At 38.8% G+C, this 71,339-nt stretch overlaps 5 protein-coding genes across 5 annotated transcripts in view; 2 read left to right on the plus strand and 3 right to left on the minus strand.

Annotated features, from left to right (window-relative positions):
• pank2 (pantothenate kinase 2) overlaps positions 1-5,344 on the plus strand; it is a 7,307-nt gene extending 1,963 nt beyond the window's left edge. Inside the window, 6 exon segments of the mRNA XM_042500292.1 lie at positions 1-122; positions 780-1,033; positions 2,820-2,996; positions 3,470-3,593; positions 4,307-4,432; positions 4,526-5,344. The exon segment at positions 1-122 is cut by the window's left edge and continues 231 nt beyond it. Coding sequence (XP_042356226.1) covers positions 1-122; positions 780-1,033; positions 2,820-2,996; positions 3,470-3,593; positions 4,307-4,432; positions 4,526-4,576 — 854 coding nt within the window. The 3' untranslated portion in view covers positions 4,577-5,344.
• Positions 5,345-10,122: 4,778 nt separating this feature from the next.
• loxl3b (lysyl oxidase-like 3b) lies at positions 10,123-40,470 on the plus strand. Its single transcript, XM_042500286.1, has 14 exons — positions 10,123-10,362; positions 15,217-15,579; positions 15,987-16,150; positions 19,193-19,410; positions 25,715-25,922; positions 26,972-27,152; positions 29,772-29,926; positions 31,534-31,704; positions 33,646-33,805; positions 34,396-34,639; positions 35,603-35,718; positions 36,444-36,580; positions 38,456-38,567; positions 39,647-40,470. The coding sequence occupies exons 2-14, from the start codon at positions 15,225-15,227 to the stop codon at positions 39,718-39,720; spliced, it is 2,295 nt and encodes a 764-aa protein (XP_042356220.1). The 5' UTR covers positions 10,123-10,362; positions 15,217-15,224; the 3' UTR covers positions 39,721-40,470.
• Positions 40,471-41,317: 847 nt separating this feature from the next.
• On the minus strand, positions 41,318-44,567 carry mrps26 (mitochondrial ribosomal protein S26). The gene is made up of 4 exons (XM_042500299.1): positions 44,222-44,567; positions 43,281-43,427; positions 43,081-43,204; positions 41,318-41,758 (listed from the first exon to the last, which is right to left on the minus strand). Exons 1-4 carry the CDS (start codon positions 44,440-44,442, stop codon positions 41,627-41,629), a joined length of 624 nt encoding a protein of 207 aa, XP_042356233.1. The 5' UTR covers positions 44,443-44,567; the 3' UTR covers positions 41,318-41,626.
• A 2,602-nt stretch (positions 44,568-47,169) lies between these two features.
• si:dkey-33c12.3 (uncharacterized protein LOC335380 homolog) lies at positions 47,170-51,407 on the minus strand. Its single transcript, XM_042500293.1, has 3 exons — positions 50,225-51,407; positions 49,499-49,623; positions 47,170-48,288 (listed from the first exon to the last, which is right to left on the minus strand). The coding sequence occupies exons 1-3, from the start codon at positions 51,230-51,232 to the stop codon at positions 48,228-48,230; spliced, it is 1,194 nt and encodes a 397-aa protein (XP_042356227.1). The 5' UTR covers positions 51,233-51,407; the 3' UTR covers positions 47,170-48,227.
• Positions 51,408-56,158: 4,751 nt separating this feature from the next.
• LOC121953297 (nanos homolog 1-like) lies at positions 56,159-57,051 on the minus strand. Its single transcript, XM_042500298.1, has one exon. It carries the CDS (start codon positions 56,967-56,969, stop codon positions 56,292-56,294), a length of 678 nt encoding a protein of 225 aa, XP_042356232.1. The 5' UTR covers positions 56,970-57,051; the 3' UTR covers positions 56,159-56,291.
• Between the last annotated feature and the right edge of the window lie 14,288 nt (positions 57,052-71,339).

The following is a 71,339-nucleotide window of genomic DNA, read 5'->3' on the forward strand; positions in this document are numbered from 1 at the left end:
TCCCCACGCACGACCTGCCGGCCTTCCTGCAGATGGGCCGCAACAAGCACTTCTCGAGCCTCCACACCACCCTCTGCGCCACGGGAGGGGGCGCGTACAAGTTTGAGTCCGATTTCCGCACGGTGGGTTTGCAGCTGCGCTCCTCTGTTTGCTTTTTCAGGCTGCACAGGGAAGACTGACAGGAAGGAAAGAGGAGAGAAATGTGAAGTCATAAAATATTTTTAGAGCATAATGTGACTAGTCAGTGATGGAGAGCACCTGAAACCCACTTTTAAAGATGTGGCATGCTGCCAGTGGGTACAAGGACGAAAAGGGCACGCATGTTCTCAAGATATTTATAATATTACAATACATAATGTTATTTATAATATTACTACTGTATGTAATGACTATGTGACTATGGATGTGTACCTCATAAAAGCCCACTTCAAAAATCTGAGCAATCCCTTTAAACAGCGACTACAGTGAGATAAATCATGATTGTTGCTCTAAATGTCCCTTGAGGTGCTATTTGTTTAACAAACTGATGGATGTACAATTAAACAAGTCTGTGCTACTGAGGGCAAGAAAATAAATCTGTCTCAGCTGTGAATTTAAACAAAACAGATGTGATTTTGTGTTTCTGGTGAGACATATTTCAGTAGTATTGTGATGAAGGTTCCTGTTTTCTTACCCCGTGCTCTCCCTCCTCCCCCAGTTTCCCGCCTGTGTGTTCTGCTGACCCGTGACCACGTCCCCTCAGTGACGTTGTCCATGTTCTCTTTCCTCTCACCACAAAGATGGCGGACCTGCAGCTTCACAAGCTGGATGAGCTTGACTGTTTGATACGGGGGGTGTTGTACATCGACTCAGTGGTGACCGGCGGACCCTCGGAGTGCTACTACTTTGAAAACCCCACCGACCCAGATCGCTGCATCCAGAGGCCCTACACACTGGAGAACCCCTACCCGCTGCTGCTGGTCAACATAGGGTCTGGGGTCAGCATCCTGGCCGTCTACTCTGAGACCAACTACAAACGAGTTACAGGGACCAGGTGATTATGGAGATTTACTGTGTACCAGCCATGGTTGCAGGTGGACTCCGATTATTAGTAACTTAATACTCAGGGTTCACACAGTCATTGAAAACCTAGAAAAGTAGTAGAATTTCTAAAAATCAATGAAAGTTTAGGATTTGTATTTTTGTATTTATATTGCGAACACTGAGTACAAATTGTCACATTGTTTCTATAAGCGGTTGGCGTTTCTGTTCTCTCGCTCTCTCCCTCCTCTAGGTCTCTCTGCCCCCCACAGACACACACACACACAGAGCAGGGCTTTTGTAGAGCTCCATACTCTGACATTAAGGCACATTTTGTGACCATGGAGCACTGCTGCGATTTTCAAATACTTTTAATATCTGAACTGGAGAGCTTTTGGTTTGTTTGCAGCTTACAGAGATTAAATCATCACGTTTAACAGCGCTGCGGTAATAGTCCAGCTCAATGAGTGAAAGCAGCTCAGTAAAAGTGATGTCGCTCCAGGTTTCAAAGGGTTTATGTTTTAAATATGTTAGTTGAACTGACAGTAGGAACTTAAAAAGTCTTAAAATATCTTAAATTCAGATCTGATAGATAGGGGTTTTTTTAGTCACGTCACAACACCTGTGTGCGTGCAGTGCCCTTATTTATGCCCGCTCTGTGCATTTCAATCATGCAGTAAGTGCATCTGTGCTTTCTGTGCAGAGCAGTCAACACAGAGAATTTCATCAGTGTCATTTTACCTCACAGTTCATTTTGAGCTGCCGTCAATGTGTTTATCACAAAAGAGACATCTGCACTTTTGAGATGTATTTCCATCACAAGTTGGCTCTTAATTTTTATTTAAAGTGGAATAAAACTGTCTTTAAAAGGCCTAAATTTAACATGTGTATACCTGTAGACACCCTGCCGTCCTCCCACTCTCCAATGGTTTGTTTTCACATGTGGTTTCTCTGTCTGCTGTTATTGAAAGAGACTCATGAATGCTCACTTTTCACTGTAACATAATGGCCCTTTGTGCTGAGAAAGAGACACTAGAGGAGTCCATGGACTCGGGAGTCTGTAACGTACAAAACTTTTTTTTTTTTTTTTAAGTTGTCGCTGTTACTTTTTGCAGAGACGGTCTTTACCCATAAGTTTAGACTCCACTTGAGACATTAAGATTCTAAGATGGAGAATAAGGGCCATGTTAAAGAAAAAAAAAGTTTTGATTTGAGAATAAAGTCATAATATTATGAGAATAAAGTTGTAATTTCGAGAAAAAAGTCGTATTATTATGAGCAAAAAAGTAGTAATTTTCCAACAAAACTCGTAATATTACAAGAATGAAGTTGTAACATAATGAGAATAAAGTTGTATTTTTATTAGAAAGGTGATATTATATTCCGTAAAAAACAAATTGCCAGTAAACTATAAAACAGGCGAGAGCTTTGGCAGCCTTCTTAGCAACTGTGCTCTCACCTGTTTTATTGTTTGCAGGCAATATTTTTATTTCTATAATATAATATCCCCTTTCTCATCAAAATAAGACCTAATACAACTTCATTCCTATAAAATCAAGACTTCTTTTTTCTCGTAAAATTACGGCTTCATTCTTGTAATAATACGAGTTAATTCTCATAAAATTACAACTTTTTTTCTTGTAATAATATGAGTTTTTTTCTCACAATATGAAAAATTGAATCTGAAAGTCTCAAAAAAATTGGCTCAGTCGTACAATTCCTACTAAGTCTAGACCAATGCGTTTCTAGAATATTAATGTTTTAATGTATGATCCCTCTGTTAACCTGTGTGTTTACAGCCTCGGTGGTGGGACCTTTTTGGGACTGTGTTGCCTGCTGACCGGCTGCTCTACGTTCGAGGAAGCTCTAGAAATGGCTTCACAAGGGGAGAGCACTCGAGTGGACAAGCTGGTCCGGGACATCTATGGAGGAGACTATGAGAGGTTCGGGCTGCCAGGCTGGGCTGTGGCCTCAAGGTACGCTTTACAGCAGCTTTTGATTGATTGATGTCTTTATTTCAAACATGTAAAATACAACAAATACAGTACTAAAAAACATTAACAAAAAAGAAGGGGGGGGGGGCATAATGAATTCAGATTGCATTACTTGACTCAGCGAAAGGGAGTAAGAAGATATACAAACTTATTTAATCCTACCTGTTTTCTTCTTAAAGGTTTTATTTTTTACTATACTTCACATGCCTGTTTTTGTTTGATTTCAGCATTAACACAATGCCAGCTTTAATGAAACGAGTAACCAGGACAGTGCTTACTTTAATTTTCGATCTTAGGCTGAAAACAAGGAGCCTTGAATCGAACTTGATGTGAACATGAGCCACTTTCAGTATGTGCAGTTCATAAATATGTTTGTTTGATGCAGTTTATTGTTGAGTTTTAGCATTCCTGAACTTTTTGTTCATTTAGCCCGGCTCTTGTTTTTGATTTGACAGTTTTGGCAACATGATGTCCAAAGAGAAGAGGGAGTCGGTGTCCAAAGAGGACCTGGCCAGAGCAACACTGGTCACCATCACCAATAACATTGGCTCCATCACCAGGATGTGTGCTCTCAATGAGGTCAGTCACAGTCGCTGTAGCTGAGTTACTTTATTGTATTTTTATTATTCAATGGCAAAAACACTCGAAGGTGGATGACTTCACCTACTAATAGAAAAATATCAGTTCTCCTCCTGTTTTTTTTCCCTGCTGGTCGTTTTCTCTTTGCCTTCAGCCTCTTTACGGTGCTGCCTTGTGGCGTCTTGATCAAGCAGCATTGTACAGGGCTATGAAGGCGTAGAGGAGGTTCGCTGCGTTATCCACGTGTCTTTCTGCCTTCAGCAGAGGACGTAAAACTCAAAAACCAATAATAGACAAAAAACAGAAATTATGAATGAGATCTGTTTTTTATATTTAGCATTGAAAGTAACATGTTTCAAATGCACAGAAGTCTTAATCAGAAGTCATATAATGTGTAGATTTAAGTTAAAAACCAATAATTGATGACCAACAACTTTAAAGATATACAGTGCAGGAAACAGCTTGAGGGGGCATTTTTGATAATATTTGAATCTTATTGATTAGACTCAATAAATTGTAAAAAAAAAAAAAAAACAATAAGAAGAATTGTCAGCAGTGTTGGAGAGAGTCTTCAACCAATCAGATTGCTTAGCTGAAATTAGCTGCTGAATAAGGGCTTCAACATATTTCACAGTTTGATTTGTTGATAGTATTTTTAAGTTGTGTTTTTGCTGTTTTCAGATAATAAACTTTAATTCTCTTTCACCACAAAGAACATAGAGCGAGTGGTGTTTGTGGGGAACTTCCTGAGAGTGAACACGCTCTCCATGAAGCTGCTGGCCTACGCCATGGACTACTGGTCCAAAGGACAGCTGAAGGCACTTTTCTTACAGCACGAGGTAAATAATACCTATAATCCTTATCGACCTTGAAGACTGAAAATGTTGTGCATTGGATGGGCTGAATGATTTCTGACTTCTTCTTTATTTTAGGGTTACTTTGGAGCGGTTGGAGCCCTGTTAGAGCTTCTGCATCCGTCCTAATCCGTCCGAACTACATCCAAAGAAGCACCTGTCAATCTGCTGCAGAGACCATTAGCACTTTAGACTGTCCAGAGGTAATTCCACTGTGGGCCACTTACTGGTAAATTTTGGTTGCGGCAGGCAATCTGTCAAACATTTGGAGGTCTTTGGTTTGAAAATTGGTGAAAGTGTCTTTTAAATTTCGATTCACATCTCTTGTCGTGGTCGGTGGATAGAAGTCTGTTTCCTGCACGGACCAAAGCTGTATGCAGCAAAGTCATTGTTTGGAGAAAAAAAGCCAAGTTTGGTCTGAAACATCTCAAGGAAATTCACCACGGATGCCTGAAATACTCGGGTTAAAAAGTACTCGTTAACACATAGTCTAGTTTTGTGAACTTCATTTACCCTCAGTGGGTATCAGGTCCTGGGCCAAATATTCCTTTTTAGGTTTTACTTTACTCTACATTGGTACCAGTTGGATGGTTGAATTTATTGGTTGTGGATTTTTAAGAAAGACACAGGAAAGATGTTACTACTAAAGCATAATTCATTTTTTATGTCCTTAATGTGTTTTAATTTGTTGTAATGTCTATAAACGTCAGAAAATGGATAAAAATGCCCAACTAAAGTTTCTAGAACCAAAGATTACCTCTGTTTTTGTCCCAAAAGCAAGTCTAAACCCAAATATATACATTTTTACTATCACAAAAGAAAAAGAAATGTAGGAAATCTTCATATTTGAAAAGCTGGAACCTGGTTTTTTTTGTTGTTGACATTTTTGTGGTTATGATTTTCTGTCTGAATTAACTAATGCTTTTAACACTAATTCATACATCTCAAAATAAGGCCTTAATTGGTATTGAAATGTCTTAAATTAATCTCTCGAAAGTCTTAAAAATGCTAAGACATGGGAAGTAGGATTTCATGATTTTTTTTTTTTTTTTTTTGATGTTGAATTGTAAAATGTTGAAATAATCGGTAACTTAAAAACAAATGCTTTAAGCATTAAGGTCACAAAAACTCATGATGTATGTTACAATAAGTATTCAGGCAAAGTTCTCCCTAAACCCAAGTTATTGATAACGATTTTGTTTTTTTTTTCCTTCAGTTTTGGTTTTTGTAAAATTGGTTCTGAATTTAAATTTTGAGGGTCATTAAAAGTCTTAAATCCCAGTTGCCTTAAACTGTAGGAACCCTGTGTAATAGTCAGGGATGATATCTTGAAAGTTGAGATGGTTTACCTCTAAAATGAAAAGTACTCGGTTACTAGAGTATTCTGTAACGTGACTGTAAGGCAAGATATGATAGTACTCCCATCCATCTGGTACTGCTGAAACAAAGCCTTTACCATGTGCTCCTTGTCACCAGTCAGACTTGCTTCGTAAAAGAAGCAAGAGTTTCTCACTGGACTAATTTCATTTCATTTAAACATTTCTGTCTCTTTATTGACACCATAATTGATTTTAAAAAATGCACAAGAGGTCGCCATTTCATCAGACTTGCTTTTTAATGGAGATATTAACTGCTACTGTTATAGAATTTGTATCATTTATATTATTTTCCAACACACTGGGAATGTTTGTCAAGTGTTAACTCAAAGCTGTTTTTTGCAACAGTAGTAATATCAGGAAATCTGGACAATCAGTTTTGGGGTTAGTGAGACCACACTGTAAAGAATGAGTGTAAACTGAGGTCCCTTTGCCCTGCTGAAGTGCTCTTGAGCCACTGCATCTCTCTCAAAAATCAGAGAAATCAGAGCAAGTGAGAAGATTGCAGTAAATCAGTTCCTTTCAGGATTGAACAGGCAGTTTTTTTGGGATCGCTGCATCCTGAAATGCCTGATTTCACAGCAGCTTTTCTAAAAATCAAATTGCGCTACATGCTGAAAGGTTTATGGGCACCTATTTCTGCAAGTGAAAATTGCAGAAATAGTCGTGAATGGTTGCGATCGCGACATTATGAAATCCTGGAGGGAAACATTTGGGGCATTACATCCCTGAATCTTCCCCAGATTCAATCAAAAAGTGATTTTATTGAAAAAAAAACTTGATGCATCCCTCCAATGGAGGTTTTAGGTCCTGTGAGCCCAAACCGTTTTTGTCTTGTTGACCATGTTCAGTCTGTACTGTTTAAATTTGATTTGTCTTGATTTGGCTTCTCCCTGAAGCGTTTGCTTTCAGGAGGCTTTTAAAGGTAGAACTTGTGTCTCTCATGTGTTACCAGTTATTTGTCCCATCATCCAATATAATGCTTATCCGTCCTATTTCAGTGTCACCTGTTTGTTCAGTCATCGGTCCATCGACGGATTACAGGGACCATAATGAATCTTTGACTACCTAATGGAGAGATTTGACTCCTGAAATAGTTAGAAACTCAGTGGACTCTGTTTTTCAGCAGTCAGTTACTAGAAATAGTGTATCTGAAAGTTGTATAACACAGTGAGTTGATTTTAAATGAAGTGCCTGTCATGTTTTTGTATGAAATACAATAATGTGTTCGGCGGTGTGATTTAAACTGAGACAAACTGGTTTGTAATTCTGTAGGTTTCCCTCTGTTGTTTGCTTGTAATGTTACATAGAGAAAACTTTGTATTTTTTGTAACAGAGTCATTACATATTTCTTACTGCTTTGTCACTATTGAATACAAACTTTTCATACCTTTGTGACAAAAGTTGTGGTGTTGTCTGTGTTGCTTCTGATGTAGCTTTACGTTAGGTTTACCCAGTGAAAGAAGTACTTGTTTTATTACTTAAGTAAACGTGACAGTACCTCAGTGTAGAAGTATTTGCCTAAAAGTAAACGTGCTGCATGTAAAATTTTATTTCTGTACATGTAAAAAAAAAGCATCAAAATATGGAAAAAGTACTTTTTTTAAGGTACTAATGCAGAATCACCAATTTCAGACTCCATTCATCATTGAAACATAAGTATTGGTACATTTGTATGTAAATACTAATGCACTAAAAGTTGCATGTGGTAAATCATATATTTTATTATATAATGCAAGGTAGTAGTCAAGCCTTTTTCTGTAACAATGTACAATTTAATTATGGAATAGGAATATTGAGTCTTGCATTATTCATAACAATCAAAACAGATTATATTACAATGAATACAAGTAGATGCATATATGAATAAAAGTATTTCCAAAAAAAAAACAGCAGAGTAAAAGTTCAAAATTTGCCATTGAAATGTAGTGAAGTAGAAGCAGAAAATTTTAATATTCAAAATACATCAAAAGTACTTTTGTAAACTTTTACCTTCCATTACTTTCTTTTGTACTTGTTTAACTAGTAAACTGATTTTATCTGCTTTGGACAGACTCAGATTATCTGTTTCTGTCTGTTTACAGTCTTTTTGCTAACTAAGCTAAGTGGCTAACCAGGCGGGAGTGTCCATGCGACACTCGCCCGGAAACCCCGTGGTGATTTGCGGGTGTTCTGACGAAAAATGTTTCCTAGTTTTTTTATGTGTTCATCCTACCTAAACCCATGGCCGTTTAGAAAGATTTGTGGAGGATTTTTCATTATAATAGTATAATTTTATGTTAAATGTTATTTCAGAAAATGTGTAAAATGTTTATTGCCTAAACCAAACCGCTAGCCTTAACTAACCACCGAGGGAGGCGCTGCGCATTAACAGGAGGGAACAAGATTCGACGGGGTGACACATTTCGCCACAACACCTGTTGAAAAACCGACGGAGAAGTCTAGTCGTAGTTTTAAATGTTTAAATGCTAACCTTAGTTTAAATGGATGTCTATGAGAGAGAAAACTTTTGTCAAACCCTGTTATTCATCCAGGATACACGGAAAAACGAAGAGCTACTTTGGAATAAGTCGCGTTATTTTTGGGAGAAGATGCAGTTAGCATATTTAGCCTGTTTGCTAGTGCGCTACCTAACTCACTAGCTAGTTTTCGAGCTAACGTCCACGCACGAGCCGAGCCGTCCAGAGATTTGTTCGTTTCAGGTCGGGTCTTTTCGGAGAACAAGCGAAGATAATGTTATTTTCCCCAAAATATTACTTTAAATTAAAAGGGTTAATTGACGTGGATAATCGTAGCTTCGAGGCTAACGTCAGTTTGTGTTGGTTGCAGTGTGTCTCTGTTGTGTTTTTAACCATCCTGTAATGTGACTGGGAGTGAGTACGTGCATTTGACGTTACAATTTTGCGGTAACGTTACTTATTTTACTCGAGTATCTTCACTTTATTCTAATATCACTACGACATTTCAGAGTAAAATTTAGTTTGTACTAAACTACAGTTGGGCATATGTCACAGCTGAAGTTACAAGTTACAAATTAAGATTTTTTTTGCAGAAAAACATAACAGTTTAGAAAAGATATTAGAAATTTAAAATGTTTCGTTATAAATTGAACTATTCAACAGTTTGTACAAATACAGCTACAACAATTATTTGGCAACTGTTGTTGATAAACATTTATGTAAGTTGTTTTTTAATTTGGTTTGACAAATTTTGAGTTTTGTTTGTTTTGATCTTTCTGCAGTAGGTACTTTTACTTTTAATAATTTAATTATGTTCACTATCAAACTTACTCTTATTTCAGTAACATTATTAATGCAGGACTTAAACTTGTAAAAGTTTAAATGAACATTTTAACTCGTTTTTTTAAAATTTATTCTGAATAGTTTTGAGGTGTTTTTTCCGTATTTGGTACTTTTAATACTTTAAATAGATTGATTATACATATTTTAACTTAAGCAGTGATGGATGAAGTACCAGAAAGCCAAATTTGAGTAAAAATACGAATTTATTAGGTACTTGTACTTTACTTGAGTCTGTTCTTTTCATTATACTTTATACATTTACTTTACTATATTTCAAATGGAAATATTGTACTTTTCACTTCACAACATTTATCTGAAAGCTTAAATTGCTTTACAGATTAAGATTTTGGCACAATGTAAGAGTTTATAAATTATGACGTTTAAAACTTAAATTAGTTTTAAAATTCCCAGCAGTTACAAATACGAATACAACTGCAAAGATTAGTCGATTCATCAATTCAGCAGTTGAGTGAAAATCAATTGGCAACTACAAATTTATATTGTTTTCTAATTTATTTTGAATATTTTTAGTATTAGGTGTTTTTTAAAGATGTTTTTGCATTGGTACTTGTAACACTTTAAGTAGATGTTCCTAATTGTAGTTACTTACTTGTAGTAAGTAACATTTTCAAAGCAGGATTTTTCATTAAATAGAGCATTTTTACAATGCAGTATTAGTACTTTTACTTAGGGAAAGTATCTGAATGCTTCCTCCAGCACTGTCTGAACTGTAGGTCAGTGTAAGCGTATTTCGCAGATTCTTTTTTTAATTTTCCGGTTGTAAATCTTCCTCGGACACGCTGCGCTTCCTCAGGCACGTAGGCTGTGTGTGAAATAAGTGAAATTCACGTTTTTTGGCGTTATGCAAGAGAAGACCGCCTGTTACAGAACCGTCCATGAAAGAGTTAGTGTCTTTCCAAGGAATAAATCCAGCCCACTTCAGTCCTGCAGCCTCCTCCTCCTCCTCCTCCTCCTCCTCCTCCTCGGTGAGGTCTGCACAGCTGGCAATTTACAGACAATAACGCTGTAAGGAGTAATTGGCTGCTAGGTGGACCGCTGTCCCACAAATTGGACCCGCGTTTGATGGAGGACATGAACTAGCACAAATCCTGGAATATTGATCCATCGTTTTCACTTCTGGGGTTCAGTTTGTGAATCTCTGGATCACCACAGCTGAGGACCCAGCTCCCCCCTCTCCACTGGAACCGTTATAACCTCCTCATACTGGAAACATAAGGTAAGAATGCTTTGTACTTTAAAATTAAGAGAAATGCACTGAGGAATCACGATTTTGCTGTAAAACTTGTTTCCCATGTTAAGGATTTTTGCGGCATTTTATCAGAACAATTAAAAAAAGCAAGCTGCTTTCAACCTGGATGTTACAATACACAAATACAGTCTTATTTTGTACCTCTGTGAGGCAGCATTGTGCTTTAAAGTCGCCTAATACAAAATCAAACCACATTCATGATATCTGCAGTAGTGAAGCAGACACTTTCACTTTTAGGGTGCTGAATATTGGAGGTAAAAAATGTGAAGAATGCTGCAACAGGAAACAAAATGTGTTGCCAAAGCCAAATATTTACTTTGGAAAGTAATCACAGGAGGACTTGCTGCTTGGTGTGATGTAGGAAAAGTTAAGTTGTCAATTAGTAAGTTGTAGCTATATTCATGCGCGAATAATAAATTATTTACCACTGACATAAAGACTCAGCATAGAGCAAGATTTGGGGTGCAAAATATTTTCTGGGTTTTTCTGATATCTTAAAGAGCTATAAAGACTTAAAGGTCCAATGTATAGAGGATTTTGGAGGATATGTTGGCAGAAGTGGAATATAATATGCATAACTATGTTTTCTTTAGTGTATAATGACCTGAAAATAAGAATCATTGTGTCTGTGTTACCTGAGAGAGTGTCTTTTATATCCACATATGGAGCGGGTCCTCGTCTACAAAGTTTGCCATGTTGTTTTTACAGTAGCCCAGAATGGAAAAACCAAACGCTCAGTATGTTTACATGATGTTAGAAAAAGTCTGATTATTGTGTGACTTGCTCACAGACTGTGAGCAGCAGCCACCGCGCGGATGTAAATGAGACAAACTTTTGCTTGTTGAGGAAAGAGGGCTGTAGTCAGAAAATGCCACAGGGAGCGAACTTCCATCTGCTGACGGTTTATAACAGACTTGGCCAGCAGACATTACTACACGCTGATTGGCTGTTGCAACAGGCGACGTCACACTGCGACATCACTAAGGGTCATGGATTTTTTTTGATTTTTTTTTAAATATTTTTTGGGGCTTTTTATTGCCTTTATTAGATAGGAGAGATGTTGCATGAAAGGGAAAGAGAGAGAGGGGATGACATGCAGCAAAGGGCTGGGGCCAGACTCAAACCCGCGGCCGCTGCAGCGAGGACACAGCCTCTGCACATGGGGCGCCTGCTCTACCAAATGAGCCGCTGGGCGCCGCAGCGTCATGGATCTTTGTTCTTAACTGCGCTGTTTTACCACTAGATGCCACTAAATCCTACACACTAGACCTTTAATAGCTTTTCAGTGATTCACTGATGAAATGTGGGGCCGTTAAATGTTTCTGTTGATTTTCTGCTCCGCGTTATGGTTTTAAATTTGCATATTTACAGAACATGTGAACAAGAAGGCCAACAAACCATAATTGCAGTTTCTCAGAATTTCTAGGAAACGTCTGACCACAATGTGTCCCCATTTTAACCCTTTGAAACCTGGATCAACATCATTTTTCTTGTGCTGCTTTAAGACGTCTTTAACACATTAGTAGATCAGTAGATTTCAAAAATTCCTATTAAAATGTGGGGGAAATGTCTAGAAAACTATTTAAAGTTCTCATAATGAGATATTTTTAAAATATTTTACAGATATATTGTAGTATTTTTAAGCAGTTTTTATCAGGTCATTTCTTCTTTTTTTTTCCCCACATTTTTCACCAGGTAATTTTCTTGCTGATGCTTATGGATCATTTCTTCTTCAGTTGCTCATTGTCCTCTTCCCATGTTTTTAAAAGACATTAAGCAAATTTGCTCAGTTTTCAAAGGGTTAAGCAGCTTATTTTCCCCCGATTTTGTCTATATTTTGTTTATTTTAGGGTACTTTGGTTGTCTTGCAAGTCAAATACACACAAGAAATGATAACAATATTGATAACTTTTGAAGCAGTGACCAATCAAAACAGAAAAAAAACATTGGCCTAAGCCTTAGCTTAACGCACCCACCCTTTTACATTAATTGTTTTGCTCCCCTCTCTTTATATTTATATTCCTTTATCTGCTTGTGTAGCTGAAACCTAACTCTTGTCTCTCGTCTGTAATGCAGTTTCTTCCATCTTCTCTTTTTGATGTGCTTGATGCTCATGATGGCTAGTTTAGGTATAAAGTTCCTCTGAGGTCAACATCTTGAAACAAGGCAGGAAAACATTTTGCCCAGGGAGCTTTCACTTATTTCAGCCTAAGCACCGCATACAGACCTCTGGTAGTGATTAGCAGACAGACTCAGTGGTGTTTGTTTGTGTGTTTTGGTGGTAATGTGAGCATGCAGCGTCTCAGGATGAGATGAAGTGTTGTGCATGTTAAAGGAAAAAGCAGTCGTGCTGATCTGAGCAACTGTTGCTGCTGCTGGTTGATTTGAGTTTCTCACACGGCCTGATGCATGAGCACATGAGGGACGAGAGAGGAAAATCATCACATTGTTAATCAAGAAACAATCCTTTATGGCGCACACTCGTATCGCTCTGTGCACAAAATGTGCCTTTCAAAATCAAGCTTAAACAACCATATTTAATGTTATTTTCTATTTTCATTGATTTGATAAATTCCTTTTTATATTTTACATGCTGAGTGTATTATTTAATTTGATTGTCACAGCCTGGGATGTGTCATTGATTAGCAGCAACATTTATTTTTATAGATCATTATTTTTTGTGCAGTGTCAAATACTCACACTCAAACCACTCTGCACACAAAATGCACTTTTCAGAATCAGGTTGTAAAAATATTCTACATTAAGATGATTTTATATTTTCATTAAGGTAATTTCAACCAACATCAGTAACCTAATCATAAATATCAAATATTCACTAAAGATATGCCATATGCATGAACGCAGCCAAAATTATGGAAAAATGAAGAATGAAAAGAGGATAAATGCAGCAAACAGTCCTTAAGAGTTAATATTCCTGAACAGTTTGGGTAAGTGTGGTTTTTGCTCTTAGTGTCTAAATGCCCCTTTTCTTTACATGTATGTTCAACCCGGAGAGGTCAGAACCATTTCTGGGATGTTAAGTACCATCTTGTGCTACCAGAGGGAGGACTTTGGGCAGCCCAACTTCTCATCTAGCAGTCCCTGAAACGTCCCTCCTTTCTGCCCAAATACACTTCTTCCTCTACACTCTGGTCAGCCCTGGTGCCCCCTAAATAATACCCTGAATGTGCAGCATTTTAAAAATAGCTGCATTGAAAACCAAGAGGGTTCACACAGAGGAAAATATGCTCGGCAGCATATGGGAGTAAGGGTTGATGTAATGGTGCTCCAGCAGCTTGATTCAAACCATCTGTTCAGTGTTTACTTCACTCAGATTAACAGAGAACATTTCAAAAACGTGTCGCCTTCAGCGGCCACACCATCAGGCTGATCACAATGGTCACATGAACGTTTATATTCATGAAATAAAGGTAGATTTATTGGTCATTTAAACAAAATTTAAAAAACAAAAACTATTTTTTTTAATTCATTTTTATTTAAACTTTCACTTGGCTTTATAAAAAAGTTGCTTGGACCTTGCTGTATATGATCCTTAAAGTTTAAGTTTTGATTAAACATTTGCTAAAGACATTTGAATAAAGTTTTGTTTGATGTTTGTTACATTCCAAATTCTAAATATTGACAGAAAATTTTTCATTTTTATTGCATATAGGTTCCAAATATCGGTTATTGGTCTCATTAACGACTAAAAATCGGTATTGGCCCTGAAAAAACAATATCGGTTGACCCCTAACAATAACTACTCATATCTTGACACCACAGGTCACCTTTCCTGTACAAAATGGTCACCTTGCTCTTCTAAACCTTCCCGTGCAGCTCCAGTGGGGACTGGATGCTCACATAGACCTGCTATTGATAACGTGACAGCTCGTCTCTAGCTTTTAGCGAGCGGGGGGTTGATCCTCCGGAGACACAAATACAGTAGTGTGATGTGTTTGTACAGCAACCACAAACTTAAGGTGCCCTTTCCAAAACATGTCTGAGACTGACTGCGTCGTCTGAGTCTGATTTCACAGTGGACTGAAGGACACACGTGTTCACACTCTCAGCAGCTCGGGCTTTTAACCCTTTAAAACCTGGACTGACATCACTTTTCTTGTGCTGCTTGTATTTAAACCTTTGAATTGTGAGCATATTAATGCAATTTCTTTTGAGAAACACGAGGGAAAAGGTAATGAGAAAGGTAATGAGCAAGTTTCAGAAATTTCAAAAGATTTGTAGATTTAGAAAATCTTTTTTTTTTTTTAAATGGTTAGGGGAAAAAAGAAAAAGGCAGGGGATGAACAATTAATAATTAATCAGAACTGCATATTTCAAATATTGTAATATATAGAATAATGATTTTTAAAGCACCTTTTCCAGGTCATTTGCTTGTTTATTATCCTTTTTTTATTTTTTATTTTATTTTATTTTATTTATTTATTTTTTTACAAATTTTAATGTAATTTTCTCTACCTAATTTTTATAATATAAATACATTTTTAGGTAATTTTCTTGTACTTAAAATAATTTCTTACAATTAAACAGTTTCGTCTCATGATCAGCTACTGTCTGCCTTTAGGACAGACAGACAGGAGCCCCAAGATGCAGAGGATCCAGGTGATTTTATACAGGAGAAATCAGACTTTTTTGGCTTCACGTGCCACTGAACAACTTTCATAGGAATGAATGGGGCCTGGTCTCCAACACTATATCTGGTTCTCTTTATACATCCATGGAGAGGTTTTTTTATTAATAAAAAACCCAAAACATGTCCTTAAATTTCTCTTTACATTTTCTTTTTCTTTTCTTCACGTGCAGCTGAAATAATGGAGAAGTCAAGACACAGGCAAAAGTTAGCATTCAGCTTTCTGTTAGGATTGTGGTTACCTTGCTGTTTGGCCCAGACCACACCTTCGAACGCAGCCACTCGGACACCCACGCGGGCAGCCACGCCGTCACCCACACCGTCCCCGTCCCCCCAGACTGAGCGGCTAAAGGTCAGACTGGCGGGATATCCCCGAAAACACAACGAGGGCCGGATAGAGCTTTTCTACAAGGGGGAGTGGGGAACCATCTGTGATGACGACTTCTCAATAATTAACGCCCACGTTCTCTGTCGCCAACTGGGCTTCGTCGAAGCCACAGGATGGACGCACAGCGCCAAGTATGGCAAGGGACAAGGTAAGAGTGACCTCAGACACTTCCTGAGATCCAGTTCAGTTTGTGATTTAAGAAACCGTGTGCTCATGTGGGCAATAATGGCGTTCAAGAAGACAGATTCGGACAGGATATTCCAGTGACAGAATTTTTACAGTCACATTTTATCAGTCCAAACTTTGTCAGCTGTAGATGGCAGTCCTCACCTGTCCACCTATTCAAGAAGTAACATGAATATGTTTAAACATATTGGATTACATTTTATAGACATTCAGCAGATTGTTTTATTCAGTCGAGTTTCTGTCTTAAGTGTAACTGCAGAGAGCTCTTGGGTTCTTAGAGCACCAGTGTCACTTCCAGGCCCGGGCTGGTTACTTTCCGCAGGCCTGGGAGTGTGCTGGAGCCACACTGACAGTCTGCTGCCTGTCCAGGGAAAATCTGGCTGGACAACGTGCAGTGTGGCGGAGGTGAGAAGAGCATCGAACTCTGCAGGTCTCGCGGCTGGGGCAACAGTGACTGCACTCACGACGAGGACGCCGGAGTCGTGTGCAAAGACGAGAGGATTCCTGGCTTTGTGGACTCAAACGTTATTGAGGTAAGTTTCTAGATTACCTTTAAAGAGATTGTCTTTGCGGTAAAACAATGTTTATTAAGAAGCTGAGTTCATAAACTGGGCTGTTGTGTTTACGGCCCTGCTGCTCCACAGCTTGTAGCTGCCACACACACGGTGTTAATTAGCTCTGCTGCATACCATGTGTCTTTACCTTTACGAGCAGAAGCTGCCGCAGTTTATTTTCCTTAGCTGATGTAGTGTGTGAAGAGCTTTCTCAGTAAACGTGACATACTTTGCGTAACAAAGCGCAGCTTCAGCTCCTTTGATTGGTTGTTTGTGAGAAGCACAGGGTCGTGACCTCAGGGTCACCGGATCAGGTGTGAAATTCTGTTGTTGTGATGTTTCCCCCTCCTTCAGTAAGGCAGGTAGAAGTTTGTTTGCTTGTGAAAGTCTGTAACTTTCTTTACAGTTCACTATAACGCATTATTTCCTGATAGTGAACATTTCTCGTTCATATCAATCGTGATAGGAGGAAACATCAGAGAGGCACGTATGCTGTCACCACAGCTCAGCCAACCTCGCCTCCATTTTTTCCACATCATGTCGCCATGTTACTTTCAGGCGCTGTCACTTTGCAAAGGTGTAGTGAGAATAAAAGGCAATAATCTCAGAGAATCGACTCTGCTTCAACTCTGCAAATTCTGACGACGGACAACCAAAATTTCTGACATGTCCGAAATTCATTCAAGCTGTTCACAGTTGGCCAGAAACAGTTGATTGTTCCTCGTTTTCTACGTGTACTGCACAACAAACGACGCCTGATGTAGATGAAAGTCAGTATAACTCTAAAATAAATCATTCGGCTAAAAAAACTAGGTCAGAAATGGGCCCTCTGATCCGAAGTGTTTTACGCTCATCCTGATGATTTCTGTGTTTCATCAGTTAAAAAAAACATCTGAAACATATTACATTGTCAGTAAAAAATTTAGTACGATATCAGCCAGGACAATTTGTCTCATTATTGTTCAAGTTATGACATAAATGGGTTTTATTAAACTTTGGATGAGGTTAAGTGCAAACTTTATCACATTTTCAGTAAACTGGTACATTTTATGGCACCACATGTCCAAAATGTAAATGATCGACAGTAAACTATATTGAATTATCGCCCTACTCTTCCACCTCCAGTGTAATTATTCAGAGTTTGTTTTCATGTACTCTCAGGTGGGAATGTTGGCTGGATGAATGTGAAGCAGAGTGTTTGTCAAAAGATCAAGTGAACTCTGTAAACTCTTCCTGCACAAATAGAGATTAAACATGGAGGGAAGTTTTGAATCTTACTCTGAGAAAACACTTTCAGGTGGGACGCCAGCTTAGCCGTTCCAGCTGGACATTTTCTTTTCCATCTGTCCTCTTTGATATCCGTTTAATAACCGACTGGTCCGAGGTGAACAAGGTTAGACCGGGGACTCGCTTGGTTGGACGAGGTGTCTCTGTTACATAGAAGAACTTACAACCACAACTTCTCTCCCTCTTTCTTTCTGCCAGCTGCTGCAAGTCGGTCAAATGTGGCGCCCAGACTTCAATCTGTGACCACAAGCCAGTTTTTCTTTTCCAAATGAACCACAGCGGAAGTGACTCATTGCAAAGCTGGCAATCAGAAATAGTCACGTTTACCACTTATGAGCTGTTTAGACCGAAATTTGCTGCCTGTAATGGCTGTGACTCACAGTTTAGTCTGGTCCCCTCATTCAAGAGTTTTAAAGAGACGTGCATGTGTGAGCCTACGTCTGTATGTTTTGATGTGTCAGTAAGATCACTATTAGGAATACATGACAGACGTGATTTTCTGCAAGCTAAATCCTCCTAACTTCATTGAAGCTTTATTTAAAGACTTAACTGCAGGTGAGTGATGGAATTCAAGCTTTCCCCCGACTATATCTAAGGCTGGGCAATATGGCTTTGAAATAATATTGCAATATTTTAAGGCTATATTGCAACACACAATATACTGTATATTTATATATTTTTAAATGTGCTCTAAACTAATGTGTCCTGTTGAAATACAAAATTATTAATTGAACTGCAGTTGCAATAAAATTAAGTAGCCACTGTCATATAATAAAGTTGAATACACTGCTGTAACAATGACATTTAATAAAATACGGTCATAAGGAAGTAAGTAAATAAAGTACTTTTATGATGAAATTTTTAAAAAGTATTGTTATAATTGAATAGATCAAAACTGGTGCTTTTATTCTGAAGGACCTGGCTCGTCTCAGGCAGGAAGCATTGATGTCTTTGTTGTGGACTTGAAGCTTCTGGTCAACAGTTGGATGTTGAACAGATACGGCGGCGCCCTTAATCATGAGGATTCATTCATTGTGAGCAGTTAACAAACAAACAGCTCTCCAGTTCAAATATAACTAATATTTGCAGATCAACTGGTAATCCGTGGTTGCAAAATGTGACTAAATAGTTGTGATTAGAGCTCAAAAACACAAAGCCTCACACTACTGCCACTACCACTCATTACGTTAGACTGTTACCGCAGCGCCGTTAAACATGATGATTTATTTTCTGTAAGCTGCAAACAAACTAACAGCTCTCCAGTTCAGATATTAACTGTATTTGCAAATCGCAGTAATGCTCCAGGGTCGCAAAATGTGACTAAATAGTCACAGTATGGAGCTCTGCAAAAGCCCTGCTTTGTGTGTGTGTGTGTGTGTGTGTGTGTGTGTGTGTGTGTGTGTGTGTGTGTGTGTGTCTGTGTCTGTGTGTCTGTGTGTGTGTGTGTGTGTGGGGGAGGCAGACATAGAAGAGACTAAGAGAACCGAAATGCCACTGGCTTATAAAAGCGACGCGACACTTTGTACTCGATGTTTACAATAAAGTCAATTTATACATCATATATGGAACAAGCCGTGATTCCTCGAGTATATTCGTATATCGCCCATTCCTAACTATTTGACATATATAATCAATTAAGTCTCTATAAATGAACAGAAATCGATTATGAATTTGGAAGTAAATCTGTTTTAATTGAAAACAATCTGACCGTCAGTCCTTGTTTTCTCTGAACAGGCTCAACTCGCTGAGAACAAAGTAGAGGAGGTGCGACTCAGGTCGGTGGTCGCCGTGTCCAGGAAGAAGCTGCCCGTCACGGAGGGCGTGGTGGAGGTGAGATACAAAGACGGCTGGGCGCAGATCTGTGACGTGGGATGGACCATCAAAAACACGCGTGTGGTCTGCGGCATGCTGGGATTCCCACATGAGAGGAAAGTCAACAGGAACTTCTACAAGTGAGTGAACCGAAGCCATTAGATAAGAAAATTGATACCAATATCAATCTTTTTATCTAAATTTATGTAAGAAGAGAATAAGCAAATTTTCCAAAATGTCAGACTATTTCTTTAAAATTGATAAGAACGAGCAGCAAAGGGGCGGTCTCTAAACCCGACGATATTCAACAAATATTCCATTACAGGATCTCTCTGTGATTCCCAGCACCAACAGTGGAGATTTAGCAAAGCAGCTGTAACTTTCTCCTTCACTCAGGATGGATGTTTGCCGCAGCCTGTTTGACATTTTGGGTTTTATTGTGTGAAGCAAATTGGCAAAACTTTGACCAAACCACAAGCATGATCTGAGTCTTTGTTTGGTAAAAACTGGACATTATGGGCATTTCTGTTTACTGTGGAAATGAGAGAGACTCTGTGCAGACGTGCAGCTCTACAACAGAGAACATGAGCCTCTGATTGTTCTGTTTCTCATTTCTTCCTTCTGAGGATGTTTTTGTTTTTCTTTTGGATAGACAGTTGTTTGTGTCCTCGTCGGCTCACATAGTTTAGGTCTCTGTCTCTGTTCATTACTTGACAAAGGAAGCTGAAGAGTGATTATTAACTGCTCGCAGCGATGGAAAGCGAGAATCAGTGGGTGTCTTTGTTTTTACATCTGCAGGGCTGCAGGGTGATAGTTAATAAAAGTGACATATCTGCATTGAAATCTCAATATTTAGTTATGAAAAAAACCCCAGCAAGAGTTAAAACAATTTTTGACAGATAATAAACTTCAAATTTAGGATTTATAGTTTATTTTGTGTAATCAGGTGAAATTGTCATCTTGGTTCTAGCTGTTTTATATCAACTTAAATTGAGTATTTTGGGTCTGTTAAATCTAAACGTACAAAGAGAGTTTTGAAAGCATAATCTTGGGTTTCAGATCTTGTGATTGGCATTCTTCACTATTTTACTGACATTTTTAATTTCTTAGTTTATCATTTCATCGTTTGGTGTTTTAACATGTTAGGAAATAGTGAAACATTCTGCTTATGATTAAAAAGAGAAAAGTTGCAAATTGTCACAACTGATAAACTGGAAAAAGGACCTTTTATAGATGTTCAAATAATTATTATTTCCTACCAATTAATTGACTCTTTTTTCCAGCCTTGAATACAAATAATTTTTAGCTGTAGCCTCAAAACCGCATCTAAATTATGATGCAGTTGAGGTTGTTGACAGGGCAGATGCAAACCATAATACATTTATTGCTTTCTCAGTCTGATGGGATGAATTCAGAGTGTGTAGAAAAACATGAACAGAGGGGCAAAAATAACTAATTATATTAGACAGTTGGACAAAATCACAAGATTAATGGTTCAGTCACAACGCACATGGTTTGTTAACAAATTAATTGGACTCTAGAATGAACAGGCCCTGCTGTGTTTTCTGAGGACAGTGAACACTGTGGTGGACTCTCAGCCCTCCACTCTCTTTTCCCAGTTTGTTCTTCCCAGTATGACAGCACACATTCCTGGCGGCGCTCCAGCTGAAGCCGTTTTATTCCTCCGCTGCTGATGGTTCACAGTAGTCCGAGGGGAATTGTGTGTTTTCTCTCAGGCGTGTGTGAAGGCTGAGGCTCAGGGAAATGGTCCGGGGTCGGGGAGGGCGGTCACATGGTGCACAGACAACAACGACTGGAGGGAAGCCAACCTGCACCGAGCAGCAGTCACATTGTTCGGTGTTGCCTCTGTCCATTTTTGTGTTTTTGGTTTATTTTACTTGGAGTGCAAGAGGGGAAGATGAACAGTCAGCTTTTCACAACTGGAATCAGCTGTCATATTGATGTTTTACTTCTGTCCTTCAAATACAAACCCAGTATTATTCAGACCTCAAACGAATAATTTACATTTCAAAAGAAGAATGAAATGCTTCACACTTCCGCTTAGTCGATGTCACAATCCGTTTACATGTGGAGTTTAGTCGAGCTACAGTTATAGCTCAATCAGGCCATTTAATGTGACTACTGTCCTTGTCCCAGTATGCAAGCACTGGGGGACATTCGATTTATTGATGAAGTCTGTCCAACTCCTCCATGGCAGGTGGAGATCTGCCCTCTTTCAGCTAGTTGCAATAAATCTGTATTATTTATACAGTCTATGATACAGACCAAATCAAAGTCAAATCATATCAAGCTCATGATAACATCCCAGTAACCATGGCGATGGATGTTCAAAACATTAGCAGCTTTATTTCTATTGCGGCCACCGCACTAGCCATAGAAAGGCGAGCCCCTTACACGTGGGAGCGGCCACGTATGAGGGATTTCTGGGAGCTGATAGTCCATGATTTCACAGAGGAATTGTAGATTCAAAACCTCCAGATGATCAACTTTCTCAGAGTTATGTGATGCAATAACGGCTCTTGTAGCTCATAGTCATAGCATCATGTGACCTAGAAGAGACTAAAAAGGGTTTCCGTCGCAGTTTTGCAAAATATGTTTTCTTTTCAAATTACATGAAACACCACCCTATGCGAGCGTTAAAACTTTTTTGCAATAAATGGGAGTTTTTTCGAAATTGACAGGATTCCATGAGGTGTATTTTAAAATCATAATTGTAATTTGCACAGTATGAGGGTTAATGGGAACCCGACTAGAGCCAAGATCGATCGACTTGGGATCGACTACTGAATCAAGTGCGACAGCTAATGATAAAAATCGGTGCACCAGTGCAGCCGCTGTTTGTCTCAATATCAAATATTAAAAATGTTTTCATTGGCCAAACATATTTTGCAGGTAGCAGTAGGTCCAGTCAGTTTATCTTTAGATGCATGTTTAAAAAACCAGCTGCCTCCACTAGACATATTTTATATTCTTAATTTCAATTTGCGCAATTTGAAGGTCAATAGAACCCTACCCAGACACATACTGAGATTGTTCTCCAGTTACTGATCGGTAGATAGATACTGTATAGATCAATGAGGTGTTTTGGCGGCTGAATGAGACTCAAATGTTCACCATGGTGCTGAATTTTGAATAGTTGGAATAGCTCAGTAATTGTGATCATCTTTTGCAGACCTGAAGTCTGTAACACTGGAGACGTGTGGAATGTCAAAAATGTTATTCAGTGCTGAGCCTCCAGTACTATTACCTGAAAGAAATGTGCAGTCCAGAGACAGCGTTTCTGTGTGTTGTTTGTGTGTGTGTGTATGTGCAGCCTGCGTGTGTTTGCATGTAGTCTCTCTCCTGTATGTGATGGAATTTGGATGTCTCACTGTTGCAGACATCTGAAAAAGCGAGCGGCCGAGAAGGTCTCCAGGCCAAAGGTTAATGTTTCAGCCGGTGGAAGGTACACTGTCACCGGGAAAACCCACCGTCGTCCGTCTGTTTACTGTCGATCTGACAGTGGGTTTCCTGTTGGAGTAGATAGTTTCTGATATCATATTATTATGATGTGCAGCATGTGAATGGGTTGTAGATTTTTTTATTTTACCTGCCAAAACTCTGTTTGCCTTTTGTGTCTTTCCTTCACATTTCCACTGACTTTGCACAGATTGTACAGACATCTGATAAGAATAAGCAAACAAAAGTTATTCTTCTTTGCTCTCAACATTGTGTTAATTCGGTGTTTTATCATTTTGACCTTTTGAGGCCCTTTTTGATTGATCACATGTTACCAATCTGTGCTCCATCAGTGATGGGGGATTCATTTTTCAACGTATTAGTCCAGCTGGAAATCCTATTCCCCAACTATGGCATGCTTTTTTGGAGGAGGTCGGTAACTTTTCATTCTGGGTTCTTCAACGAATGACACAAGCCTGTTTCTGTTAGAATCTGCAAATAATCCACAGCGTTTGTTGTAGCCAGCTCAGCGTGTCAGATGGGTGGAGTTTGCCACGTTGGAAGATATTAAGTGTCCTGTGGCTGGAAAATTGCATCCAGTAGGTGCTCTGAGGAGATAAAAAACTAATTATATAAGTGAATAACCCCCCCAAAAAAAGGATATTTTCTTGTTTTATGAAGCGTACCAAATTATTACCAGTGCTTGGCTTTCTTTGTTTTCTTAATCAAAATACCAACAAAGGTCAAAACCAACAATGAGACCATCTGTCAATACTTTGTACCGCATCTGCTGCATCCATCCCGAAGCACATTTGTTCCCATACTGGACACACAGTAATTCCCTAAAACAGCTGTTTACTTTTAGCAAACTTCACTCAAAACCCTGAAGATGTTATTCACAGGAGGCCTGTACTGAAGTTGAAGAACCCACTAACACAGACTGTGTGTGGTTGATGATGTTATCGTGTAATGTCACACTCTGATCAACACATCTACCTCTGAAGTTTAAAAGCAATGCCATTTGTCGAACTAAATCAATGTGGGAACTTGAGGTTCACATTGGAACAATAGAAAAACAGTAACAGTAGGTTAGTTTGTACTAACAAACATGTTAATGCTTTACATGTCATGTACTGCTTGGCCAAAGGTATGTGGACACCCAAACAGTTCACTAACTTGTTTAACTTCCAGTTCATCCCAAAGGTGTTCAATGGGGTTTGAAAACGGGTCTCTGTGCAGACCAAAAATACTTAAAAAATCTCAGCAAATTGGCTTGATTTATTCTAAAAACAAAGAAAGAAGGCAACAAGCAACTTAACAAAAGATGGCCCAAAAATAAGCAAAAAAATAATAAAATGTTAAGGGAAAATTACCCCTAAAAAAGGAATGAAAATTAATAACTACAATAGAAAGTAGAGAAAAAAAACTGCGTCCACATACTTTTGGCCATGCAGTGTATGTACAGTGACTCTGTGCTGATGAAACTTAAAATAATGGATGAATGTCAAAAATGTTCTTTGTCACGTTTGTGTTTATTTACATGCATTTAAAAGGATGTGTCTCTCTCAACAAATCTGTGTCTTGCAATTTGAATTTAACACACATATTTAAATTCTGGTAAAAGTCTACTTGGAATTACATATTATGTGTTGACAACTGTATTTAACAACCATGTTGAAGGAGACACATCCTTTTGAACAGTATAATTAGAGTTTTTTTAACATAATTATGCATCGCCTAACTTTTCTTACTAAGGTTTGTCATTGTGTCACCTCATGTTTTGTCTCCTAACTGTGCAGTCTAACCCGTGTTTACCTTGCAGGCAGACATCCAAAGCTAAAGCTAACTCTAAGTCTAAACAGAGCAGCCCTGGCAAAAGGTAAACTGAGGAGAAACGGTTCAGTGGGTAAAAACTTTAAGCTGTCTGAAAAGACCCACACACATGCTGCTTCCACAAGCCCGATACTCAGAACAAAAGTTGTTTAAACAATTTGTGGAAGCGTGAATGTACAGTCTTTAAAAGACTTCATGTATGTGCAATTTATTACAAGGATTTTTGATAATAAACAAGCATTTTTTGTAGAAGAGTTTAAGTAATACTTAGTCATATTCAGTATGACAAAGTGTTACTGTTAATATTTTTACTGGACACAGACTTTCTGTTGGTACTCAGAATCAAACTCAAGCCCTTAACTTTTTTTATTTTTTATTGATTTTTTGAAACGTAGAACGTGACACCACGTGTCAGAATTGTGTTTAGAATTTCAGACGATATCTGTGATAGTTTGTGCGAGCCTGAATGACATTATTCTTGCTGTAGTATGATATTGTGAATGTGAATGTTGTAATGACTTGAAACAAATCCACAATATGTGTATAAACAGGTGGTTTATGTTTTCCTTTGTAGATCAGGAGAGTTAAGCAACTTCATTTTCAGTCATTTATTGACTTTTGTGGCTATTAATTGTCAGTATTTTTCACCTCATAAATTTTACTGTAAATATAACCAAGGCTTTAATTCAATGATTATTCAATGATGCAGTGTCAGGTCTGTACTTTTTAGTGTGAAAATGGACAAAAATGGACAAGAAATGGACAAAATAGAATATAAGAGGACAGAATGCAAACTAAATAGGCTCAACTTATGAGTTTGCTATTGATGGATACTATTTTCCCTTAATGAAATGCACAAAGAACATAACAGCTCACAGCTGGAGGAAATTAAAATAAACTGTGAGTGGTGGTTAAATAGCTCCAAAAACACTTAATTAAATCTCAGGGAAATATTTTCTGTCTTTGAGTTTAATTGGCCGATTCTTTTGATCGTTAATAGAAAATGTTTAAACATATTACTGTTTTTGTATACTAACTGTTAAAACACCATGCAATGAAAATTAGTACTCACTGTATGGAATGAGTATGGATTTCGGACAAAGCAAATGTTTCCGTCCTCACAGTTCTTGTCCCCATTTCTGCCCCCTCCAGGTTGTATTTGGAGCGTCAGAAGAACATTTTCCACATTCACTCTGTGGCGTGTACAGGCACCGAGGTCCACCTGGCAGCCTGCCCGCTGGAGTTCAGCAAACAAAACGCGACATCGACCTGCGCGGGTGGCATGCCGGCCGTCGTCAGCTGCATGCCGGGGCCACTGTTCATGCAAAACAGCGGCATGAAAAAGAAACTTAAGACTTCGGTAAAGTACTCAACAGGCCTTTTCAAAAAGTACAAAGACAGCTGACACATTTATGTTTCAGATCTTCTGTACAGGTTGTTAAGTTCAATTTTAATTTTATTTATGAAGTCCATTATCACTAATCAGAATTAGCCTCAGAGGGCTTTACAGCATTCAACATCCCTGTCCATAGACCCTCACATCAACTAAGGAAAAGTTTTTTTGAAAAAAAACAGCCTACGACATCTATTGCACGTCTGTCCATCCTGGAAAAGGGATCCCTCCTCAGTTGCTCTTCCTGAGGTTTCTACCTTTTTTCCCTCGTTATAGGGTTTTTTTAGGGGAGTTTTTCCTTAATTGATGTGAGGGTCTAAGGACAGAGGGATGTCGTATCCTGCAAAGCCCTCTGAGGCAAATTGTCCATCCATCCATCCATTTTCTTCCGCTTATTCGGGGTCGGGTCGCGGGGGCAGCAGCCTAAGCAGGGAAGCCCAGACTTCCCTCTCCCCGGCCACTTCGTCCAGCTCTTCCTGGGGGATCCCAAAGTGTTCCCAGGCCAGGCTAGGAGACATAGTCTCTCCAGCGTGTCCCGGGTCTTCCCCGGGGCCTCCTACCGGTGGGACGTGCCCTGAACACCTCACCAGGGAGGCGTCCTGGAGGCATCCTGATTAGATGCCTGAGCCACCTCATCTGGCTCTTCTCAACGCGGAGGAGCAGCGGCTTAGAGCAAATTGTGATTTGTGATAATGGGCTTTATAAATAAAATTAGTACTAGTTGGTGTCGAGTAGCACCACAGCATCAGTGCAACCACGATCCAAGCTGAGCCACAATCAGGATCACAGCATCAGTGCAACCATAACACAGGCGCAGCCAAAGGCAGGATCACAGCATCAGCAAAACTATGACCACGATCCAGGCACAGCCTTGATTCAAGAAAACTACACGACAAGGGAACACAAATGCTCCGAGAAGAAGCCGAGTTAGGGATGTGCAGTAATAGGACATGTAATGTTTGCAGATAAGATAGTTTTATTATACAGTATTTTTTATTTCCCTGCTTGTTGTCCAGAGCAATGTGAGGCTGAAGGGAGGAGCCAAGCTGGGCGAAGGTCGGGTGGAAGTGCTGAAAGACAACGAGTGGGGGACGGTGTGTGATGATCGCTGGAACCTGCAGTCGGCCAGCGTCATCTGCAGGGAGCTCGGCTTCGGCAGCGCCAAGGAGGCTCTCACTGGAGCTCGCATGGGACAAGGTGAGATCGAAAACATAGTCATACAGTGATTAAAATGTATCTCATTTGTGCCAGGACGAACAAAAACTAAAAAGTCAGAATAATACATTAAAATAAAAATAAAACAACAAGAGATGACAAAAAGCATGTAATTAAAGACATCTTCATGAATCAAGGTCAACCAATTATCTAAGGAGTCTGTACCAAGGTTTTTTTTAATTCTGTGGTTGAAGGCAGAGAAAATTAAATAAAATGTCCTGACTGACCTCTCAAAGAAAATCTGATCTTTGGCTCCACCCACAGGGGTTTAACTCAACCAGTTATTTCTGCATCCTTTGAAAAATTAAGTAAAGTCGATGAGAGCCAATGACATGTTACACGCCTCAATAAAAATAAAAAGGACAAACAAAAAATGTATCATATGTTAATAATAAATATTAAAAATTGTAATATTTGTAGCCATGTTTACTTGCATGATAATAATGTTAATCTTCTTGTTGCAAAATCCTTATTTCATGTGATTTCTGTTTATGAGGATACCCCAGTCGACTCTGTGCTTTGTATTAAATCCCTGTTAACTTGTCACCTGAAGCTGGAGGCGTTTCTGTCTTCACACATCAGTCATCAGCTGTGCGTCTGCAGCCTGTCTTATCTCTCGGGTCATCTGTGATAATCTGCCCTCAACAAGGAGGACACATTCCTGCACGGGTTCCTCATATGGAGCTTTATTTTAATAAGTAAAGGAATTCTGTGCATGAAGAAAGAAAAGAAACAAAGTCGTGAAAGAAAGACGCCCAACACAGTAAACAAGTATACTGTTTATATTTGTATATTCTCACCAAATTACTACAATAACAGACAATCTTACTGAATTATTTTCATCTATAAACATCCCCCCCATTTCTTACATTAATCCTCACATAGAGTTAAATCATTAAAAAGCTACTTTTTAAGTATCTGTCAGAACAGAAAACCATATCTGTTTTTCCAGCAATTATGTAAGTGATGCGGTGGTTTTCTACCCGAAATTATTGTAAATAAGCAGTTGTGGTTTGGTCTATATCATAGAGGTAATAGATAATATAGGTTTATTGCATTTAGCTGAAAGGGGGCATGTCTTAACTCGCCGTGGAGGAGTCACACATACTTCTGTCAATAAACCAATTCTGCCCCAGTGCCTCTATCCTGGGACAATAACAGGAGTCCAGTTGAATGACCTGATTGAGCTACAACTGTAGCTCCACTTAAGTGTGCATGCAAACGTACCGAGTTGTCAGTAAATTTGAGTAAAATACAGACATCACTTGTCCTGTGCAATGCGCTGCATGAAATCTCGGGAGTAATTTTTAAATTAAATCAGGTCCCCAGGTAATACTTTTCCCATGCGAATAGGGCTTTAGTGTGTGCTTTTCTCATTAGGGATTCTCCTGAAGAACATGGAGGTGTGTGTGTGTGTGTGTGTGTGTGTGTGTGTGTGTGTGTGTGTGTGTGTGTGTGTGTGTGTGTGTGTGTGTGTAGTTTTTAGGTAAACTGCTCAGAGATTCCACCAAAGCAGGAACAAGAAGTCTTTTGAAGGGCAGTTCTCAGAAAACGTGGGTGGGGATGTCTCCTCTCGTGTGTGTGCATTATGATTTCTACCACAGAGGAAGTCGGTCGAGGAGACTCTCTTTGACCTGCTCTGTGCTCCGACGGATGTCAGACCACCACCTGGCTGCATCAGGCCCAGAAACATTCCTACACGTCACTGCTGAAGGAATTTCTTTCACGGGAATTTTGCAACACAATCCGCTCATGGTGCGACGGCTCAGTAGTGATGGAGGGAGAGTTTAGAGGGTGAATGTAAAGCGGGGTGTCGCTGACGGAAAACATGCACGCTCATCAAACATACATAAAAGTGAGCTGCAGATTCTCAGTCTCATGAGTTACTGTATATGTAAAGGCATAGAGTGGACTTTAAAAGTGCAAGTTTTGTGTGTAAACATTCAAATTTATCTTAGGAGAAATAGAAATCTGAAAAAATATCACAGTTGAAAATCTACATTTCCTTTTATTAGATCATATCAGCTGTTATGATGACAATTAATTAACCTGTTACATTTTAATTTTCAGTCTCTGCGGTTTAATGAACAGTGATTCTGTGTATCATTTGTTCTTTTTATATTCAGTAAGAAATCCAAAATTTGTTATCCATTTATGAATCCAACTGAAAAAAACAAACAAATAACGCTTTTTTTTCACACTTTGATTTTATGCTCAAATCAAAACTAGAAGATTCCTCCAAACCGTTATCTAAAACCTGGGAAATCATTTGAGAGCCTCATTTTCGATGACGCCGAGCATGAACAAAGATATCAAAAACAATCAACATGCAAACAAAAAAAAAATTAAAATGAAATAAAATCTTTTAAAATCGACCCTTTGATAAAGGCGGCAGTGATAGGAACTATAAGTGTCAAAAATGTCCAAAAATGTCCTGCACGCTGAATTTGTTTTTGATATTTAATGTACCTGATTTGTGTGACCAGGAAGCCGCTGACTTTGTCGGGTTTCGCACTTAATAAACTAACAGCAAACACACTTAAGCGATGACGCTTTCTGATTTAATGTAACATTTTATGAGCCTGAACTGTGTCTGTGCAGGAATGGGTCCGATCTACATGAACGAGGTGAAGTGCGTCGGCACGGAGAAGTCCATCTGGAACTGCCCCTTTAAAAACATCACGTTGGAGGACTGTCAACACATGGAGGACGCCGCCGTCCGCTGCAACGTCCCCCAGATGGGCCTCGAGCACTCGGTCAGAGCTGAACCTCCTCACTTTAATGTTCTATCATTAAATGTGCCATTAACGAGGAAAAGTTAGAAAGTTCATGTGTAAGACATTATGAAGATCACTTATAAAAATTGGTTAACTGAATTCGATTTTTTTTCTTCTGCTTTAATAAGTCTAGGACAGAACTTTAAAAATAGTTTGTTTTATACTCTGTTTATATTGTTATCCATTCATTTAGTTCTTCGCTGCTCTGAAAGTCTTTTCTGTTTTTCCTAACGTGAGATTTAGAGTTCATTTGTGCTCACAGAAATCTCACTTTTTCATTTTCAACAATATCTCCTCACTGCTGTCACAAAAAACTGTTATTTCATTTTATCTTTTCTTTTGTGTCATATTGTAACTGAATTAGTCCAAATGCTTGAACCTAATTATACCAAATTTATTGTTTGAAAAATTAGTGAAAAAAAAAGTATTCTTTTTGTGACAACAGTGATTTCTTTTTAACACAGACGGGCGAATTCACAAAGACTTGAATTGCAGCCGTTTATAGCAACATGAATTGCGCTTCACTTGCAGCCGCCATCTGCCCCGTCCCAAAGTCTGATCCACAAAAGATGGTACGCTAATAATTTAACAGTGCAAACGAGTCCATAAAGTTTTGCAGCTGAGTAGTAGACACAGGTCGAGGACAGAGACAAGCAGAGCTGTAGCACTTTCTGAAGTGTGTGTGTGAGTGTTTTAGAGGAAGAGATAGAAAGTGACAGAGAGAGGGAAAGAAAAGGGTGAAAGGTGGACTGTTGCACGCACATTATAAGTTGTGTAGTGTAAACTTAGCTTTCTGGGTGCACTTCTCTTTTTGTGAGTGTTTTGAGAACTACAGTCTCTTTTTGTTTTTTTCGTGCAGATTTAGCGGCCGCAAAAACCACTCAATCCTTTTGTGAATTCGCCTGAGAGTATTTCTGGTCGTGCAGTTTGCATTTCACCAGATCATACTCCCACATGTTTCCTGTAGATACACAGAGAGGCTGGACAGAGTGGGATAAAAACTCTGCAGGGGTGCAATTTCATTTCGGATATGCATTTTGGATACATGTAAACTAGGGGCCGACAGATCATTGGGCCGATATTCGGCATTTTGCTGATTATCTGTGTCTGTGCTTTATTTTAATTAATTGTTGATCAAATTAATTAATTAAAAAGTGCAAAGAAAGTGTCAGCATGGGAGGAACTTTTACTTTGTAAAACCCCAGGGAGCTATTTTTATTAATTAATTAAAAATTTCCCTTGACTTTATTAAAAAAAAAAAAAAAAGTTCCTCGCAACTTGCTGTGTATGATGTTAAAAGTTAACATTTTCTATTTAAACAAAGTTTTGTGTTGGAGTTTGTTGTATTCCAAATTCTAAATATTGACAGACAGATTTTTACTGTTAACGCGCTTCATTTCTAAATATCGGTCATTGGTCTCATTAACTACCAATAATTAATATCGGCCCTGAAAAACCAATATCAGTCGACCCCTTATATAAACCGTGTTACCTTGACGATTTTAGACTGTGAGAGTTTTTATCCAGCTCAGCTCTTGTGTATCTTTGCTCTGCTTTTTGCCTCCTAACAACTCGACTCCACACAGATCCGACTCACAGGAGGACGGACTCGTTACGAGGGTCGTGTGGAGGTGCTGGGATTAGACTCTAACGGGACGGAGAGCTGGGGTCTGATCTGTGGAGAGACCTGGACCACCAGGGAGGCCATGGTGGCCTGCAGGCAGCTGGGTCTGGGCTACGCTAACCAGGGCCTGAAAGTAGGTTATTAACACCACCGAGGCTAACATCCTGCAGCAGAGCAGATCAGCTTTTTAGTACATTTGACATCTGCAAATATAATGTACTGTCATGAACACTAAAAAAGTATTATTTCATCAAAGTTAATACAGTTATTTCATTGCATATGTGTTCAAATATATTTAATATTTCTGCTCTCAGATTGTATCTGTGTAGCATACTAATGCTTACAAACTTATTAGATCTTGTAGAACACTAAAATATATTCCTAAAATATTACTAACTTTATGAATTTTAGTGTGTGTATATATGAAGAATATACTTGAACACGTATGCATTTATTAATCATACTTGCCAACCGTGAGATCTCAAAAAGTGGGGGATTTTAAAATCAAAGGAGCTGGTTCAGAGGTCCTCGCCCAGAAAAATATTGAGCTTTGAGAGTTTTATTTTATTTTATTTTATTTTACTTTGTTTTATTTTGTTTTATTTTATTTTATTTTATTTTGTTTTATTTTGTTTTGTTTGATTGTATTTTATATGATTTTGTTTTGTTGTATTTTGTTTTATTTTAAGGGTTTTTTTCACAAGGCCAAATTTGGAGGGTTGGCAAGTATGTTATTACTGTCTGACAGTACATTGTAAGTTCCATATGGAGTACGTAGATGAACATGATGCTGTTTTGGTCTTTTTTATGTGGGAAGACCGAAACAGACTCACATAGAGTTTCTAATCAAACTTAAAAGCAGCTTACTTTTAAAGCCAACTGGTGACCTCACCCGAAAACCACGTTAACGCTCTCCACGCCAAGAAAAGTCTAACCAAACTGCTGCTTCAGCAACACCTCCTCCTCTGCCGGTGGACTGTATAGGAACTAGTCTCAGCCCAGACAGGTCGAGGACAGGACAGGAAGTGTGTCCCTTCACTGACTCCCAGCAGGACTTGTCTGCAGATCCGGATAGTGGGCGGTCGGAGCAATTATGAGGGCCGGGTGGAGGTTCAGGTCGGCTCCAAGTGGGGCACAGTGTGCAGCACAGGCTGGACCACAAAGGAAGCCATGGTGGTTTGCAGGCAGCTAGGGCTCGGATACTCCATGCATGCCATCACTGTAAGTAGGACCAGAAAATGAAGACATTTGTTCCACCGAGACATGTGGGACAAATGTGTTGTTTACGAGATAAACGTCTTCGAGATGCACCATCAGCAAAACGCACCGAGCACACACCAAAAAAAGAAAACAAAAGATAGTATGAGAGATCATCGTCATGACGTTAAATAATGATTACAAAGCAGAAACGGGATTGACTTGATTTCTGGTAAGAGATGAGGCTAGTTTTTAAGTTTTGGGTTTAATGTTTCCAAATTAATTCCAAATTATTCCATGAAAGGAAGTCTTAATTAAAAATGCTGTTTTAAACCGTTTCTGTGGAGAGTTAGAAGCAGAGACTCAAAGCTGATCAGGCTGGCTTCAGTGAAACAGGGTATTTAAAAGGAATGAATATAAAAATAATATAATATAATATAAAATATATATTCTTTGATCATTTTGATGTTATATTTCTTTCCAAAAAGTCAATTACTGTACTCATTTTTTTTCCTAACTTTTAGGCCATGTCTCGTGAAGTTGCTCGTTGCCTTCTCCCCATGTTTTTGAGAGAAATGAAACCAATTTGCTCAGGTTTTAAAGGGTTAAGTTTATAGTGGTGGGAATTCAGAGGCCTTTCAGTAACTAATACCATTATTGAATCACATAGTTTCTGCAGAATATTATTGTCCTCCGGTGACTGTAAAGTCAGCGTTACACTTTGTCCTCAGACAGATGCCAAAAATGAGTCACCAACATCTGTTAGAGTCTGTGTCAGAGTCACACACTGAACTCTGCAGCTCCGTTTAAAGGATTATTTCCTGTTCAACACAGTTTGTTTGCATGTTTGTCTCATGTTTGTCTCATATGTTCTAAGGAAACGTGGTACTGGGACAGCAGCAATGTGACGGAGATGGTCATGAGCGGCGTCAAGTGCACGGGAAGCGAGATGTCTCTGAGCCAGTGTCAGCATCACAAAACGGTCAGCTGCCAGAAAGCAGCGGCAAAGTTTTCAGCGGGAGTAATCTGCTCTGAGAGTGAGTAATAATAATAATGACTTAATTTATATAGCACCTTTAAAAAAAAGAGAGATTGCAAAGTGCTTTGGAAATCAAAGAAAAGCAGACATGGGATACATATATGGAGATACAACAACGTAACACCAAAAAAGCTCTACTGAGCACAAGTGAGACGAAACGAGAAGATTAACGATAAAATTAAAACCAGAGGACAAATAATGCAAAATATATTATAATGCAAAACATAATGTCAATATAAAATAATACAAAGAAAAAGGCAAAAAACAACAACAGCAGAAGGAATAAAAGCAATAAAACCACAAATAAATTAAAATAAAATAGATAAAAGATCAATTAAAAAGATAAAATTAATTTAAAGAAATAATAATAACAATAATAAAAAAAATTGACTAAAAAAAGACTAAAAATAGAATGTAGAAAATGCATAAATTAAGGAAAATACAACATTTTAACTTTATTTATATAGCACTTTTAAATAGTAATAAATAAAAAATAAAAGGATGACATCACATAAAAGCAGGAACAAGTGGAAATGTTTGAAACTCTGAGGCCAGGAAGAAAACTCACACTGTCACCTCCGTCCGCAGCGGCGTCTGACCTCGTCCTGAACGCCTCTCTGGTGCAGCAGACGGTTTACATCGAGGATCGCCCTCTGCACATGCTCTACTGCGCCGCCGAGGAGGACTGCCTGTCAAAGTCTGCAGCTAAAGCCAACTGGCCGTACGGACACCGACGCCTGCTGCGCTTCTCCTCCCAGATCCACAACATCGGCCGGGCCGACTTCAAACCGAAGGCCGGGCGCCATTCGTGGGTCTGGCACGCCTGCCACGGGTAAAATTATCGTCATTAACATCTTTTTGTCTGCATTGACATAGTTATTAGAGGCACGCTCTGTTTAAATTACTGTAGTTTTTACACTTTGAAACCTGAACAAATTATCAATTTCTTTAAAAAAATATGAAATGAGGGAAATGAGCAACTTAACAAGAAATGGCCTAAAAGTGGGAAAAAGTAGTTACAAAAAAAAAAATAAAAAAATAATAAAATAAAAACATAAACAAAACAAGAAAATGACCTCAAGAAAGTGCTAAAAAAATGTATGTGTACCTTTTTGCTTTTTTTCTAAACACAAAATTAAAACAGTAAGAAAAGTACAAGAAAATTACAAATATATATATTTTGTGTTATCTAAATTTTACCTTATTTTATTTTTTATTTATTTTCAGTACATATCAAAAGTGCAAGCGTATGAAATATGCAGAGGTATAAATCAACAGCATCAGCGTATCCAAATAAACAGGGATCGAATGAACGTAAATGCACAAGAAACGTGTGCAAGACTTCTCTGCAGTATTTGTTAAGGCCGGATCAGTACACACGACAAGAGAAGCTTCAGCAAACCTCCGTGTAACACAGTATTATACACAGTAATATCAGAGTACATGGAGGATCACTTTGCTTTTGAAATATGAGCCCTGTGCTCATAGGTCCTCCTCCTGCGTTGTTCTACAGCAGTTTTTCTTTCAAAATATTTTAAAAAGAACAGAAAAAAAGGTATGCATGCTGTGGAGTCTTTACTCAACGTCATGTTTCATCCAGAAATGCATCTGACAGCTGAAGAAAATCATAATATACAAACTGTTTCTAAAGCATAAAGACAGAATTGTCACTTTTTAAAAATGGTTTAGGATAAATTGTGCTTATTTTTTGTGCTGACAGTTTTCAAAGGTGATGCCACTTTAACTATGAAATTGAGTTTTTTTCTAAATGTGTACGTTTTCTCTGTATTATCAGCCACTATCACAGCATGGATATTTTCACACACTACGACCTGCTCAACTCCAACGGCAGCAAAGTGGCCGAAGGACACAAAGCCAGCTTCTGTCTGGAGGACACAGACTGTCAGGAGGGTGAGTCTGACGCTGTACATCACAAACCAAACGCTCCCATTTCCTTTGTTTGGAGAAGCGGAAGCAGTCGTGTCATGCAGCAGAAGGAGAAGGCATGAAATGTTTTACAATTTGCAAAAAAAAACAAAAATGTGAAAGACAAGAAATGGCTTAAAAAAAGAGAATCATCAGAAAACTATCACATAAATAGGAAAAATATTAATTAAACTGTATTTTTTTATAATCATATATTTAAAGTTAGGTTACAGAAAATGTTATTTATATTATTTATTTGTTTTTTTAAAATTATTTTATTACTTTTTTAAGATCATTCCCTGTGTTTGTTATTTTACTTTTTTTTGTGCTAATTTCTGGTAATTTTCTTGTAGATTTCCTTCTTGCTATTTTTTGGATCATTTGTTGTGAAGTTACTCAATGCCCTTTGTCCATGATTTTGCCCAGTTTTCAAATGATTTTAACAAGTAAAAATAATGACACAAATAAAGATGGTATTTATTTTCTGCCATCTTTAAGGCGTTAGGGGCGTGTATGTGTGTAACTTGTGAGTAAATCAAATGTCACGTTTAGAAAAGAGCGACCCTTTTTTTGCTAAATTTAATACCACAGAATCGAAGGGTCACTTCTCAGGATTTCTTCGTATGTAAATATTCTAAACGTGTTCATTAAATCTGCTGTTACAGAGTCACTGATGCAGCTCAAAATCTGTGAATGTTTTTGCCGCTCAGGTGTTTCTAAACGGTACGAGTGCGCCAACTTTGGCGATCAGGGCATCACTGTGGGCTGCTGGGATCTGTACCGCCACGACATCGACTGCCAGTGGATCGACGTCACAGACGTCAAACCTGGAAACTACATTCTGCAGGTGAGCACGTGCGGCTCGATTTGTAGAGCACGAAGCAAATACTGTCCCGTTTATTAGGGCTAAAAATATCACCCAAAAACCTATAATCAACACCCAGACAAAGGTTGCATTTACATAATAAAAGTGCTTAAAAACTGAAAAAAATCCAATTAATGAAACTGAGTCGGCGCTAAAAAGTTTGATGAAGTTTGACTTCTTGTTTTCTGCTGCAAGTCAGATGTTGTAAACAAACAAACACTTTTATATTGAAGTTCTGCTGCGTCATTATGCTGGTCATGTGATGTCAGAGGGTCGTAGTTTCCGAGTTGTGAAGTCGCTCTTCAGACGTCCTCGTGTTCGTGAGCTTTGAGGCTGAAAAGCTAAAGCGAAGATGAGTTACGTTTTAATGCTGAGAGCGTTTAAACAAGAGGTTGACGGCTGTTTCTGGTTTATTTGTATTTTTATATATCAATTTTTTTTTTCTATATTTTGTATAATCTATTTTTATATATTTATTATATTTATATATTTAATCTTGGTCACTACATGCACAGCAGTTAACATTAATACTGTACTCACCCATGTGATCAAAAATTGATTTTTAACATGTGAATAAATATTTTTAAAAAGTCTCTTACTATTGACCAAACATTGATGTTTATGCGTTTATGACTCGTGTTATAAAATAACGTTTTTATCAATGTTTTTATACTCGCCTGGCTGCTTTAGAGTTCAAAGTTTGCTTTTTGCTGCAGCTAAAAGATAAATTTACTTAAATGTGAAACGACTGAAAGTAAATGAAAGTTAACAGGAACAAAATAACCAAATATATAATGTTTTTTTTTACCATCAGTCGTCGACACTGTTTTCATGCTTTCTGCCTTTTCTGCTGCCCTGAAACGTCACGCAAACGTCACAATTCAGCAACTCAAAATATCTCAATTTCCCACTCGTAATTAAAACTTTAGAGGGCCGTTCGTGTGTTCGTAACTCGTAAATACGATATTTAAAGGAGCACGTGAAGGCAGCATTATTCCTCCGTCTCGCTTTGTTAATAATTTATTGGATAAAATTCACAGATGAAAATATAACCTGAAACATTTTCACAAACATCTACAGATGAACATTTTTTCTGCCATTAAACCAAAAATCACCACGAAAAGCCGACAGGAATCATCACGTGTTAGACTGTACATTTTCCTCAGATGATTTTGGTGGGAAACGGATGTTTTCGTTCGTATTGATCATAGAGAGGATCAATAACTGTGATGAGCGTTTGGAGCGTGAGCGCCATCTTGTGGTGTTTTCAGGTGACTTCAGGTGATGAGAGTCGATGTTTCTCGATTTCAAAGTTTCCTCGCAAAGTTACATAAACTGTTTATTTGGAGCTGTTCATTTTATTAACAAATAGTTAAACCTTTCAACCCTAAAAAAATAGTTTGATTAATGTGGGAAAAGGCACTGAACAAGAATTTGGTAGACTTAGAATATTTAAAAAAAAAAAAAAAAAAAAAGAACTACAGTAAATTTCATAATTATGTATTTAAAATTATTTTACAGAATTATCATTTTTAAGCAGTTTTTATCTGGTCATCTTCCTGATGTTGTTTTAACTGACTGAGTTTTTGTTTGTTTTTGTGCAAATTTTCAGCTAATTTTCTTTCTTTCTTTATTATTATTTTTTTCTTCCTTATTTCTGGGTCATTTAAGTGACTTATTGCCTTCACCCCATGTTATTCTTTGAAAGAAATAAAAACAGTTTGCTCGGGTTTCAAAGGGTTAAACTGCTGTAAGAAAGGCAGACTGGATTATTCTCAGCTTTTAACCACAAACGGGTTTGTTTTTTCCGTCTGCCGTATTTTAAAAATGTTCCTTTCACGTTCCTCTCCTCTTCAGATTGTGATCAATCCAAATCACGAAGTTGCCGAGAGCGACTTCACCAACAACGCCATGAAATGTAACTGCAAGTATGACGGCCATCGAATCTGGCTGCATAACTGCCACACAGGTAATCGCTCAGAAACCGCCGGCGGTTAAAGGGATCGTTGGGATTTTGGGATTTTGGGGTTTTAGGGTCGGTTATCCACAGTGGATGTATCAGCAGCAGTTTTACGTCATGGCGCTCTCTGAGCGTCCTGCTGAGTCACATTTCTCCCCTATTTCTCATATTTATGTCTTTTTTTACAGTTTTTGTTGCTTCTCGGTATCACAGTCTGACTCTTGTACTGTACAGCGAGTATCAGCCCTCTCTCTCCCTCTCGCTGTCCGTCTCCGACACTTCAGGTTACTCGTGTCTAAGTGGACAGGAAGCTCTGCGGAAGATTTGAGGGGTGCTTCAGGGGTTACGCATCTGTCTCCGTTAGATGCAGAAAACCTCCCAACCTGCTCGCTGCATTTCCTGCGATGAAAGCAGTTTTTTATTTATTATATTTTATTTGATTTTAAGACCTCGCTACATTTCTTGGCTGGATAGTGCGATGAAAGCTGTTTTACTTAAATGTAATTTTTTATTTTGAGGTTTTGAGGTTTTTACTTAGATATTGCTGCATTTACTGTGGGATCGGTGCAACAAAAAGTCTTTTTTATTATGTTTTTTCTTTTTAATTAATTTTTTTTTTTTTTTAACATAAAGGCATTGCTGCATTTCCTGTCGGGAAAGTGCAACCAAAAAGTGTTTTGTTTTTATTTTTTTTTACATTTTTTTAAACTAAGACGGTGCAGGATAGTGCAGCAAACTTTTTCTTTCTCTAACTTAAGACAGTGCTGTTTTCGGGGAAAGTCACATGAAAAGTGTTGAAGTGTTTGTGAGACATTGCTCTGTTTTCAGCAGTGATTGTGCATCCAAAACTGGGTCTTTTAAACCAAAACATGATCTCTTCCTGACCATAACCAAGAGTTTTTGTACCTAAACCTGCCAACACCGTGAAAATACATCAAACATTTATTTTCTCTGTATTTCTACACAATATCATGCTAATGTAAAATATCAGTGGTTTAAAAAAGTAAAAGTATCCTTTTAATGCCAGAGCATTTTTTTATACTTAAACTTGTTTAACTGTTTATTAACTGATTTTTTTCTCCTGACAGGTGATGCGTTCAGTGAGGAGGCAGAGAGGAGGTTTGAGAAATACCCCGGACAGCTGAACAACCAGATTCCTTAATAATTTCACAACAAATATGAAACCCAGAATCAGGGGGGTTAAATAAATAAAAACACGCCTCACGAGCTCTAAAAGCTTTTTGTTTTCAGGTACCAAAGTGGATTATTTAGAGCGAAGCCAACCATGTGTTCCTGCAGTGAATGTGTTTTTATATCAGAGCTGTTATACTTGAATATTCAAGTGCAAATGTTTTATTTCTTTTCTCAGTCTAATGTGAGCTAATGCTTTATTTTTTATTACAAATAGTTCTGAGTGATATTAAAGTTGTGAATGAGGAGTTATTTTTTATTTTTTATAACCAGTTTGGAGAGAGGTTTGAAACTACCTGAGGTGTTCACATCAGCTCAAACACGTTCGGAGGCACGAACAGGAGGAGGAGCAGCTCCGCGGACGTCTCACTGGTCCCGAGTGGGACTTCATACCGGGTGTGATGGACAGAAGACGTGAGACTCAGGTGCTTCGAGAGTAAAACGTGACACGGAAAAAGGTTTTTACATCAAAAAGAGTTCACTGAGACAGTTTTGCCTCCACAGTTACAATATTTGTGAATGTATTTATTGCTTATATGAAGGTGCTCAAGATGACTTTTTTGTTGGTTTTGTTGTCAGTCTGAATCATCTGTAGCTTTAGTCTTTATGTATTATTAATAGTCATTTAGGGCCAGAACATAGATGCTACAAAAAACTACAATAACCCTCACGAATTTCTGTATGTATGCTGATGTAATCACACCCGCCAATAAAACAGATAGGAATATTAATAACTGCTGCATCTAAGAAACGTATGAATTAAAAACACTTCTTAAAGGTTTATGGCAATTATTCTTCACAAGTTTGGCTTGTGACCCCTTAACGAGTTCGATATTTTTTTAATTTCATCCACTAAAAGTCTTTGTTTTTGTCACAAACAGGCTCAAATTGTGTCTGACAACAGAGAAAGACGATAATTAAAGAGTAAAATCCTTTTTGTTAACCAGAAACAGCATCGAAATCGCCATCACCAAACCCCCCAGACTCCATTTAAAAAAACGGTGATTTTAGTGTGTGTAGAGGCAGCATATGTTCACATCTGACTGGATGAATTGAGGGTTTATTTGAACCAAACCAGAGTTTGGGATTGTTGGAGCAGTGAGGAGACCACCCAGGATGGTTTGTGGGAGTTTTATTTTACGTCTGTGGACTTTGCATTAAGTGTGTTTTATGAAGATAAAATTTGTGTTTATTTGAATGGAGTCTGGTGGGTTTGCTGAAGGGGATTTTGGGGCAAAAAATATATATATATCCCTTGGAAACATAACAGACCACAGATTTTACAAGTTTTGAGGCAGACGGATGGATTGTTTTTGGAATAATTCATAGTGAATGGATTATTTTGGGATAACAGATTTGAACTATTTTGATAGAAACGTATCTAAAAAGTGCATTAAAAAGTCTGATCTTTTTTAAGTTTTGAAAAACGGGAGCCCAAACAAAAGTGTTGCATTTAAATTTTTGTTAAGTGTATGTGCATAAATATGTAGATCTGTAGGTGGATAATTCTCTATAAGTAAGAATCTCATTTTAATTGTAGTTTAAAAAAAAGATTCAGACTAATTTAGTGAAAACTCCAATGAACATTAATTTACTTGACAGTCATGAGAAGACATTAATAATCAAAGAACATGTTATGTTGACATACAGCACTCAAATAAGGAAAAATATAAAGCAGGAACATCATGAAGAAATGCAGTAAATGAAACTTCGATCATTTTCTGCATGTTAACTGCAGAAAATGTCTCCGCTGTTTCTTAGTTTCACAGATTCGACGATCTCCTCGAGCTGAATGTTTTCTGTGTTTGAAGTTGAAGAAATCTGCTTCCAGAGTGGACATCTGTCCTCTGAGACGTAGGACAGGTCGGTGTGGCGTTTCACTGCAGAATCGTCTGTTTGACCACTCGTCCTTCTTTGTCGATGGCAAAGTTGTAATTTTTGGGATTGTCCAGAGCGTCTTCTATTCGCTGATCCAAGTTCTCCAAGGTGATGAAGTTCTTCGCTTCCTCCTGTGAAGAGAACGGAAAAAAAAAGTTAAAAAAGGGCTCCTGCGGCTTGAGGCAAGTAAGATTTAGGACTTTAAATGATTCTTTAACGCTGCAGGAAATTCATTTTTATATACTTTATTGTAGGAATGAGTTATTATAATTAACAAATAGGTGAGAAAGAAAATTAAATAACTAATAATGATAATAATAATAGTAATGATAATAGCCCACATGCAGGGAATGAAATTTAAGACAAATTTTACAATAACAAAATAAATAACTTAAAGATATTACTTATGGTTGGGGACAATTTTGCCAAAATGTTAACTTTTACCTTAAAGTATAACCTTTTTCTTTTTTTTTTTAACAAGTTAAAAAGTTAGTCAGACTCAAGTGGAGAAAAAAAAGTTTTTTAAAAACAACAATGAACATATATTTATTTTTATTCATATGTTTTGATTAGATGTGGTTCATGTTTATGATTGTTGAGGTAAAAATTTAATTCATTTAAATCATTTAAAAAGAAAAAAATATCATTATTTTGAGATTTTATGATGTTGGAAAAAAATATCCTAATATCCTTCTTCCAAAGTCTGAGCATTTAAAGACTTTTAAAACATTAATTTGAGACTTATTTTTAGATTTATTACTGAATTGAATTGCCTTTAAGATGTTTTTATAAGCATCTGCAGGGATCCTGTTAAAGACTGATATTTAGGAAAATAACCAGGAGGCTATTTTAATGAAAAACGTCAGACTTTTATTCCTTTATAGACAACAGAAACTTGCAAAAGTAGCTGGAAGAATTGACAGTTTTAACATTAACCCTCTGAAACCTGAATCCATGATTTTTTTTTCTTGTGCTGCGTTATGAAAACTTTTTACAAGCTATTTAACACTCTGAACACAGTAATTAGATTTCTTCTGAAAACACGGGGAAATGGCACGAAATGTCCCACAAATTGTAAGAAATTAGTAAAAGGTGACGAGAAATAGACCTGAATTAAAAAAACAAACACTAGAAAGCATGTAAAGAAACTATTTTCAGAATTATTCTGATTATATATTATTTTACAAAAAAAAACAACATTTGATTATTTTTTTTCTTTTTTGAGAGATTTTTGTTTTCTTTTATTTATCTAACCTTTTTTGGCTTTTTAATTTTCTTGTACCTTTTTTACTAAGTTGTTGCTATTTTTTGGGTCGTGTCTTGTGAAGTTCCTGATTGACTTACAGACTCTTTTTTGCAAGAAATCAAACCAACTTCAGCGGGTTAAATGTCCACACAGTCTGGAGGGAGAAAACAGGAAGAAGATAAAAAAAGATTGAGGAAAAACTCATACCTGCAATTTCATAATTTCCCTCTCTTTCTCTTTAATGAATTCTTGCATCTCTTGTTCACGCTGAATGTCGTCTTCCAGCTTCTTGCGCTCGGCCTCCTCGTTTTCCTTCTGGATCCTCTGGAGCCTGACAGACGGAGCAGAGGGTGAACAGCAGCAGGTGACCTTTAAAGTCGTTTTTATTCTCCACGTCGTAATTTTACCTGAGTTTGAGAATGCGGAGGTTCTCCTGGTCGTTGAAGGCCATGAGGGCGCGATGCTCCTCCGACTCCTGCCTCGCCCTCTCCTCCGCCAGGGAGCCCGTCTCCTCATTATACTTTCTCTGCAGCACCTCCTCCTTAAACTCAAACCTGACAAACGCAGAGGAAAGAAAGGGTTAAATCAAAAAAACACCCCCAAACATGTTAGGTTTTTAATTAAATGTTAGCAGTTCTTAGTTAAAATTTTTAATTAGAGTGTAACAATTCTGAGGTAAAATAAATGTCAGACTTTAAAAAACATGTTGACAGTTCTGAGGTTACAAAAAGTTATATTTGGAAATACAATTTTTACAGTTTTTATAGGTTAAAATTAAGTGATATATGTATTTTGAAATAAGTGTTTACAGTTCTGAGGTAAAAATAAAGGTTTATTTTTAAATAAATATTGTCAGTTTTGAGGTAAAAGAAATGTTTTATTTTGAAATAAATTCTGACAGTTTTGAGGTGAAATAAATGTTATATTTTTAAGTAAATTTTGACAGTTTTGAGGTAAAACAAGTGTTATTTTGAAATAAATGTCGACAGTCTTGCGGTAAAATAAATGTTATATTTTGAAGTAAATTCTGACAGTTTTAAGGTAAAATAAATGTTATATTTTGAAGTAAATTTCGATAGTTTAATGTAAAAATAAATGTTATATTTTGAAGTAAATTTTTACAGGTTTAAGGTAAAACAAGTGTTATTTTGAAATAAATGTCGACAGTCTCGAGGTAAAACAAATGTTAAATTTTAAAATAAACGCTGGTGTTTTCGGGGACCGTTTCCGGCGCTGCTTTTATCAGCAGGCAGGTTTTGAGCCGGAAAACACAAATTTCCGGAACACCTGGTGACCCGTGAGCGCACGAGACCGCTCCGTTACTAAACGGTTGTTGATGAAACGTTACCGGAGCGCCCTGATGATCTGCTGGTACTCCGAGAACCTCTCCCTCAGGACCACCATCTCCACCGGGTCCACCGGAGGCGGCACTTTGATGCGGTTCTCTTTGGACTTGGCCACCGGGTCGGTGCGGGACTTTCTGCCCCGGACCGCCTCCACCAGCACGGCGCTCCCGGGAGCGAGGAGCCGGGCCGCGGGGACGGTCCTCCCGCCGAGTACCTGGAGCATGTCGGTGTCGAGGTGAGACTTCAGGTGCAGTTCGGTGTGTCGGTGTTTTTACGGTTATTTTTGCGTTAATCTAACGTTCACTTTGACGCAGAGACGTTACCGACTGACGGCGGCGGCCATGTTTGTGTCCTCTGACCGGAGGAAGTAGTTAGCATCGGCGCTAACTGTTTAGCCTCTACCGCCATCTGTAGGGAGCCGAAAATACTTTTAAAAACAATTTGGCTCCTCGAGGAAGTTTTAAAGAGATTTTTCATCGTTCACGAGTCTCCAAAAACAGTTTTTATTGTGAAATAACGTCCAGTCGGTAAGCTAACGGAGCATAGCTAGCTACCGAGCTAGTTAGCTAGATAGCTACGTTAGCTTAGCATTTGTTTAGGTACCTTTAATTTAGGGACTGTTCGTTATTTGTGAGAGGAGGGGGTGACGTAAACAAGGAGGCATGTCAAATATATATTTTTAACCCTTTAAACTCACCAAGAAAACAGCAATGGGGTTTTTATTTTTACTATTTTGTTTTATTTTATTTATTTATTGCATTTTTATGCCCTGACAATGTTTTTATTTTATTATTTTTTTATTTGTTGTTTTTAAATATAGGTTTCTACCACACGGTTGAGATGGCTCTTTATGGTAAAACAGAAAAAAATCAAATAAAATTACAAATCAGTTACTGTGATGATGCTTGTATTATGTTAAATATATCAGTTTGTGACCATGGAGTTAGTAGTAGTATTACCAGTGCAAATATTTTTTTTTGTGGATTTATTCTAGATATTTACCATTATAGTACTATGAAAGATCTCAGAAATGGTGAGAAATCATACCAAAAAAAAGAAAAAAAAAGAATTTACCGGTTAATTTTCTACATTGAGAGAATTATTTATTATATTACAAGTATTTGGAAATGTGATTTTTAAATATGCAAGTGATGCTTTAAATAATTAAATATACACTGTTTGCAAACATTTCCATCACATTTTTCTGAACTAAAACATAATCATCTTACCTGGCCTTTCCAATATTGATAGATATTTCATTTCATCGACATTTGCTTGTTTATGAATTTATTTTGCACTTATAGAGGGGCATACAGGAAACAGTGACACGATACTTACTGTTGTATTTGCTGAGATACTGTCTACATTCACAATATGCGGTAAAAAACAAATGTGAAAACTGCTGCACTTTCTGTGTTTCTTCAGGGTTCAGTGGGACGCTGGGTGTCAGCCCGGTGACTGATGATCCTGCTGAGGCGACGCACCAACACATTACAGCTACAGTCAGCGTGCCAGGACCGTGGAATGATGGGAAATGGTGCAGTGCCGCCGCTGTGTGCCGTTCACTGTGACATTGAGAGCTGTAAGTAAGGAGAACGTCTGTTTTCTATTGTTCACTGTTGCAGAGAGAAATCTTACAGCAGCCTCGAAAACAACAAATGACGCACAAATCAAGAATCACACATGGAAAATATTCAGTGATGCTCGATAATGATTATTTCAACCGATAATTTCCAGCTTCTCGTGGCCGATAAGATACAGATAACCGATAATTAATAATCTTTTTGTTTGTTTTTCATTACCTGAGGGTATGAAAGGCTGAGATGTGGTGAGTACAGATGAATTAATTTGTGCATTTTCATCAAAAAGCAACATTTCAGACAAAAAGCTGGAAAATCGTATTAAATCAATTTCTTATATATATATATATATATGTGTGTTTTTTCCCTCTTATCTTCTTCTGTCAATTTGAATTGTACAAAAATAACACCGAAAATAATACTGTGTTTGAGTTATAGTGACTGTGAGCGACGCAGCGCTGCTGTTTTTGAGTTGAACTTTTGTCAGATGCTCTGTGTCTATTATTTCTGTCGATTTCTTTAAAAATACGATGAACAAAGAGCATCTGATTCATGAAGTTAAAATGAGGATTTATCTACACGATATCTCATTGAATCGCGAAAACCTAAATAAGTGGGCAGCCGGCAGAAGGGATATCGCAAGGAAGGTGACACTACTAACACAACGTACATGCCGTTGGCTGTATGGTTTTGTCATTTCCAGTGAATATACCATATGAAAGATGTGTTTTTTGTTTAAAAAGTAAAAACAAGAAAGATAGCAAATACTCAGCTATCTTTTAAGTGGTTACGTCTTAAAGCCGAGCACACAGCGGACACGTAGCCTTCATGGTTTGTTGACCTGCCGCACGACAGTAGCAGAGGAGATGCACAGCCAGGACACTGTCCTGTTTAAATAAAAGTCCCTAAATATGAGCTCAGCAAGACCATTCTTCAGTATCCAAAAGTGATCTGAATTATTTCGAGTATGTTACTTAGTTTGAGTAATCTAATGGAATACTTTAGATATATTGTCGTAGGGCATGTATTCAGTAACCTGTTTGCAATACGTTTGAAAAGTAACCACCCAACACTGCTGGCTGCACGGAGCAGCTTGATTTGTAGGTTACTGTTTTGCAGGAAAACTGCCGTTTTATTCGGGTGTGAAACTACTTTAAAGTTTATCAGTAAATTACTAGAATCGGCTGAATGCATAGCCTGACGTATTTGCCCAATCGAGGATTTTAGGCAGTGCTGAAGGACTTTCCGATGCCGGTTTCAGTTACAGAGCCGCTCTGAAATGCAGTTTTCTCCTCAGTGGGTGTGTTCAGCCTGTCGTAATGTCCTCACACGTGTCAAATGAAAACAGGAGGAGGGGTCTGATTTGCAGGTCAGTTATATGTTTATTCAGCTTGTTGCCGGCCGTTACAGGTACACCGAGTGTAATGGTGCAGACTTTGTATTAGTTTCACAGATGTAAAGCACCATTTAGATCTAACATTAGCGGACAAACAACAAGGAGTTCCTGCAGTTAACTGTCTGTTTCATTGATTAGGTCTGAATGAACTCACAGAACAGAAAACAAATCTAATGCAGATAAGCTGTGAGACACACTGCATGAGTTGAAGGAGAAACCAGTAACAATTAGTCTTCCACAGCATTTACATGTCCAGAAGCAAGAAAAGACGGTTTTATTAGAAATTAGAAATTTAAATAACTGGCCAAATAGACAGACTGGCTAGACACTCTGGCTTTTAAACCAAAACTTGTAATATTTGTGCAAATGCAGAGGAAGAACAACTAAACATGACAAAAATGGGTCTTTAATATAGTGAAAAGAAAGTTTTTAAGGTTACTGGTTCACAGGCTACTAGAGAACCAGGGGTGCAGGACAATGCGTAATCGATTGGTAGAGTTCCCGGTCAATACTGATGCAGGTTTCTTGCATCACCTCAAACACAGATAAGGCCCAAGCATGCAGAGATAAAAGGGATTTTTGTCCTCCTTCACAAACAATTGGTCAAATGTTTGCATAGAGAGGGATCGGTGGAGTCGAATAGTAACTCCGCTGCTCGGACCTTAACGTTTGTGAAACTCAGCCAAAACATTACTGCTGTCCGACTTAGCTATGTCACTACTGCAGCGCAGCCACTCCGCGTTTCGCTGTTTGCCGTCGTCTTGATGTGCGGTGTCAGAACGTGTGTAGAAGAAGGGGGACTTCTGGGGGACCTCTTGTTTAGCACAAGGGCGCGTCTGTCTTGAGAAGGATGAGCTTTGGTTTGCGGTTTTGTGTTTTGGGAGGAGTAAAAGGTGGAGTGTATTAGGGGAAGATGGCAGAGGGGTGAGGGAGGGAGGGAGGGAGGGAGGGAGAGGGGTGATGTTCAGGTTAGAGCATGAAGGAAGGGGTGTGAAGAATTCGGGTCGATGCCAGGCTGCTGGCTTTCAGGTTTTAGTTTAGGGCAGGAAGGGACGGGTAAGCCAGACGAATCTCTTCCCCCTCCAGAAGTTTCCTGAAAACAAAGAAACCAGATTATCTGGAGCTCACCGTGCTTTTTTTTTGTGCATATTAATTAGCGGTGGGATTCATCAGAGGCCTCATGATACAATATTCTCATGATAGTTAAGCCATGATACATTATTACAATTTCAAACCAAAATTAAATTAAAAAATCCTACTTTTTCTGCAGCACTGTTGCTCCCTTTTGGTCAATTCAATTAGTGTTTGAACAAACTGTCATTGATTAATGTCCAAATTTTGTGCCAGATCAATGCACTTGTTTTAAACTGGTGGTTTTTTAGTGATTTAAAAAAAATTGAAAATGAATTTACACACATCATTGAACAATGTTTTGAAACACATCCTGCAAGTTCTGTAATGACTGGACAAACACTTTGAGTCTGATTTATGTTTTGCCACAAGCATTTTTCCTGTATTTTTGGCACCCATAGTGGTTGATCTGAGTGATCTGTCAGTGTATGTTGCAATTACTTGTGTGAACATATCTTGCAAGTTTCGTGAATATTGGCTGAATGGTTATAAAGTCCGGTCTATTTATGTGCTGCCTCACACCCCCAAAATCATCAAAACTCAAGGAGGTATCAGCAAACTTTATTCACTTTTAATAAGCTTGGTCCAATAATGATTCACAAAAAAAAAATCGGTACAAATGTTCAAGAAGGAATGTCAAAAGTGTGTGTGGGTGTGTGTGGGTGTGTGTGTTTTAAAATTCAAATTAGTGGAAAATCTACTTAGTTTTGGGAGATTTGTTTGTAGAGCACATTGAGCTGGACTTGTGCGTCCAGTTTTTGGTCAGTTTGGTCAGCCACAGCCTTTGCAACGATGAGTTTTTTGGCCTTTATTATGTAATGTAATGAACTGTAATGTAATTTTATTTAGACAGACCGTGCACAATAAATCATTAACCTTGTTTAAAACAAGGAGAGATGCATTGTACCAGCTTTGTGCAATTGCTGTTTTCCGCCTGTAGCCTTTGGGCAGTTAGGTGGAACAAATAATATATCAACAGAATTTGATGTAAATAGAGTAAAAAAACACCTTTGTTGAGCAGCATTAGCATTAATAATAGTAATAACTGGGCTTGAACTCGGACAATGTCTTGAAAACATGTTTGCCTGAAAGAAAGTTGTGAAATTATAATTGTTTGAGAGAAACTAAATGCCCAGAATTGTAAAGATTAACAAGCAGAAGTCAGATCTCACCTGTACGCAGCGATTTCGATGTCAAGAGCCATCTTCACATTGAGGAGGTCTTGGTACTCTCTCAGGTAGCGCGCCATCTCCTGCTTGGCGTCAGTGATGTCTCGCTCCAGCTCACTTATCCTCATCTGTGAATAAAAAGACCACAGTCGTTCATTTTCAAATGTCAAAGTTAGTGATGCTTCACACAAGCACTCCCACAACATTCGGATGAATATTTAATCCTAAATTATTCTTGCTTGAAGTAATTTGGCTTCAAAACAATCTCTGGTCTCTTCTTTGTGTGTGCTGCTGTTTATACAGACAGTCACCTTGCAGATTTTCACCTCTGCTGTGAGTCTGTCATCATTTCCTGCTGAGCTCTGAAGTATGTGCAGGGTGTAGCTGCTGCAGAGAATACATTTACATCTTGTAAGAAAAAAGAAGCTTCCTCTGCTGTTTTTCTACTTTCTGCACTTCAAGTGTCTTCTTTCATGCTGTTCGCAGTCTATTAATTTTATTCTCTCTTATCTGTGCGTCCAGCCTTGAGGCCAGGACCTTTTAAACACCATATTTTAACTTTCTTATCTGGCCCTTTTCCCTGCAGGAGAAGTTTTCTCCTGGTTTATGAGCACCTCTTAAATTATGTTGGAGCAAAGGTTTGCAGATAACTGGACCTGCTATCACATATTTGTTGCCCTTTTGGGGTGAATTTTCATGCAGAGCAGGATCCAAACACCCGTCATTCACCTGGTACTTTGCCACCTCTTTGGCCTGCGTCTCCTCCAAGTCCTCCAGCTGTTTGTTGAGGGAGTCGATGACGTTCCGGAGAGATTCGATCTCAGAGGAGCGGGACTGAAGCAGCCTCCGGTACTCCATGGTCTCCTCCCGGATGGCGTGCACGGCCTCGTTGTTCTTGCTGGCCATCTCCGCCACGCTTGCAAACTTGCTCTTGTACCAGTCTTCGGCGGCCTGCATGTTCTTGTTTGCCAGCCGCTCGTACTGCACCCGGATGTCTCGCAGGGCGGTGGACAGGTCGGGCCGGGACACCTCCACGTCCACGCTGATATTCGCCACCTGCAGCTGGGCCTGCAGCTCCGCCTGCTCCTCCGCAAACACTTTCTTCAGGAACACCATCTCATCGCACAGAGACACCACGGTGGCCTCGGCGTCACAGTTGGAGAGCACGGCCCTGCTGGCCTCCTCTCTGGCCCTCTGCAAGGCGTCCTCTGCATCCATGCGCCTCCTCGCCTCCTCCTCAAAGCGCTCCTTCATCTGCTCATACACGTCACGCAGGTAGTCTCTCTCCGCTTCCATCCGCATCTTCTCCCCATTCTCCGAGTCTATCATGGCCCTCAGGCTCCGCGACTGCCCCTCGTACAGCGTCTGCAGGCGGGACGGGTCGTTCTGCCGCCGCCTCAGCGCCTCCAGCTCCGCCAGCAGGGCTCGGTTCTGCAGCTCCAGGTGCCTCACCTTCTCGATGTAGGTGGCGAAGCGGTCGTTCAGGTCCACCAGCTGCTCCCTCTCCTGGGAGCGCAGGCCCAGCAGCTCTGTGTTGAGGGAGCTGGCCTGAGCCAGGTCCATCCGCTCCGAGCCGTCAGGCAGGGATGAGGAGGCCAGCCTCAGGATCCTCTTCGTGGACGGAGGAGCTCGAGGTGAAGAGTAGAAGGAGGAGGACATGGTGGATTTGGTGGTGGACTGGGAGCCTCTGTAGCTGTCCCAAGGGCGGCGGTAGGAGAAGAAGGTGTCGTAGCTCATGATGAATTTTTTGTTGTGGATTTTTTTTGGGGTTTGTTTAAGAAAAGGATATGATTTTTTTTAGTTTCAGAAGGTTTTTTTATGTCCCCCTTGTTCTGCACACCATCGGTGAGGATGAGCGGGCGTTTTGCACTGCACCAGCTCAGTGATGCTGCAGATCCCTGGCTTTTATAGAGTGAGGCGCCCCCCCTCCGCCACAGAGAAACATCAGTGCTGTCAGCATCCACCAGGCCAATAGCAGACTGCTGCAGTGAGCAGGGAGGGGGTTGGTTTTCAGAGTCACTCTCAGCCATGGCACACAAAGCTCATGCAGTAGAGCAGATTTTCTTTTAATCGGATCTAAAAATTACATCACAGTCAATCACTGTCATCACTCTTTGCATTTCTGGACGCTACCCGACTTCACGCCTTCAGTGCATTATTTAATGCGTCTCATAAGTGATACAGACATTCACATTTTTAAAAAAGTGGAGAATAACTGGGGCAAACATCGTGAAATGACTTGAAACAAAGTATTTTCCACAACCCAGTTAGAAAGAATCAATGCATAGTGCATAAAGGGGCATCTACTTTAACATACAGGCTCTGAAAGGGTTTAATGTTATAGAGAATAATTAATTACCACACAGACTGTTTGGTACTTAAACAGATTGATGTGGCTGATAAGTGCCCGCTGCTTTCCCTGAATAATACATGAATGATGATATTGATGAATAGTGATCCACATAAGCTCACATGCTCAAATATCAAGACCCTTTTCTGCTAACTGAGCATTAAACACATGCTTTTTTTTTTTGCTACTTAAAACTTCACAGAAAAAAAAAGCTCTTCTGATGCACTTTTCTTTTTGATCCTCTCCTCTCTGTTAATATCGCCTGTGTTGCTGTGAATGTCCTTCAGTAGACACATATCCCTTCACGATGCCCTACATACTGGTTATTCCCAGAGTATCTTATGTTTGATCTATTTAGATTGCAAATTGATGAGTCACTGATGTCCTAACTGTGTGTGTGTGTGTGTGTGTGTGTGTGTGTGGGAGACACCACCGAAGAAGAGCGTGCATGTGCTGACACAGAGAAACGCTCCTGCTGTTTAACACCCAGAGATGAGTCAGAAGGTGCCTTTAAATCATCCTCAGCGTTGAAAAACAGTCGTCGAGCTGATGTTCTTAAACAGGAATCGATTCAGATTTCTGCTCAAGGACGCGTTTTTAGTGGCAGATATTTTCAGAGTGGTTGTAGGACAGTCTGTTTAAAGCCAACATGAGACTCCGAGAGGGTGTCAGGATTTGACTTTTGCTGCTTTTCTGCAAGCATTCCTTATGTGACCCCTGACGGTGAAGGGAGAATGATTTTCTAGCACAAGATGACCACAGTGTTTATTTAGGATTCAGTCTGAGAGCTGCAACAGCTCTCAACACTATTGTGATCTTCACTCTTTGTACTTGACTTATTATTTTCTCAGATTTTTGGCACCTCTCCACTTTTGTGCTGCTTGTCTTATAAACTATATTTGAGTGTCTGATTGTACATCCTCTTCAGAAGATGTTTATTCATAGAAACAGAATATAACAGTGATTGTGACAGTGCACCTTGTAAAAATAGCATATATTTTCTCAGTTTGCCAAATATGGCTAAAAGGACGTCATCAGGTGGATTATAGTAAAAAAAAAAAATCCAAGGCAAAAGCCCAGAATGACACCCAGAAATAATAAAATGCATATTTTTAGGCTTTGATGGCTGTGGGATCAGAAATTGCAGTTTGTATGTGTTTCAATGGAGCATTTTTTGCACAACAGTATGAATGTAACTATTGTTACAATGTAACAGTTTATATTTTAGACTTATTGTAGGAGCTGAGCTGGAAATTCACTGATTTAACAAAATACAAAATCTTGCCAAAATTTATGCCATATCCATGAACACATACAAACATAACAGCCAATTATCGAAAAATGAAGAATGAAAAGTGTGTGAAAATGCACAAAACAGTCTCTAAGGGGTTAACTGTCACTGAGGAGAATCAGGTCTGTTTATGTTGTTGCAGCTCTTAGTTGTTGCCAGTAGAGGTCGATGAAACTTATTGATTTCTTAACTTTTAAAAGGTCACAAAAACATTCAAATCCCTTGTAGCCTGAGTGTTTTGGTGCCTGAGAAAATGACATTATTATTTTTTAAACTAAATTTTAGTTAGTCTTTATAGGAGAGAAAAAAAAAAAAGGGGGGGGGGGGGGAAATAATAATAATATAATATAACTGAATCAGTATTTTAAGTGAAAGTAGTTTACTTTCTCTTCAGGATGTCTGACGTTTAATGTCTATCTGTGAAGGAGCGATAACTGAACTGTTGCACTGATGTAAAATACTGTCTGAAAAAACTTCTGACCGAAGAAATAAAGCAATGGCCCCCAAAAATAAGCAAGAAATCAGTAAAAAAAGAAAAAGTAAAAATTACCCTAAAGTTATAGAACAAAAAGAAATAAAATTAAATTAAAGAAAAAAAGTAATAAAGTTTAAAAATATGACATGGAAAAGAAGCTTAGAGAATTATTATAATTCTGTAACATAAATTTTAAAAAGTAATTATGATAAATTCAAATATATTTTTTTTCCCTGCTTTTTTCTTTTTTACTTAAACATATTTCCTGCTCTTAAAAAAAAAACTACCACGATTTTAAAAATTAAAACTAAGTTTCAAATTCTGAACATACAAACATGCCTGGACTTCGAAGTGAAAGGAGCTGTTTTTGATTTCTGACAGGAATGTTTTTTTCCAGTTGTTAGTCCCAGAAACGCGACATTAGGACGAGTCAAATAGTTTCAAGTGTGTTTCAAATCCAAACTGACTTTAAAAGATCTCACACCAAAGACTAATCCATTATAAAACATAAAAAAACATTATACTGGTTCAGTTTTAATTAATTTACTCCATTACAGTAAATCATCTTTATTATTAAGTAACCCAGTGCTCATTCTGTCTGAGTCCAGAGGAGGTTTTTTGAAAAAGCGATTGTGATTTAAGGTTTTGAACACTAGGTGGCACGTTTGCACCACAGGTCAGTGTGACTATTGTACATGAACAGTGCAAAATGACAAAATAATCTTTACTCAAAATAATGCTGCATCTGGCGATAAACGCAGTGATTCATTGCATATTAAAATAAGTTCCCAAAGAAAAATGTAAATTACATGTTTATTCAGTCATTTACAGTGAATATATTTCCCCAATGATACATAAGGTAAAAATAAGTACATAAAACATTTCTATTGACAGATAAAGACTTTGGAATGCCTGGCTTTTCATTGCTAAAAATTGTTCACCCCTTTTTTTATACATTTACATGAATTACAGGAACAAATTTCCACACGAGAAACTGAAATAAAAGAGCTTAGAGCATGTAGGTGAACTGTTTTACATTCAGTTGAAATCTGCAAAATACTATCCACATAAAAACACAAAGAATATAAGACATCCAACATGTACAGAAATTACAAAAGTGTATTCCTTTGGTAGAAAACATTTATCTCAGGAGAAAAACCTGTGCTCGATATAAAGAAGTATATCTTGCTTGACCTACACTGTAAAATCTGACATAAAATAATCTTGGAAACCTTGAAAAAGAAAGTAAACGTAACTGTAAATCCTAATTTATGTTAAGTTTATATTCAGGTGTTAATTTTATTGAAATTTAGCTTCATTTATTTAATTTTGTGAACATGCTGCAACTTAAAAATGACACAATTGTCTAAGTTTTAGCAACATCAGTAAACTAAGTTAGTCTGACTTAACTTGATCATTACAAAGAAGATTTTGCCAATAATGAAGTTAGGAGATCTGCAAATTCTGTTTTGTTAAAATGTTTAAGAAAATAAAAATATGATTGACTAGTTTCCAACCAGCAGAATACAGTTGTATTCCACAGTTTAATTAAGTTTCTAAATTTCAGAGATTAATTTATTAAACTTGTCATTTTTAAATTACAACAACTTAACAAAATCGAATGCATGTAACCAAATTTTAAGTATACTTAACAATTAGATATAAAGTAAAGATAAATTAAGATTAATAGTTATATTTACTCACATTTTCAAGGTTAACAGTGTCCTAGATTTTTTAAGCAAAAGCTACTGGTCAGATTTTACAGTGTGTGGGACGAAACATTCATCTCATATCAGGAGTGCTGCATATTCATTTATGTTGGCATCCCATAAACCCAGAGCATGCACACGGGACTGTTTGCACTGGCGCTGTGCTGCTTAAAAACACAGCAGCTTGTGATTACAGCATGAAGGTGGTCATTCACAGGTCGATCTGTACAGTACTTTGGTTCAGTTTTCATCACCAAGTCCTTAAGAGTGCAGGGGGGAGAAATATATTGCGCGTAGTGCGTCCAAACTATGTGCCCAAGATGAAAAAAAAACCATGACAAATGCAGCAAAACAAATCAGTAAAAGTCTTCTTTAACCCTTTGAAGCATGAGCAAATTGGCTTGATTTATTTAAAAAAAAAAAAACAAAAAAAAAACATGGGAAGGATGCACTGAACAGTGAAAGAAGAAAGTTCCTCAAAATTGGCAAGAAATTAGTAAAAGTCCAAGAAAATTTTTTGAAATTTGTAAAAAAAAAAAAAAAAAAAAAAAAAAGTTTTTTTTTTTTAAAATGGTGTACATAGATCTATAGCAATTTGGTAACATTTTAAATATGTTATGGTAATTATAAATATAGTTTATCCCGGTTTTTTTCTTTTTTCCCCTAGACATTTCCCCTTGCTTTTTTAAAAATAACCTTCTAAATCTACTAATTTGTTACAGTTTGTGAAACATTTATTACCGAGTTGTTCATTGACTTTTCCCTCTTGTTTTTGAAAGAAATCAAACCAATTTGCTTATCCTTCAAAGGGTTAAATACTTGTGAAAGGCGTCTGAAAGCAGCACATGAAAAGTGATGTCGCTCCAAGTTTCAAAGGGTTGAATCTGATTCTCCGGACTTGTTTTGTGCATGAAGTGGGGCAAAAAGACCGCCACACACGCACATACGCACGAGTAATTTACGGTGCAAATTTAGAAGATTTTCAGCCTTTTTCCGATCGCTCTGCCCCCCTTGGCCACTCTCTGGCTCGGGTGGTCTTTGGACAGCGGGCAGTACTTGATGGTGTGCGCATTATCGCCGTTTGCGCTGCAGAGGGGGCAGGTGTACGCCCGCAGGATGGGGCACAGGACTCTGCCGTCCGCCGTCTTCAGGATGTGGGTGCCGTAAACTTCCTCCGGCGCGCCGTTATTCCGACAGAAGACGCACACCTTCGGCTCCGGTTTCCCCCTCTGCGTCTGTTTGCGCCGCCTGTCCATGGAGAGCAGGTCCAGGCCGGCGAAGCTTCCCCCGTACGAGGGGGAATCTCTGTCCCCCAGCGGCGAGTCGAGGGGCTCGTACGGCCTGAGGAGCGAGATGCGCTCCTTGAGATCATAGATGGAGATCGGCGGGGAGCCCGGGGCCGCGCAGCAGCAGTCCAAGTGTCCGTCGCTGTCCCGGCCGTGCCCAATTACGCAGGAGCAAACCGGAGAGTCGTCCTCCAAGCCCAGAGTCGCTTTTAGAGACTCCGTGATGGAGTTGGGGCTGCAGGACGGACTGTTGATCTTATTTTTGGCGACAAGTGTCGACAAACCGAGGTAGTCGTTCCAAAAATTAAAGGTGTTGTCGTAGGGAGAGCGCGCGTCCAGGTAGCCGCTGTCCAAAAAATCCATCGTGTCAGAGCTGCAGAGCTTTAACGTCCACAGAGGTTAGGATGCGTGGTGTGTGTGTGCATGGGTACTCTGTGGAGGTGGTCTGCTGTCTCCTCTCGCTGGGTCTAGTATGCAGAGGAGTCAACATGTAGGCGCTGATAAACCCCCAGAATAAAACACGGGGGCGTGGTTTGGTTCAAGTTGATTATCAGTGTGGCCCCAGAGGAGGGTCCTCCGAGCGGAGCAGGGAGGCGCTGAGCTGGGAAAAAAACAGTCTCCCTCACAGGATGCGACTCTTATCACCAGGGGTGCTTCTAGGATTTGAGGACACTGGGGTTTGGCAGGCATGTTTTCTTTGGAAATTTTTTTGGCGATTTTAAAAAAAATTTAAATCATTGGTGATTTTCAAAAAGCATTTTTTCTTTTTAATATTTTTGGAGATTTTTTTCTTTTAATTTTGTGGGCGGTTTTATCTTGTTTTTATATTTTGACATTTTTTTCCTTTTAAAAATTTTGGTAATTTTTTTTTGTGATTTTCAAAAAACTTTTGACTTGTTTTTTTTTCAAACCATTTTGATGATTTTTTTTTTTGGGGGGGGGGGGGGGGGGGGGGGGGGTGTCTTTTCTTAATTTTGCTGTTTTTTTCCCTTAACATTTTTGGGTGATTTTAAAAATAACGTTGCTTTTTTTCCTTTAAAAAAGTTATATTTTATTTTTTAAAAAGGGGTAGTTTTCTTTTCCTTAAAAAAACTGCGGATTTATTTTTTTTCTGTTAAACATTTTGGGTGATTTTTAAATAAAACATGCCTTCCAGGGCCCGTCAAAATAAAAATAGCCAGATACCATTTATCATGGCCAGAAACTGCATAAAAAGAAATTATCATTGGATTTTCAACTTTCTGACGTTCTTGAACACATAATGTGGGATGAACATGCCATAAATATTATACATATATATATATATAGATATAGATAGATAGACGAAGTCAGCCACAGCCAGATACTTACACAGAGTATAGGTTGCTTTGTCCTTGTGTTTTGTTCTTTTTTTGTTTTTTGGCCTTTTTATGTTTCAGGAGAGAGAGGAAATTGTCAGGTGTCTTTTTTTCTCGCCTCTTCTTGTCTTGAGTGGTTTTCTAGCGATACTGTATAAAGTTAACCTAAAATTGTGTTGGTGTGTTTTGTATGAAAGCAGCTATTTAGTTTTCAGCCAGGTGATAAAAGCTTTTTTTAATTTACAGAAGTAGCAGTGATGCTTTGTTTGTTTCCATCAGCAGCAGCAAAGTTTATTTAAAGGGGTCCTCCGCTGATTTTGTGCTGCAGGTACATGAATGTAGAGGACTGTAGACACACACTGTAACAGCCTGACTGATAGTTTGGCTCAAACTCAAAAACACTAAATCCTACATTTTTCTCATAGCCTCTCACCCTAAACATTCAGTGTAGAGACAGATATTGATCTGTGCTAAGCTCAGGAAATCTTCATTACATCATCAGGGTTATTTTCTCAGACATCACAAAGCTTTTAGAGCCACAGAAAACACAATAAAACAGTTTCCACAGGCGGAGTAGCGCTAACTGTAGCTCTTTTCTCACAGAGATCGCGTTTAGGGGTTGCAACAGAGATGCTTAATTATGCAGGCTTTGCTTTTTTAATACAGAACCAAATAACGGCGACATATTTCAGCCTAAATGTGTGATTTTAGATGGTGTGCCAATGCTGTTGAGCAGCGCTTTATAATCAATAACAACACTATGTTAATAACAGTCGTTTACTGTCCCTGTCATTTGGCGGCTGATGCTGTCCTCTGCTCAGGGAGTAAGGTGGTCCAGGACTTCATTGTCTCCCCAGTTTGCAGACACTTTTGGTTGTTCTTCTTCTTCCCCATATTAGCTGCTAACTGCTGCCAGTCGCTTTTTTTGCAAGTCATTGATGTTTTTAGGCAATATATGTTGGTGTTTATCAGCAAACTGTTGCAGTTTTTCCATTAAAAATGTTTTTTTTTCACCAAGACATCACTGCATTTCAAGCTGGGATTTTGTCACCAAAACTGGGTAATCTAAGCCAAAACATGATCTTTTCGGAACCATAGCCGAGTAATTTTTGTTATTAAAATGTGAATAAACAAGTTTAACATATCCATTACATAATAATGCAGTTTTATCATGTCCATGGTTTGCAGAAACATATAATACCAACATGTTTTCAGGCAATGGAGGTTTTCAAATGTCCTCTCGCATCTTTTTTAACTGTCTGTTTTAACAAGGAACCTTAAACGTTTTTGTAGCACCCATGGTTTACCATGTGTACGCGCCCCTCATATCGCTCATTTAGAGAGCTTGAATCTAACCGAAACCTAATGCTGCCTTCATGTGCACCTCGGAAATATCGTATTTACAGTATTTACAACTTTACGAGCGCATGAACGGCCCTCCGAAGTCAGAATTACGAGTAGGAACATGGGAAATTTCTGTGATACCCGAGTTGCAGACTTGTGACGTTTGTGTGTATTTTCAGGGCAGAAATGGCTGAAAGCACAGAAACGGTGTCAACAATTGACAGTAAAAAATAATATATTTTGTTATTTTATTCCTATTAGCTATCAGTTACTTTTAGTAGTTGCACATTTTTTAGTTATTAGTTTTCAGCCAAGCAAGCAAACTTTAAACTACGAAGCAGCCAGGAGAGTATAACAACATTGATAATGTTATTTTCTAACATTTGTTGCCGACTTGACGTCATAAATGCATAAACATGGCGGCAGAAGTCAACAAACAAAATGTACAACAAAATGTAACATTCCTACAGCAACACAATATGTCGCAGTGAACGTGGAGGCTGTGTACGAAAGACCAAAACTGAATGTCGTGTTTTTACAAACTGTAACTAACAATTCCTGCATAGTTTACCTTTAAAGTAAACATTTTCTTACATCTTAGTCGACCTAAACGTTGTTATGTTAGAACAAAACTGTCTTTGCGTCGCTTTAAATAAAATAACAGGGCAGGAGATTTACAGTGACACCACAACAATGACCACAAAGACAAAAACAACAACCACAAAAACAGGATGGTAAATGTGACTACATTAACACATCGCTTCCTGCACCGATGAACCTATAGTGAGTCGTTCCACGTGAAGCTGCCGTGTCCTCCCTGCACCTGTTCTGCTTCCCCCGAGTCCACGGCTTTGTGCTCACAACCAGCCCTCCTCTGCTCCATTGTCTCCTCTCTACAGTGAGCCGTTTAACTTCATTAATATGCATTAAAACCGTGTGTGTGTGTGTGTGTGTGTGTGTGTGTGTGTGTCAGTTAAAGCTCAGTAAGACAGGCTCACAAAAAAAGAGCTTGATAACTGACCTGACTGCCGAGACAATGACTATGTTACTATTTTTGTCAGACACTCAAGTGAAATATTAAAGGCAGGCAAAGTTGAGACAAAAGTCATTTGCACATCTTATATTTTAAAATTGGAGCTAAGATCCAGTTTTCCACCATCGTGGGGGGTTTCATTGACAAAATAAATCAATATGATTCTTTCACAGACTGAAAATGAGTCTGCAAATGATCCTGTGTTAAAGGGTAATACATAGCAAATTAAAATCCTTAGTTTTATCTTCTGTGTATATATTTAATTGTGTTTTTTACACCAATTTATCACAACTTTATAAGCTTTTTTTTAGGTTTGTGTACATTTGCAGTGAGTATAAATGCTGAAGTACGAACCTTGGTTTTGGTGCTTCAGAACGATTGGATTTGATGCTAAAATCCCAAATTTGCATGGCCCTAAACAATCCAAAAATGGATTCTTTGAAAGGGGAATACATTGGCTGCTGCTATCAAAGTTTCTGGTGCTTGCAGACGACACAAAGCATGAAGGAAAAATCATGTTAGTGAGACAGTTTTCTTGTATGTGAGAATAAATTATCATCAGAATACACCACATGGTCCATTTTCAAGGTCACCTCCGGCTCCGCATGCACAAAGGAAATCATGAGAGAGCATTTAAAAGATAAATGGCTGCCGAATCACAATAGATAAATCGCAATGGGGCCAATATGACATGTGGCTGTGCTGCTTCAGGGTTCCTATATTACTCTTAATGCAAAACGTGCTACGCAGCAACAAAGAAAGCATTGATAATGAATATGAGATACACTCATTCGTACATTTTGAAGAGTTTGATTCAGTGTCACTTGAAGAAAAGCAACTGACATTATAGACAGAGTCAAGGCAAGTTTATCTGTATCTGTATGACACCTTTAAAACATAAAGGGCACTTCAAAAACTGTACACATAAAGAAAAGTAGATTCAAAACACATTAATGATTTAAAAACAGTTAAATAAGACAAAAATAATAAACAGGGAGAGTGGTATCAGTGCAGTAATAAATCACCCCAAATTTAATAAAGGAAGCTAAAATGCAGCAGAGAAATAAATCAGTCAAGGACACGGGGAAACAAGACAGTTTTTAATTTAGATTTAAAGCAGAGTTAACTGAATGCAGCTTCATCGTTGCTGGTGGTTCTGCCTCAGTTTACACACTCAGGTTCATGAAGTAGCTAAAACTGATGCAGTCTAACACAACACTTCTGCTATAAATTTAACCTACACTGAGATCATAACGGTCCTTCTTGTTGATTCAACTTTTTGGTCATTTCTGGGAGCTGATAGTCCACGATTTCACAGAAGAAATGCGGATTCAAAACTTTCGGATGATAAAACTTTTGAAGAGTTCTGCCCGAGGGAGCCAGTTCGTACCGACAAGCACATAGCCATAGCATCATGTGACCTAGAAAAGACAAAAAACGTCTTTCCATTGCACTTTTATGAATTATGGCCTTTTTGAATAGCCTGAAATACCTCCTCATGGGAGCATAAAAATGTTTTTTGTGATAAATGGTAGTTTTTTCGAAATTGACGTGTTTCCATTAGGCGTGTTTTATATTCGCAATTTCATTTGAGGGTGAATGGAAACCCATCTAGTGCAGAGAGCAAAGAGGCGAAACACGTTTGCTGAGATGCGTCGACTATCATCTGATGATAAGTCAGCTTTTTATTAGCTTTTTTTAAATACTGATTTGTCTGCTTTTATTTAAAGATATCGGTTTGTAGAGATTTGCCTAAATGAGCGGTCCGTAGAACAGGAAGTCTCTGTTATCCGGATATCTGCTGGCTACACCAAAAACCTCAAAGTATCGGTTTTGACCCCTAAAGGCTGATAGACTGGTAGCTGATGTGCTCTATGGCAAAAATGAATACATTTTGATATTTATTTGAATTTCAAATTAATAGTTTCTCTTTGTTTTTCCATCAAAGCTGATAGGAAGCCAGGAGCAATCAAAGGCTTAATGAGCATTTCAGGTGTTTTAAAGCACTGAAAAACAGAGCACAGTAAGTTTAAACCAGCCAAGATAACAACGAGGAGTCAGAGTAACTTCCGTTGTAGCCAAACAGCAGCTTTGTTCTGGCAGTCTGAGGCCATTGTTTAACTCTGTTTACCTCTCAGTCCTATCTGGCCTCCACACAGCCTGCTGCAGAGCGGGGCTCACATTTCGTAGGCTGTTTCTCTTTTTTTCAGCTCCAGTTAACGCAGTAGCTCTGGCTTCTAAAGGGTTAAAATCTTCATGTGTGAATTTGGTTTCCGAATGTGATGATCGCACCCCGAGGCCTCCTAGGAGGATCTGTCTGCCGAGCTGCCGAGGCTGAGACAGGCAGCCGCAGCTCCCCCATTCATCACTGTCAAGTTGAATAGAAAATTAACAAATCCCTTAATTAAAAGACCTCTCTAGACTGTGTGTGTGTGTGTGTGTGTGTGTGTGTGTGTGTGTTTGTGTGTTTGTGTGTGTGTGAGAGGCACGTGCCAGCTGCACTGCTACATTGTGAAAGCTACAACGGCTTGGCACAGGACACACACACACACACACACACACACACACACACAAATACACACTGGCAGACACAAACAGCCCCCCCCCCCCCCCACACACACACACACACACCCAAACACACACCCCCGCCTCTCCCATCACTGCATTAATTGCACAAACTGCATAATGCTGCCGGCCGGAGCAGCAGCGCTTCATTCTGGATCGGTTCGTCCCCAGACACAGAGCTGGGTGGGGAGTCAGTTGGGGCTTTGATCCCTGACCTCTGCCTCCTCTCCGGGGAATATCGCGCTGCATCCCTAACGGTCCGTCCATCTGCGCACACACTCACCGCCTTCTGCCTCCCCCGGCTCCCAGAGTCCGACTCCAGACACGTGTCACCGTCACCGGCAGCGGTGGGGAATGCTAAACAAGCCAAGGTCAACCCGGAATTAGGGGGTGTCTCTCGGCCTGTCAAGTGCTTTGTCACGACCACCAGCTCTCTGCTATTACTTACCCGAAAACTCCGTCCCCTCCTCCCAGCAGCAACACATTCATGTGTTCACACGCGTAAACACAATATCCTCTTGACAGGGGGGAAGTGGTTCCAGTGACAAGAATGTGGATGAATGTCCACAGAGCAAAACACCAAGAAAGCCTAAATGTGCACATAAATATTAATGTTTTATGTGAATATTTTGACATTTTGAACTCCTCATTTTCATGTTAGACACCATTTTTACAAAAATAACATTTAAATTTCTTGCAAATTACTGAAAGTTTGTCAGTCAATGGCCAGAAAAAAATAAGCAATTAATATGATTTGTGCTTGTTTAACCCTTTGAAACTTGAGCAAATTGGTTTGATTTTTTTTTTCAACAACATGGGAAAAAGGTACTGAGCAAAGAAAGAAGAAATGACCCAAAAAATTAGCAAGTAAATTGTATCCATTATACATAATTATATCCAAGACAATTAACTGGAAAAACAGTTTAAAAAATACAAAAAAAACAAGTAAAAAAATCCAACAAAAAAAAAACTAGTAAATAACTCTAAAAAAAGATCTGTAATAATTCTATAAAATAATTATTGACATAGTTTCCCCGGGCTTTTACTTTTATCCCTTAATATTTTTTATGGTTTAAAAAAAAATTCTAAATCAATTAATTTCTTGCTCTATGTGGAACATTTCTTACCAAGTTTATTGCCCTTTTTTCTGTTTTTGAAAAATGAATAAAAACAATGTGCTCAGGGTTTAAAGGTTTAAAGGCTTGTGAAAGGCGCCTGAAAGCTGCACAAACTTTGCTCCAGATTTAAAATGGTTAAATAATTTGAATCCATTGTGAGTATTTGTTTCTTTCCCCAGATTCATACCATTGTAAACTGGATATCTTTGTATTTTAGACAAAGCAAGCAAACTCTAGACTTCACTATCAGTTCTTTTCTCAGTGTCTTCTTAAAAAACAACACACTCCTGTTTCATTCATTATTTAAGTCCCCAGATCCGTTTTTAATGTTTAAATAAACATTCAGGAGAACAGTAATTACATATTGATCATCCCTGAAGACACACAAGCTCCCTGTCATCCTCCGTAACAATTTCTTTCATAATTAAATTTACTTCACTGCTTGCACAGACAGTATTTTATGTTATTTTTTTCTTAACATAATACTTTTTAAATGTTTATTCTCATAAAACTCAGATTGCAACACAGTTGTTTTTATTATCAATTAATTTACTATGATTAAAAAATAGTTTAGTTTTATTAGTTGTTTGGAATATAAAATGTTAACAATAATAATTTCCTGTAGCCAAGGTAGTCTTTTTTTTTCTGTCCAACCGTCCAAAACCCAAAATCATTCAGTTTACCAACAGTTAACTAGGCTTAAAGGGGCGGGTCCATCTGTTTTGTGAACAGTGATTGAGTGAGTGAGGGAACAGTGAGGGAACAGTGAGGGAACAGTGAGGTAACAGTGAGGAAACAGTGAGGAAACGGTCAGTGAGTGAACAGTGAGGGAACAGTGAGTGAGTGAATGGTGAGTGAGTGAACAGTGAGTTAACAGTGAGGGAACAGTAAGTGAGTGAGTGAACAGTGAGTGAGTGAGGGAACAGTGAGGGAACATTAAGTGAGTGAGTGAGTGAGTGAGTGAACGGTGAGGGAACAGTGAGTGGACAGTGAAGGAGCAGTGAGGGAACAGTGAGTGAGGGAACAGTAAGTGAACAGTTAGGGAACATGGAATGAGGAAACAGTGAGGAACAGTGAGTGGACAGTGAGGGAACATGGAGTGGGTGAACAGTGAGGGAACAGTGAGTGAGTTACTCCATTGATCATAGTGACTGATATGAGTGTTGGTGCTTCCCTGTTGGCCGATGCTCTTTTGAAATGAAAAGCGCTGAGACGCTGACAGAGCCGTGGATGCTGACAGAGCCGTGGATGCTGACAGAGCCGTGGATGCTGACAGTCTGGTATTTTTGTGTTCCTAATTTTCCACAACCACTGTGACTCTGGCGATAACGTCCCAGTAGCCATGGCGATGGATGTTCAAAACATTAGCAGCTTTATTTCTATTGCAGCCACCGCACTAGTCGTCATTATTTCCATGCAAACCAAGGCCACATAGATGTGTTATGGAGCCATGATGGAAAGGCGAGCTCCTTATACGAGGGAGCGGCCACGTATGAGGGATTTCTGGGAGCTGATCGGCTCAACTTTTCTTTTTTTTTAAAGATATATTTTAGGGCGAAGGACAGCAAAAGTGTGAAAGGGGGAGTTATGTGATGCAATAACAGCTCTTGTAGCTCCTGCTGCATCGTGAGGGAGCCGGTTCATACTGACAGCACATAGCCATAGCATCATGTGACCTAGAAAAGCAAAAAACAGTTTTTCCAGTGCAATTTTGTGAAATATCACTATTTTAAATCGCCTGAAATACCACATTGTGACAATAAAATGTTTTTTATGACGAATGAGAATTTTTGCGAAACTGACATGCTTCCATGAGGCGTATTTTATATTTGCAATTTCAATCTGCGCAATCTGAGGGGTAATGGACAACTGCTGTGCTCGTGTTCTTTGTTTTCACATCAATTTTTGGGCTGGACCGCGACAACAGAGGCAGCTGACGGCGGCTCTGTAAGCAAAAATCGTTTTGACTCCAGATGAAACAATTTTCAGTTTTTGACTGCTTGAAAGATAGTTTGTAAAACTTGTTTTTAAAAGTTTTTAATACGTCTACTAGAGTTTAAAATGGACTGAAAACTCTGTGCTGTACGTTATCACCACTGTGAGGAGAAAGGAGAGAAGAGGAGGAGGAGGAGGGAAGTTGTGAGCCAGCGGATCAGAAACTTGTTTAACTCGCCCAAATCTGCAGAGATTAGAGCGGGAAGTGGTCAAAGGGTTTAGAGTGTATCGGTACAATGGGGCCGAGAGGATTAGAGGTGGATTCACTGAGCCCCTGCGATGCCCTTCATCTCTGGGGGTCCGCAGCCAGAGCACCTTTGTTGGGTTAACTAACGGCACTTCCCATGAACGCAGCGAGCAGACCAATCCCTTTTTAATGATGCAGGGAAAATTCCTTCGGTCCTGATTACCACAGTGCTCACCATGTCGGGCTTTTAAACTGTGCAGCCAGGCGAGCGGACCGCGAGGCGTTTGAAGTCCGCTCGTAGAAATAACCTTTACTAAAACAATGCTGATAGGTGCATCTACTTTATGGCAGGAGCATAATGCTAACACTAGCACGGCCAGGACTTTAATGGCCGCTGTGGCCACCCATGTCTTAAATATATGCAGTCGTATGGAGTTTAATGGGTTGTAACATGGTGCTATAAAGTGCTGAGTGTGTATGAAAGATGAAAGGTTTTACAGTATCCACAGTATCATGTGCAACATCACTTTTCTGTTCAGTTTTAGTTTACTTATTTCTCTAAATTTAAATTACTTTTTACTTTTACTTTACTTTTGGTATTCAGTTAGATGCTTGCATTTGCTTTACCCTTCATACGCTTTACATTTATTACGCTACTTTTTCTATTATTTTGTTTTGTCTCATTTTATAGCAAGAATACTCACAGTCAGTCACAGCAGCCCCATGCAAGTGTCTGTGATTTTAGGACATTTCTCAGATTTTAGGAAATTTCCAGGACTTAGGGACATTTCTTGGATTTCGGGACATTTCAAGAAATTTAGGACATTTCTAGGATTTTGGGGCATATTTAGGATTTTAGGCCAATTCTAGGATTTTAGGATATTTCCAGGAGTTTAGGATGTTTCTACGATTTTAGGACATTAGGGACTTAGCTCGGCCTCTGGTGAGGGTATGGGGATCCTCCACTGGCACTTTTTTTGATAAACAAGCTCTATTTTAATGCTGATTTTTCTTATCCTGTCGTATCGTGTCATGTGCCCTCTTGTGAGATCTTTGTCCTCAGGTCATAGATTAGCTGGATAGCTGGGCTGCAGATTAAATAAGAGAAGTTAGTAAACCTCAAGAAAAAAATTGCTAAAAAATACAAAAACATAAATGCCAGCTTAATTGAGATTCATCCTCTGGGGAACATGAAAATTTCATGTCCATGTAATTATTATTGAGGTATTTTAGTCTGGACCAAAGCTGACGGACGTTTCTCTCACATTTTTTATGAAACTGATTGACTGTATGTGTAATACTCTGTTTGCTCCGTTGTAAAATCCTCTCCTCACTGAGTGCAGTCCTGTTTGTGCTCTCTTTCTACAGTAATAAGCAGTAAACTCTGCGTACTTGTACCTCACAGTCCATTAGATCTCAGAGGCAGATGTGTCTCGTATTCGCTCCTGCTCGGCTGTCTCCTGTGATCTTTCGGCTCTGCAGCTGCTGTCACGTCTGCATTCTTTCATCTCACTTTCACTCTCCTGAAACCGGATTACAGAGACACAAAACACTCGTGAGCAAAAGATACAACATTTCAGGGGTCAGATGCTTACATGGCTGGATGACTTGTACACGTGTTCTTCAGTATAGTCTCCTTAAAATGTGATTCTGTTTTTGTTCTAGCTGTTGGTGTCAGAGTGTCGACAGGTGACAGTGAGGTTGTCTTGGTTTGAGGTTTGGTTTAGTCTAGATGTTTTTCTGCTTTGTGTTGAAATGATAAGAAGTGATGTGTTAGTCCAGGAGAATGACTCCAGGTGAATGTCATATACAGGAGGAAGCTGGCTTTACGCTCACATAGTTTCACAAGGTCACATGTAGTTTTTATACTAAATCTTATTCAAATTGGCTTCAACAGGAGCTGATTGAGATCTTTAATCAGATGATAAATGACTCTTCAAACTGAGAAAATGTAAATCTGTAAGGTTTGTCGGTATGACTGGATGTTGTTTATTCAATGATATATCTTGAGACGACTCAGATTTATATTTTCAAATCTCGTAATTCAACTTTGATCCAAATAGTATCATCAAGTTTAGTTGTCTCACATTTTTTGGAAGCAGGGATCTTGGGTTTTAAGTTGAACCACCTTAAAGGTCTTTTCTGACGGTAAGCGACACTCTGCGTACGTACCCGCCTGAGTCTCCGGGGTTTCACTGCCCTCCTCATGTGAATAGACATGTAGACCAGTGCTCTGTAAGTAAATGTCGGGCGCTCTATTTATTTTTATTTACTTATGTGCACCATTAAAAACAGAGAGTAAGAGAAATACCTCACCAAAGGTAATACAATACATGACAATACTTTGATGCAAGCAGTATATAATTGGGTCAACAAATGACAACAAAAAGATCAAGACAGATTGTCTGTGTGTGTCTGTGTGTGTGTGTGCGTGTGTGTATATCTCTATTCATGGAAACCATGGAAACAGATGTTGTGCACTGCTGTGTCCCTGCTGGTGCATCTGCCTTTGTTGACTATGGTTTTACATGTTTCTGCTCACAGGTCAATCTGTTGACACTCGGTGGCATTTCTAGTCTTGAGGCCGACCACAGACTGTTACTGCCGATACTTAACTTACGTTATAACTATACGTAACATTTCCTGATGCATCCAGTCTTGCAATGATGCTCTGCCATGCTGTTTATGTCCCGAAAAGTGTTTACAAGGCAGTTATATATTTCAGGGAAGTCACAAACAGCAAAAAAGGTTAGTACAGGTGAATTCTGGGGGATTTCAGCCAGTTCTTTTTTGGATCAGAAACATCATCTGACACACCTGACGGAAACGTCGGCGCTGTAAATGCGGTCCATCTGTACACCTCAGGCAGGTTAAACAATCGCTAAGAGTGATTTGCTGTTATTAGCTGACCCACAGTCCCATCTGCAGAACACACGCAGACCAGTGGACCCATGTGCAGACCGGGACGGGCCTGGCAGTGTAACGCTCGATACCACGCAGGACCACAGATGGGTCCCTGCACAGTGGAGCCGGTGGCTGGCACCACGGCCTGGGCGCTGGCCAGATGGGCCACCCTGAGAGAGGCTCAGGCTGTCAGGCCCAAACAGGCTGATCTTATTACTGTGGGCCAAGACTGGAGTCTGCTTACACACACACACACACACACACACACACACACACAGCTTCACACACACAACACACACACTACACACAACCACACACAACCACACAACCACATCATCATCAGGGGAATCCACATTATCATGCCTGACTGTCGCAGGCTCGTTTCACCCAGCTGTGCGTGTGTGTGTGTGTGTGTGTGTGTTATGGAGTTGTGTGTGGGGTGTGTGTGTGTTTTCACCTTGTGCTTGTCAGGATGTTTTTCATTGCTGTTGAAACCAAAAATCAGGTTTCTGTGTGGGTTTGTTGTTAGATAACAACAAAACTGAGCTCTCATGAGATGCTGTCTATCTCAGGTTTCTCAGGATGAGGTGAATGTTGGATTTGTAACCGCTGCATATTAATACATTTTCATTTTTTTTCCCATTGTGGTCCTTGAGACAGTATCGAAATTGTGTTTCCATGTGTAACATTTTGAAACTTAACTGAACAAAAATGCTTTTTTTTTTTTTTTTCAAAAAAAGCAACTTAACAAGCACATGGCTCAAAATGAGAAAGATTAGTAAATCATATGACATGAGAAATAAGCAATGAAAACAAAAGTAATAAACAAAAAGAGGCGATGAAAATATCTCAAAAACTGCTGAAAAATTAAGACATATTGTTAAAAAAAATCCTGTAGTAATTTTTTAAATATTTTAATTGTAATAAGTATAATTACAGTTTTTCTCAACATTTTCCCAAGTTTTTTGATAATTTTCTAATAATCCTTCCACCTTTTTATGCCTCCACGACAGTGATAGCCAAGGCCAGAGACATTATGTATTCAGGTTGTCCCCTCCATCCGCACGTACCTCACGTCCCTCACGTCCGTATGTACATCCAGCACTTTCTTGTGAATGGGATATCTCAAGAATGCCTCAGGGAATTTTCTTTACTTTTGCCACAAACTTGGCGACTCAAAAATGAGATGATTAGATTTTGGTGGTTATAGGTCAAAGGTCAAGGTCCCTGTATCCTTATCTGTCTCATACTTGGAACACTATTTCTCAAGAACACCTTGAGGAAATTCTTTTATATTTGACACAAACGTTCACGTAGACTCAAGGACGAACTGATTAGATTTTGGTGGTCAAAGGTCACGGTGACCTTTCATTCATCTCATTCTAGTGAATGCAATATCTCAAGACTACCTTGAGGGAATCTCTTCAAATTAGACATGAACATCCATAAAGACTTAACAATAAAGTGATTAGAATTTGGTTCAAAGGTCAAGGTCACTGTGACTTCAATGCATTCATTTGATTCTTGGCAATGCATTGTCTGAAGATGCCGTAAGGTGTTTCCTCAATTTGGTACAAATGTCCACTAAGGAACTGATTAGAATCTAATGACCGAAGGTCATAGGTCAAGGTCATTGGGGACCACTTAAAACATGTTTTGGGCCATAACTGAAGAACTCTGGGTGCCCAAATTGAAAGTGTGATTGTGTAGATCATCTGTGTTGAAGCCTCCATGTTTATTTGACAGACATGGAATGTAAATTGTGAGTACAGCTGTACTGTGCAGGGAGGCAAACAACCAGGAGGCGTATATTTTATATTTAAATTATGTTTCAGGTCATTTTCTTAATATCTTTTACTATTTTTCCCCGTTTTGGAAAGAAATCAACATACTCAGGTTTCAAAGGGTTAAAAAAGCTTGTGAAAGGTGTCAAGCAAACTGATGTCAATCCAGGTTTCAAAGGGGTATTGTTGTTTTTGATGTGTGCACTGCTTCCCCGACAGTACATTTCCAGTTAGGAACCTGCATCTTGTTGGCTGTGGACACCACTGTCCAATATTTAATATTTCATAAACTTCAAAGTAATCTCTGGAAGTTCCTGCTGTCTTGTTTTACATCCATTCAAAAAACTGCAAATATTACCAAGAGAGTATCAACCTTTTTTTTCTTTTTCTTAAAAAAAAAATCTGATTCCTAAAATGTTAATGACAAACTCTCTCAAAACTGAAACTCTCTTGGATCGTCTCACGT

The sequence above is a fragment of the Plectropomus leopardus genome, chromosome 14 (genome assembly GCF_008729295.1).
Source record: "Plectropomus leopardus isolate mb chromosome 14, YSFRI_Pleo_2.0, whole genome shotgun sequence".
In the NCBI taxonomy this organism is placed as follows: domain Eukaryota; kingdom Metazoa; phylum Chordata; class Actinopteri; order Perciformes; family Serranidae; genus Plectropomus; species Plectropomus leopardus.

Coding starts and splice junctions, on each gene's coding strand:
- loxl3b (XM_042500286.1), top strand. CDS start 15,225: ATGGAGAAGTCAAGACACAGGCAAAAGTTAGCATTCAGCTTTCTGTTA. Junction 35,719..36,443: donor GGACACAGACTGTCAGGAGG/GTGAGTCTGACG, acceptor TTTGCCGCTCAG/GTGTTTCTAAACGGTACGAG. Junction 38,568..39,646: donor GCTGCATAACTGCCACACAG/GTAATCGCTCAG, acceptor TTCTCCTGACAG/GTGATGCGTTCAGTGAGGAG.
- mrps26 (XM_042500299.1), bottom strand. CDS start 44,442: ATGCTCCAGGTACTCGGCGGGAGGACCGTCCCCGCGGCCCGGCTCCTC. Junction 43,428..44,221: donor CAGATCATCAGGGCGCTCCG/GTAACGTTTCAT, acceptor TGCGTTTGTCAG/GTTTGAGTTTAAGGAGGAGG. Junction 41,759..43,080: donor GGGAAATTATGAAATTGCAG/GTATGAGTTTTT, acceptor TTCTCTTCACAG/GAGGAAGCGAAGAACTTCAT.
- si:dkey-33c12.3 (XM_042500293.1), bottom strand. CDS start 51,232: ATGAGCTACGACACCTTCTTCTCCTACCGCCGCCCTTGGGACAGCTAC. Junction 49,624..50,224: donor AAGAGGTGGCAAAGTACCAG/GTGAATGACGGG, acceptor TTTTATTCACAG/ATGAGGATAAGTGAGCTGGA. Junction 48,289..49,498: donor ATCGAAATCGCTGCGTACAG/GTGAGATCTGAC, acceptor CTTTGTTTTCAG/GAAACTTCTGGAGGGGGAAG.
- LOC121953297 (XM_042500298.1), bottom strand. CDS start 56,969: ATGGATTTTTTGGACAGCGGCTACCTGGACGCGCGCTCTCCCTACGAC.